At 35.8% G+C, this 72,089-nt stretch overlaps 6 protein-coding genes across 6 annotated transcripts in view; 3 read left to right on the forward strand and 3 right to left on the reverse strand.

Annotated features, from left to right (window-relative positions):
- Nucleotides 1-6,167: 6,167 nt before the first annotated feature.
- On the reverse strand, nucleotides 6,168-50,843 carry LOC115632805 (titin-like). Its single transcript, XM_030530056.1, has 3 exons — nucleotides 50,732-50,843; nucleotides 9,608-12,265; nucleotides 6,168-8,310 (listed from the first exon to the last, which is right to left on the reverse strand). The coding sequence occupies exons 2-3, from the start codon at nucleotides 12,106-12,108 to the stop codon at nucleotides 6,168-6,170; spliced, it is 4,644 nt and encodes a 1,547-aa protein (XP_030385916.1). The 5' UTR covers nucleotides 12,109-12,265; nucleotides 50,732-50,843.
- Nucleotides 20,747-21,387, forward strand: LOC115632806. Its single transcript, XM_030530057.1, has one exon. The coding sequence runs from the start codon at nucleotides 20,836-20,838 to the stop codon at nucleotides 21,385-21,387; it is 552 nt and encodes a 183-aa protein (XP_030385917.1). The 5' UTR covers nucleotides 20,747-20,835.
- LOC115632807 (trypsin-1) lies at nucleotides 25,453-29,199 on the reverse strand. Its single transcript, XM_030530059.1, has 3 exons — nucleotides 28,848-29,199; nucleotides 26,519-27,087; nucleotides 25,453-25,626 (listed from the first exon to the last, which is right to left on the reverse strand). Exons 1-3 carry the CDS (start codon nucleotides 29,197-29,199, stop codon nucleotides 25,453-25,455), a joined length of 1,095 nt encoding a protein of 364 aa, XP_030385919.1.
- Nucleotides 50,844-53,425: 2,582 nt separating the features above from the next.
- Nucleotides 53,426-56,615, forward strand: LOC115632671 (putative serine/threonine-protein kinase haspin homolog). The gene is made up of 6 exons (XM_030529905.1): nucleotides 53,426-53,585; nucleotides 53,660-53,934; nucleotides 53,995-54,722; nucleotides 55,623-55,826; nucleotides 55,884-56,179; nucleotides 56,236-56,615. Exons 1-6 carry the CDS (start codon nucleotides 53,500-53,502, stop codon nucleotides 56,450-56,452), a joined length of 1,806 nt encoding a protein of 601 aa, XP_030385765.1. The 5' UTR covers nucleotides 53,426-53,499; the 3' UTR covers nucleotides 56,453-56,615.
- Nucleotides 56,616-57,158: 543 nt separating this feature from the next.
- Nucleotides 57,159-59,568, forward strand: LOC115633113 (phosphate carrier protein, mitochondrial). Its single transcript, XM_030530498.1, has 4 exons — nucleotides 57,159-57,292; nucleotides 57,566-58,037; nucleotides 58,177-58,517; nucleotides 58,588-59,568. The coding sequence occupies exons 2-4, from the start codon at nucleotides 57,618-57,620 to the stop codon at nucleotides 58,943-58,945; spliced, it is 1,119 nt and encodes a 372-aa protein (XP_030386358.1). The 5' UTR covers nucleotides 57,159-57,292; nucleotides 57,566-57,617; the 3' UTR covers nucleotides 58,946-59,568.
- Nucleotides 59,569-61,350: 1,782 nt separating this feature from the next.
- The window catches only part of LOC115632574 (protein phosphatase 1 regulatory subunit 3B), a 15,241-nt gene continuing 4,502 nt past the window's right edge, over nucleotides 61,351-72,089 (reverse strand). The window contains exons 3-7 of the mRNA XM_030529795.1: nucleotides 70,844-71,215; nucleotides 63,739-63,945; nucleotides 63,497-63,671; nucleotides 62,308-62,445; nucleotides 61,351-62,250 (exon numbers count right to left, since the gene is read on the reverse strand). Of these exons, the coding sequence (XP_030385655.1) occupies nucleotides 62,068-62,250; nucleotides 62,308-62,445; nucleotides 63,497-63,671; nucleotides 63,739-63,945; nucleotides 70,844-71,215 (1,075 nt within the window). The 3' untranslated portion in view covers nucleotides 61,351-62,067. The remainder of the gene's footprint in view (nucleotides 62,251-62,307; nucleotides 62,446-63,496; nucleotides 63,672-63,738; nucleotides 63,946-70,843; nucleotides 71,216-72,089) is intronic.

Raw genomic sequence — 72,089 nt, forward strand, 5'->3', positions numbered from 1 at the left:
AATTTGCTAGCAATTCTATTTTCTTTAAAAAGTTCCTCTTTAATGCAGAGCATTGTTTAATTCCAAACAAATATTTCTTCTATTTGGCTTTCGAATCAGAAAAAAAGCATACATAAAAAACTGAAAACACACGTCCCCTAATGCATTGCAATAAATTACAGCGGCTTTCAACGAGCATTAGTTTTTGCTTTTTCATTTATTTCAACCGCCACAATAACTCTAAAATCCATTTATCTACCTTACTATCCGTTGCATCAAAACTGAAAACCAGAAAATTAATTTTGCATTTATAATGCAAGCAGAGTACAGCACAAAAGTTGCGAAAAATATGGTCAATCAACCACATCCCATTCGGCCCTAAAACATACAAACACTCAAACAGTGCATATTGCAATTTCAAATATGTACATATGCATGCAACAAAATATATGGCAGACAGGATAAACCCCCAACCTACCTACCTAAATATATATATATATATATATATATATATATATATATATATATATATATATATATATATATATTGTAATAGCGGGCAGTATAACCAAATAGTTTTCATTTAAATTCAGGCCAAAGAACGAACAATATAAAACACAAATTGAAATGCAAATGCAACAAAACTATATTACGCATACGACCGGTGGTCTGTCTCTGTCTTCCTATCGCCATCTCTTTGCCTAATTGTTGAACTTAAATATTTTATGGGCCTGCAACTGCATTCAATTTGTTACTCTTACCTGCATACAATTTGCATTTTGGCCATAAAAACAAACAGTAAAATATTGGCAAAATGTTTTAATTAAACAAAAACTGACAAATATTGGCACCTCAATGAAATGCAAAAAGAGAACGGGAGAGGGACAAGCAGGCACATACACGCCAAATATTTGCATGTAACCCAATGGTTTCTGAATAAACCCTAAGCTTCTTAGACTGGCAGTTGTGAACTGGTTAATTAACGAATCATAAGTTACTATCAAAGTATAAAAAGGGATTTAATAGTAAGTAAAGGTAAGGTAAAGGTAGGGAGAAAAATATTTCAAAAATTTAATCAGCAGTTATACATTTGATTGGTTCCTAAATCTAACATGACAATTTAATATTAAAAAAAATTCTAACTGCTTATCTAAATAATGAATTTATTGCTGGGTTTATTAGCAATTCTGGTGGAACATTTTTTCCAAGAAAAACTGACATAAATATTTCACTTGCTTACTTTAGCTTAAAATTTGATAAACATATCAAAATAAATGTTTAAAAGAATTTATTTCATTTAAGATGTATTTTAAAGCTACAGTCGGCAAGTTTCAAAATGTTTAGTCGTCTTTTCTATGATTTAAGATTTCTTTTAAGTCAATTATATTGTTAGAGCATGGTTATTTAAAAAGGACTGACTTAAACGTGACAAAAACAGCCACAAATGCGTCTTTTCAGAAAACCAAGGAAGAGATTATTTTCGTGATTAAATGTCTTTGGAATGAGATAGGGACACGGTTCAAAAAGTGATTGAAGTCAAAGGATATATATATTTCATTAGCTCAATGAATTTATAAAGTTTTGTTGAGTATAAAGCTTTGTTTCTTCATTAATATCCAGTATTAAAAATACTTAAAGATTAGTTTTGCTAATTACTTGTAAAGTTCTTATTAAAAAATGTTCTTTAACTTAGTTTTAAGTTTGCACTGCCGATCAGTGTATGGAGCTTACTGTCCTTGGTGCTGTGTTTCTTTACAAGTAATTAATGTGATGTGACTAACTAACTAGCTATTAGGTGGTCTTCTTAACTTTTCTATTCCCTACAGATCGACTAGGATCCATTTACCATTTCACTTGTCTACATGCACAGCTAAGTAAGCTGTACACAATCGTTTATGGGTTTTTTATTCCGATTATAATTATCTTTCGCACAGAACTGGCTATCTATCTACAGTTTAGAAATGTCTTGTTATAACAGCATCATGAGAAGTTTCTGGATACAAATGATTGTGAGTCTGGGCATAGCTTGCAGGGCTGGCTGATTTGTCCCACTTTATATATATTTTAATTTTTGATTTAAATAATATATTCAAAAGCAAAACAGTTTTAAACGCAAAACAAAAAATATTTTTTGATGATTATGGTAAATGTTTTTAATTTGATTTTTTAGTAATAATACAAATATGGAAATAGTAACAAAACCCAAAGAACTAGATCAATTTAAATTTGAAGCATTTCTAATTAAAAGAAACACAAATTATCAGCTTAGCAGTTTCTAGTTCGATGCCAGTTACGGGTACTGCCGGGCGCTCTTTGTCCACAAAATAATAATGAAATTTTGCACGCACTCGTCCAACAATTTCCATATGTATTGATTGGGCCCGTTTTTCATTATGGCCAACCGTACGGGGCCGCTGATAAAAACATTACAAATATGCCAATTTTCGCAGCTCACTGCCTGCGGAAGCACATTTTTACAATTAAAGCAGCAAAATATGCAACGTTTTTTTTTGTGTGTGTTCTTTGTTTCCAAATATATATAGTCCGTATATAGTAGTACAAGTATGTCTGTATTTATTTCGTTTTCGTCATCATCATAAAAAGAAATTATTTTTACGCAACGCCGCATTTCATAATTATAAGCCAAAGGCTGTGCGCGTTGGCCTTTATTAAATTTATTTCACATGACGCTGCGCATTCCAATGCCCAACAACAACAACAGCAATAACAACAACAGAAATAACAATTAATAATAACATAAATTGTATGTATGCGATGCATCGATGGTATTTAGCTGATAAGAACGCGAGCTGTCAACGCGTGGGATAAGCCAAATATTTTGCCAATAGCGTTTTTATGATACGTCAGTGTAAATTAATGGCCATATGGCCAAGTATTGTGGTTTATCAGCGAAATAGCTGAAGTGGATGTAATGCTATTTGCATTTAACTTTCATAATTAAACACTACTTTTCCGAATAGTCCAACCTTTCCAAATATCAAGCAGCATTTTTTTTTAAAGTTTTTTTTTTCCTACTAAGTATTTGCCAACGCTCTAGCGAGACGGCTGCTCTCCAGACCCAGGAAGAGAAGACTTAAGAAGTGCCATCCGAAGGATCTGCCCACTAGATCCGTTGTGTAAAATATAGAATTTCATAACATATATTTCATATTTAATTTCAACATATTGTAAATATTGCATTGTATATTTACATAGATTTAAATGTTCTCTATAGTTGTATAACTCTTTGTATTTGTATCATATTAAGTAGCAAATAGCTTAAGCTGCCATATTGGTAGCAGAATACTAGTTTATAAAAATGTAAATAATTTTTTATAAATAAAAAAAATTACTGATTATTTAAAAAAACATTCTGATAAGTGTTTGAAGAACTTTGTATTTCACCATGTCTGGCAGAAAGTTGCTGTTTAGGCTTAAAATAATTTTAAAGTTAAATCCATATTTGCAAGGGAATGTGAAAATGAATCAGACCTTTGCGGATCGATTATCTAAACACGGTCAAAACAACCCAAAACAAAATTAAATTTTTTTCGTTTGTTGTTTTTGTTGTTGCAATAATTTTTCGCTATTCCACGAATATCTAGTTAACGCACTATTATTCAAAAGTCAGTTAAATATTTTAAAGTTGATTTTGTTGCGCTGAGCTTAAGTGTTCTAATATATCCCCTTCCTTCCGATGACTGAGTACTTACAACCATTGAATGACTTTAAGGAACAATTGTAAAAAACCGATATGGATAACACAAGTCCTCTAAAAAATAAAAGCTTCATACAAATAAATGACTGTTAAATTATTAATTGCTAATTGACGACATGCTTTTAAATTATTTATTTTGTATATTTATACAAATTTAATGATATTTTTTCATACCTTTTTAGTAAGGGTTTGTTTTACAACATTTTCAAATTAAATTCATATTCGACAAAGTACCGCAATAAGCTTAAAAAACACACAGCCCACAAATTTGTCAGCAACTTCCTATATCAGCAGGCAGCAGGCTACAGGCTCTAGCCGTCGAGCAACTCTCAGTGTGCATTTAAAAAGCTTCCCGATCTGTTGTGGTTTTGTCTTTGTCTGTCCGCCCAGTTCATGCAGTACTGTCTGTTGGTTGGCTGTCCATCTGCCTGCCTACAGAGTTTATTTTTTGACAGCTCCTCCAACCAACTGCCCGTTAGTCATACGCTCGCAATTATGCTCGATGGACGCCGGACGCTGGACTGACGCATGTGAGTCCCCACTACTCTGAGCCCCAACTTGTCACATTGACCGCAATTTCAACTCCAAGCAGCATCATCATCGTTTGTTCAGTCGTGTGCCTTTTTGTTTCAATTTTGCAAAACGCCACCAAATACCACTAATGGACTTGGACAACTGAGGCGCAGTGTTGGCTTACGGGTGGTTATTAGTGGTCTAGTTTTTAAATGCACTTTTCAGTGTTACTGCAAACTGAAAATGTAATTTAATAATAAGGCCAACTAGCTTAGCTTCGCAGTGTGACAAATGATACAACTTTTATTTGTATAACAAGCTATCACAATGGATGCTTCATAAATTTGAAACTAAGGAGTTGGTATATCGTCTCTGTAGTCATATCATTTCACATTGCTTTAAGACATTCTTTAATCCTCACATCCTAGCATAGTTAGTTGTTAAAGTGACGACAAATAATAAACACATAAAACCTATTATTACCGCTCACCAAAAATGGGGAACTGCAGCCGAAAAGGCAATCAACTATTCGACTACACTGGGAAAAGCTTAAAGTTAAATTAAAGTTTAAATAGATTTGAGCAATACTTTAGTGTGAAGTCTTTTTTCAGGGGTTACGTAAAATATTTTATTCTTTTCTATATTCATTTTACTGTTTTTATTACAATAATTCACATGAATGTGTTTGTTTGTGGAAAATATAGAGCAAATTCCTCAAAACTTGCAGGAGAATATTCTACTAAATATATCTAAAATGAATGCAATCTCTACTTTTCTAAACCCTAAAATACTTATTGACAATACTATTCTATTTTATCTTTAAAGACCCTTTGAGTTCAAAAATTTTAAATTACTTTCAAAAAATAACGTTTTTTCAAAGAGAATGTTGTGCGTTAAATTAATATGTCGCACCTTTTTCCCTTCTAAAATAGATATATAGCTAAACATGTGATGTCTATTTGACTAGTTGGGCGAACAGTTTTTATTCCGTTTCTGTTTTGGCTAAAAGCTCTAAGTACTTTATATTTTTTCCACAGCAAATGAATTCGAATTAAATGAGATTAGCCTTCACCAAATATGAATCAGCGGACGAAAGAATCATTTATATATTTTTAATAAAATGTTAATAAACAAATATTCAAATATACATACAATCTTGTATACAAAAAAATCAAAACAAAGTGGTGAGAACAAATTTTCAAAAAAAACGTGAAGAATATGTTAATTTTAAATTCTAAAATAATTTTAATAACTGCTCGATGATAACTAAATTAAATCCTAATTACAAGCATTTTATCAAGCCTAATGGAAACGGAAACTAAAACACTAATAGTAATAGTAAATAGTTTTGCCAAATATCGAATTTGCGATTAATCGTTGGGGCTGTGACTGATTACGGAAAACCAATTCGTAATCTTTAAAAATATTCGCACTATGTAAGTATACATATAGAAAAAAATTAATATTTATAAATGGATATTACTCATTGGCAAGGTATTGCTGAAGCAAGAAAGCTCGTATTACTCATATGAATTATTAAGACAATTGTTGTGTCGAATGCCACACCTTTTACGAGTATAGCTGCAAGAATTTAACCAAATAGTTGTCATTGTCTCAGTTCAATTTCCTTTTCAAGTGAGATCTTTCTCTAATTAGAGTTCACATACTTCGCCTTTTTAATTTACTTACTTTTGAGCAAATGTGAACTTTATTTAAAAATATATATATTTCTAGATGCTAGTGTAGTGTCAAGGAATGTTTAAAGAGAAAAAGAGATTAATGTTAAAGTCCAATCGTACCAACTAACGTTTATTAGAACTGAACTAAACTAGCAACGAACTTCTCATGTCCTGTAGAGCAAGTTAACAGTTTAATCCCTAGGATGAACGCCCTTTTCTACACTACGTAATCCATTTTGGGTTTAATTTTAGTGACCCAGACTCGCCCCAACGACCAGTTACAGTATGTGCCACTCACCTGTTTCATGCTCTCTATCGAGCAACAACGTTGACACATCCTCTACAAGTTCAGTTGCTGTTGCATTGACACTATCAATGCTGCTGCTGCTGCTGCTGCTGCTGCTGTTGCAGCTGCTGACGATGTTATTGTTGCTGTTCTCGCTTCTGTCGTTGTCATGCCTATTGATGACCTCGATGACACTTTTAACAGAATCCAATGACGACGTTGCTGATACCAAAATTGGTGTTGTTATCGGGGTTGTGTCTGCAGTTGATGATGTTGTCGAGGTTACCGAATCGATGGACGAGGAGGTGCTCAGAATGCTGCCCTCCCCCCCTTCTGGGTGTTGTTGTTTTTGTTTATGTGGTTGGCCCACAACATTTGGCAGCTGATGACTCTCAAAGTGCAACTCATCGTGCAGCAAGTCCTCGGCATGTGCCACCAAATCAGGCTCGGTCACAGTGGCTGCAACATTTGGCAAGTCGACGCTGGCCAAGGTGATAATTGGATTGCTAGCGATGGGTGGTATGGTTGATGCATCCTGCGCATCCTGTGCATCCTGTTCTACACCCACAATAATGCGTTCCAATGGTTTTGGGGGGCTAGTTAGCTCGAAGCTGCTTCGTCGTGTTGTAGGTGTCGGTTTACTGGGAACTTCGCTGCGCTTTTGTGGCACTGGTGGTGGTGCGGTTTTTGGCTTGCCAATAACCACCGGCAATTTGGGTTTGTTCCTAGGCACCGGCGGCTTCGATTTTGGCGCCAGTGTTGGGGTGACTTCACTTATCTTAGGCTCCGGACCGTCAATGATGTGCTTATGCAGCAAATAACCCAGTTCATCATCCACAGGTGTGGCGTGCTCGCTGGTTTGCTCTTCCACCTGCTCGAAGGCGCTCAAGTCAAAGCCTTGGGGCTCGTCTGTGGCATTCGGTGAGAGCTCTAGATTGTACAACTTCTCCGCCTCTTTCTTAACCTTTTGATAGCTTTCGATAAGCTTTTGTGCCTCTTGCTCGAGACGTCGCTCCTCCTCAGTTTTCTTTAACAGCTTGGCGCCCTTTTTTCCCGGCGCCTCTTTGCTTTGTTCGATGCGTTTGGTCACCTGTTTCTCACCATCCTTGCTCACGATCAGTGTCTCACTTAGCTCACGCTGTAGCAGAGGTTCGGCTGTGGGATCAACGGCTTCATCGTTGAGAATTTGCTGTCCCTCCAAATAGCTTTGCTGTTCGATCTGTTCGCATTCTGTGTAACTTATATCGCCATTCTTCGATCGCTCCAGCTGCTTGCCACATTCGGATAATTTCAAAATACCCGTCTCAATACTCTGTTTATCCTGTGGATTGTCCAGACGCTCCATAAGACGTGTCTCTGCAGACACGGTGCCAGTCAACGGTGCCAACTGCTCGTCCAAATCGAGCAGATTGTCGTTGCTGCTGATCTTCTTGAAGCGTGCACTGCTGCTCTTCGACTCGGCGCTAGTCAGCAGCTGTTGTTCGCCGGTCTCAGTGTCGGTGGTTCGCAGCTCGCTTAGGGTTTTCTGCTCACTAATCACACGACGCTCTTCATGCACTGTCTGTTTAATGGTGGGTGTAGAACTATTCGGCATCTCCTCGCGCTCCTCATACGGTTGCAGCTTAAAGGCCACATCGGGAAAACTGAAGTTCGAGGAGCTACTGCTGCTGGAGTGGCTGCTGCTGCTACTGCTGCTTGTCTTTGTGGTTGTCACCTTGGTGGTGGTTATTCGGTGGCTTACTCCCGAGGTGGTCAACGTTTCGCTTACTGCCTGCGCACTACTGCTCGTCTCCCTGACGTTGCTGCTGCTGCTGCTGCTGCTGTTCTCTGTCTGGCTACTGCTACTGGTTATTTTCTCCACCTGCTGGGAAGTGCTAGTACTGCTCGAACTGCTCTCGGTGACAACAGTATGGTCAGCTGCTTCGTGACGCTTATCAACATCATAGAGCTCTATCTTATCGTTGTTCGCATTCTCTTTGGCCGCCACCTCATGTGGCAGCTCTTCGCTGGCTTCCATTTTACTGGGGACTGGCACCTTAGGCGGCTGCACGTACTGTGGCAATTTCTTCGCAGTTGTTGCTGTTGGCGTCGACTCGGCTGCCTGTTGACACAAATCGTCGACAATGACAATTGGCCTGCAAATAATAGAATGCCAAGAAAACAAATACCAATTAATTATATTGAACAATAATAATTACTGCAATTTCTTATCGGATAGTATGCTAATTTTTCCAGTCCCACCTGTCGCTTTGAGACAACAAACGGAAATTACCGAATTCTAATAGTACTAACGACAAATTCGAAGAACCGCTTGCTTTTACCTCGAATATAACACTAATTGGTCTACGCGTCAAAAAGTTTGCACTTCACTGTTGACTCTTTATCAGCTAACTCACACATTTCGGGCTATTATCGGCAAGCGTTGGTTCGTATACACGCCGGCATTTCGCTTATCAGTGAAAGGGGGGAGACCCCTGCAGACACATCAGACATTGGGGGAAAGTAATATACTCATTGTTATATGCTGCACACGCATTGCCTTAACTTGTCGTTGCTCGCGATATTAGCCAACGAACGCTTTTGCATTCTAACTTCCATAAACTAAACAAAAACAACGATTGTGTTTCCTGAGGTATTAGGTAATAGATATATTCCAAGAGAGTATAACCGATATGCCATGCATATAACTTTAATCGAATGCTACTGAAGATAAGTTAACGTTGGAAAATGCAAAGTTATCTCATTTTAGAGAAGTAAACTTCATATTTCCTCTTATTTATTGGAGGACTATGTTTGGAACGGGTCACTGCTATCACTGATCTTGGTGTAGCATTCGATTGCAAGCTTAATGATCCGTACACAACTGAGATATTTTACACATCTCTCATCCCATTATGAATTATACCAGGATATGATTAAGTCTGTCCAAAAGCAACATTTATACTCTGTACCCAAATGGTAAAAGGGTATAATAGTTATGTGCGAATGTATGTCTGTATGAACGTAAGGATCTCAGAAAGTATAAGAGCTAGAATAACCTAACTAATTATCCTGATTCTCGTGAGCCCTAGGCACATCAAGTTTGTTAATTTTTTCCGATACCACCCCTACTCCCCCGCTACAAGTGATTTTTCATAACTACCGTATAAATTTTATAAGCTTCGTAGTTCCTTCTACACCCACAAGAAATTTCCGGCCTCAATATCTGGAGCGATGTACTTCAAATTTTGCACTTCACTCTCCTCGTGTGCTAATTATAATTAACTCTACCATTTAATCTCTACTAATCAATCTCTTCGTGCTTTAGGCGGGAACATCTTGTTACATTTAATCATTAATGAATCAGACTATATTCCAGTTATTTAAATTGCTTCCATCTTCTGCTTATTTAATACTACAACCTGAGTTTGCGAATGCAAATATTTGGCTTACCCATTAGACAAGGATTGCGGCTCCAGTGATGACAACTCCTCCTCCACCTCGCCTATGGTGGGCAGCATATTCGAATGCCAGTACATATTAAAATATGCCTCTGATGGGCCGGGTCCATTTATCAACTCTGGCGGACCTAACTTCTCACCATCCTCGCACACATAGTCCCGTTCGGCGTCGTCAACCTCATCATGTGTCCCATCGTCCTCGTCACTTGAGGAACTTGAATAGCAAGTGGTCTCTTGTGTATCATCCAACACTTTCATGCACTTACCCACCACAAGAGGTGGTGGGGACTCGCAGGATAAGTCTACAGCCTCGGCAGCGGCGGCCGCCAACAGGGCGCTAATGTCACGTTGTGCAGGCACTTTGACGGGCACATCCTGTTGCTCCTGCTTATGCACTAAATCGAAGAGACTAGGCAGCTTATCCTCATCCTGTGTCTTGCTCTCATAGGTTTGTATTTTGAAGCGTATCTCTCGATTGCTCGTTGGCGACGGCGTGCTTACGGGCGTAGTTTTGGGTGTCTCCGGAGTTGTGGTATTACTGCTTACCTGCTTGAAAGTCTGCATGCTGGGCTTGGGGAGCTGTTGCGGTGGAGTTGTGGGCAGTTGTTGTAGCTTCGGTATCTGTGTCTTTTGCAAGGACTGCACACGCTCCGGCGGCTTGGGCTTGGGTCCCTTGGGTGAGCGACCATTGACTGTGGAGCCGCTGCTGTTACTGCAATTCGAACTGAGGGATTCCATGGAGTTGGAGCTGGACCTGCAGCCCCCATTGAGTAGCACAGGTATGTAGGTGCGATCGGGAGTACGAGCAGGCGCCTCTGCGGAATTAGTGCGTTGAAGCGGCGGACGCAGTTGACTGGGACTGGACTCCTTTGACTTACTGCGATATAGTCCAAGCTTGAGATCCGTCTCGGACTTTTGTTTCTGCAGTAGACGTGGAATATTTGAGCTTGGTGGCGGTGACTTATTGCTGCCAACTACAACAAGAGGTGACTTTGTTGCAGCGGGCGGACTGACTACGGGTATGCGGGACTTGGTCTGGGGCGAGGGCTGCTTCAGAGGCTGCTGCAACTTAATCTCGCTCTCAGTCTTGGCGCGTGAGAGGAAACGCTGTAGCGTCGAGGGTGAAGCCACAGCCTTGGGGATTTTCGTGTTGAACTCCTTGTGCTCGTTTGTAGGTGTTTTAGGCGATTCCACGCTAATTACCATTGACGTGTCGGTGCTATGATCCATTTGTGGTGGAGCAACGGACTTTGTTGGATTTGTATTGAGCTCATTGGTGTTGGGTGTAGCAGGACTTGCCTCTGTGGGCACTGTGGGTGGTGCCACCTCAATGGGCAACTTACTCGGCGTGGCAATCTTACGTGGCATGGGTATGATTGAACGTTTTTTCGGTTCCACAGTGGCCAACTGAATGCGCGGCTTGGGCGTAGGTGTGCCCATTGGACTTTTAAGCTCCACATTTTCGTAGACATTAATCTTCTCGGTTTTGAACTCAACATTCTCATAGTTATTGCCCGGTATTAGCAGCTTCGGTTTACCCAATGGCTGCTCCAGCTGAAATTCCTGCTCCAATAATGTGAACGGTTTCAACACTTTGGCCAACTCATGTCCATTGAGGCTGGACGCCAGATCCGTGTCTGAAGAGTAGTTTGAGCTCATGGAGAACTTATCTATGACTGTTGAAATAGTGCTAGCCGTGTCATCCGATTCGGATCCGGCTTTAATGGACTCTGCAAAGAGGTTGATGTAGTATTCGGCATCCGGTGGCGGCGTCAGTGGCTTCTCAATGATTAACTGCACCGGTGATGGCTGCTCCTTAGAGTTTTGACGCTTGACCAGCTTACGTGGCGGTACAGGAGGTGGTGGTGGCGGTTGTGCATTAAGCGACACCTCTGCCTGTTCCTCCTCCGGACTACTGGGTGGCTTTTGACCGTGTCCATTGCGCACAATCAGCTTAATTGCCACATTATCCTTAAGACAACGCACACACTCAATGCGCGTCATTTGACACACAGCCTGATCGTCTATGCTAACGATCTCATCACCCTCGCGCAGTGTCCCCCAACTGGTGGCCACTTTCGAAGCGGGACTGTCGGCGGCGCAGGATTGTATGTAGAGCTTCTGCACCAGCTCTGTATTGCGTGTGCCGCCTTGGAATTTTAGACCGAAGCCCAAACGTTCGCCAGGCAATCGATAGACTACGACAAGTTCGCCCTCTGCATCGTCTTTCTGCTCCTGGCTTTCATCTTTTTGTTGCTGCAAGAGCTGTTGCTGCTCGTTAATGGTCAGAACTGTGATGAACGATGAGTCTTCGGCTATGGAGCTCTGCCGTTTGACTAGTTTCTTCAAGTGGTTGGTGTCTTTGGTAGACGATGTGAGATCGTCAACTTCAACGACAGTTATATAGTCGGCATCAGCACCGGTTGTTGTTAAGATCGATGTTGTTGTGGAATTTGTGTTGTTGTCTGTGCTAATTGGCGTGGTAGAAGCCATTTTATATGTGTGGTGTGGTTTGTGTCTGCACTATTGTAGAAAAGCTTTTAGTATGTGACTCAGCTGCTGGTTTCTGTACCAGCTACGTATCGTTGGTGATTTGCAGTTGATCGTCGAATAGGTTGTGAGCTTGGCTATAATCGTTTGTGACGTTTGGCTGCAAGGAGAAATAAAAAAGAAGTTTTTTAAATAATATCAAAAGCAAAAATATTAAATTCTTCTTTATCAAAATTATTATTCTTTTCAATTGTTGCTTTATTTAAAATCTCTATTAAAATGACAATTATTAAATCAGTTCATGTGCCTTGAATAGTGGCATCTTACAAAGGACGGATTACAAGAAATTTTCTAATTTAACATGAAGCTTCGAAATGAAGTTATTGATGAGAATTAAGAAAAGATTTAAATAAAAGTTATCCAAAAGACTCTGGTAGAACCGAAATGGAAGGTCAAGTGAGTGGAGTCTTTTTATTATTTGTGGAAAAAGTTTTTACAAAAAAAAAAGATTTTTGTTTCAAAAATTAATCAGAGTTTATTACACAGTTCTTATAGCCCATACACAGAGGTAAAGATGATACTGTTCTTGCGAGTAAACATCAGTAATGTAATGGATAATTGGAAATCAAGTGGCATGTTTTATTTATAGGTATATTTAAAAACGTTGATAAATTTAAATAAGTTATGAAAGGGAAAAGCATTCTGTTAAAAAATCAGCCGAAAGTTTAGCAGAAGATGATTACCAAGTTTGGTTATTCTAGCTCTTACATGGCTTTTTTCGGACATGGCTTTGTCGACCCTGCTTGTCATACTGAACAAGAATATTTAATTTGTAGGGGCTGCCATGCCTTCTTCTGTGTGGTACTTGCATTAGCCCTAGTCTAGTATACCCTATTTATCATTTCGGGTATAGGGTATATTTATAAGCAGAAGAGCAAAAGTGTGCAACTAACCCATTTCTGGGCTTAATTTTTGAACATTTTTGTGCCAAAAAAACCAAAAAGCGCTCGTTGATCGTTTTAAAATCCATCAGAATGGTTCGTTGAATTTTTAGGAGAACTGAGGCGCTCTGAAAAGGATTTGTAGGTGACAGCAGTAAACAGCTGACTGACATAAATCCAATGGTTTTGATGGTCAGAATTGCCTTCAGACTGACATTCGAGCTAAAACGGAAAAGCTTTAGTTTTTTTTCTTTTACCAACCAAGTCAACCAGCCCACCCAAAAAAGGGCCTACAACTGGCGCAGTCTGGTCCAAATCTAAGTAATGGCCTGTCGCTCAATGCTTTTGACTCTACAAGCAATATATTTCACCCTTTTATCCACCCCTCTCCCATCCTTTGTGTGCACTGTCAACGCAGTCGAAAGTTTTTATTTATGCGCTTTGTAGCGGGCCAAAAATTCTCGGCGGCACCTGTCAGTCAACACTTGGCGAACACAAACAGTTAGATAGATAAACAGACTGATGGGCATTGCAGGCCGATACGGAGGCAGTGGCAAAGGAAGAGGGGCGTGGAATGGCAGTTGCTTGCAACATGCCGCACGCTGCTGCCATTGATGCTGGCAGCGACAGCAAAAACAAACAGTGGCAGCAAAAATGTTTGCTGCCTTCTGACTGGCGCTGACACACTTTGTGGCACGACGACGCGACGAGACGACGCAGCCACTTGATATTTGATGCTGTTTGAGCAGCACTAGAAAAGGGGGGGGCGAGGAGAGCGGAGGAGAGGAGGAGAAGGCGAAGTGTTGGGAAAAATAGCGGGCCGACTGGCTAATTGAAGTCAGGCTTTGCTTCGCGTCACTTTAAGCTGCATTATCAGTTGCCAAATTGTTTACGACCAGCAGCCAACTAACTTTGACATTATGCGCCACAAATTGCGGCAATTTAGGAGGCGCAATTTAAAGCTCAATGCCCCAGAAAATATTTCACGCTTTAAGCCAGATACAAATTTAAAACCCAAAAGAAGTAATACGCAAAATTCGCTTACGCCACCAAGCGAAGATTAAATACCCTTTAACAGCTGTTCAATGGAAGATTAAATACGACTTTTTTTTTGTTAAAAAACTAATATTTTAATAAATAATAAATAGCATAAATAGACAATCTTTTTCGAGCTCTGTGAGTTCTGAAGCCTCTCAAACAATATTCCAAATCGGCAACAATAATGTGTAATGGAATCTGTTAAGCAAAATTTTTTATTTAAATACTATGCCTCTCTGCATACTTTCGCGGTCAACAAATAACAATAATGTTTTCTGAGTTACATTTTTAAAATGCCATTTTACAATTACAATTAAGAGCAAGAGTTAATATTACTTCACTACTAATTTGTTTTTCCCTCAGGCCTAACTAAAATGTGAGCCCAGCTTTTACTTAGGCTTTCCCCCTCCTATTTAGGCTTTCCTAGCTTATATAGTAAGGCTTTAACACCTTTTATATTGTATTCTTATGTTGACAGTCAATATTTGTTGACATAAAAATATAATAAATAATAATTTCAGCTTACAAAAAAATGAGTCATACAATTTTTAACTCCTAAATATTTTAATAATCATTAACATTCGGAAATGGTCAATTTTGGTGGCATGGCATTATCAAAGCCAAAGTTTTACGATAATAGTATTAAGTTTAGAAACGAAGACCGCGAGAATAGGGATATCCAAAAAAATAAACATTGACGGATATGGTCTTATTTATAATTTTGATTTCTCCATTTTAAAGTTTTAAGAACTTCAATGGAAAGAGTTAATAAATGATTTAATAAAAAGCTGAATTTTAAGCACCTTATTGGCTATCATGAAAAATAATAAATAGCAAAAATAACTTATTTTCAATATTTTTAAAAATACATTTTAGTGTTTAAAATGCTTTTCAGCTAAAATTTTAAACGGATGTCCTGAAAATCCAAGTCATGAAAATCCATGAAGGATATTAAAATTGCGCAACCTACACATTGAGAAAATTTTCATAAAATATAAAGACCATATATTTAAAAAATCATAAAACAATATTCAGTGGATTGGCGTGGGGTCTGAAAGGGTTAAATACCAGTAACTAATATAAAAAATAATTTAGTAGTTTACAGGCCCTGAGAATAAGCCTAAAGGGTATGTGCCTTGAACTCCATTCCCTTTAAGAAAACCTATTTTTATATAATTTGTATACTCAGTAGCCGAAAACTATAATGATATACTAATTATATACTTATGTATGTTCCTGATTCACTTTTTTCCCCATCTAACTGCCTTATTTAATTCGGTGAATTAAAGAACATTAGAAATTATCTCTCAAAGAAATATGGTAAGGTTTTGTGAAAATCAATTGAATAAAAACCAATATTCGAGCAACAAAACAACAACAAGGAATAACATTTTTAATTTAGTCTTATCCTTAAGTATTGTTAAATGTACTTTTTAGAAATCCACAACCAGACAGATTAGCTACATTGGATTAATATATTTCTTCATTCATTTAAAATTACCCGAATGACAAAATTTGGCAATATAAAAAAGGCCATAAAATAGCTATATTGCTATTCCTTAAAGATCGAAAGCTCGCACCGTTATCTTAATCCCAGAACTGTGTTGCCTTCTATAGCATGAAGAAGAATCTAATCGTAATGCGTTACAAACCCCATAGAAAAATGTTTGTTTCTGCAACCAATAGAGTGTTTCGTGGAAGCCAAGAAACTGGCTCATTGAAGCGTACACTAAACTGTCTGTCTGTCGTCCAAAGGTAACAATTTATTTAATGAAACTGATTTCAAATTTTGGTTCGCTGTAGATGTCGGCATGCCGGCCGGATCGGTGTAATTACCGCGACAGAGCAGCGCGTCGAGACAAAACAACAGTTATAAAAAAAAGAAAAAGAGGCGTAGTGAAAAGTTCAAAATACGAAACCGTACACCAAAAAAAAAAAAAAAAAAAAAAAAAATTGAAACAAGTTTAAAGCAACAACAACTGCAGCACAAGAACTGAACTAAAACGAACCGCACCGACTGGTCACCTGTTTGGTTGGCTCTGTCGAATTATTGCTGTTGCTTTTTTTTTTGTTTTTTGAAAATATTTGAGGCCAGACCGAGAAGAACCGCAACATGATTTTGCAACTTTCTTGCCTGCTGCAGTTTTGGCCAAACGTGTTAAGCCCGCTGCCTGCCGCAAGTAAGTGGCTAAATCATCTGTTGGCCCAACTAGCGGCCTCCTTCGCATCCCCCATATGTGACTTGGCAACTTTTCATGTGGGAGTCAAAGTCAGTCTCTGTCTCCATCTCAGTCCAAGTCCCAGTCGAAGTCGCTGTCGCAGTCGCAGTCTCGGTTGTCGTCGCAGCACCTACTGCGGTTTATTTTATATTTGAAAAATCTTTGGAATTTTTTGCTGGTTTTTTTTTGCATTTGCTGATTCTTTTTTCTTTTTTGTTTGATAAAAAAGAAAGTTGACATAAATTGTTTGCTGAAGTTGTTTCTACTGCCGTTTGAGCTCCACAGTTGACTTGACTGTTACTGCCGCCTTTTGTTGCAAGTCGTTGTCGTGCGCAGGAAGGAAATAACTTGTACTAGTAGCTTGTTTGCCATTCGAGTGGAGTTAGTGAGGGGTGCGGGGTGCGGGGTGGGCTTCGCGTAGGTTTTGGCAAGTTATCGTGGGATTTTAGCGTTGAAGTGAAAAATGCATTTGAAAGTTCGTGAAACAAGTTAATCGGTTTGGTAGTTGGTTGGTTGCCATGTGCTGCGATAAGCTGGTGGCATTGGTCTAGAAGTGTGCAAATAACACCTGAATTGACGAATTATTGTGCTTTTATTTTGAAAAAAAAGAGACGAAGCACAGTACCATTTTATAATCCTCCCTAGTTAAATTGTGTAGGAGGACCTCCTTCGGTACCTTCCAGTGGGATCCCAGAATTGATTTAAGCTGGTTTTAAATATTTCCTTTCCACTTCTGAGAGTTCCAGTGGGATCCAGAATCGATCTAAGTTGGTTCAAAATATTTCCTTTTTAAATCATTAACATTGGTTTCGTTTTAAATGCAACTTTATTGGCAGGAGACGACTGTTTTGTTTTAAGTCTAGAATAATTCTAGAATATTTCTATATTTTAAAAGTTGGTTTATTTTGGTTTACATTTTTTATTCCTAAGACAAAGATACAATAGCTTAGCCCCCAGCTGTTAAAGATAACCAATTTATTTTGGATACCAATGCTAACTATTCATATCAGATATTATCTTTCAGTTAAGCTAAATTAGTGTAAAAAAAATTGCCTATTGGCATGACGAAATGGCTGTTATAAGGGCAAGGATGGATTGTTGGCATGATCGATCTTTACTTCTTGATTCTCTAATTTTACACACAATGGTTGTGCTGTTGGAAGATCTGCCAAGCTCCTTAGTCTTATCACGATAGAACTTTGCGAAAAGATCTAATTTTAATAATAATTATATAAAATATAATTATATCTGCTGATCTAGATCCAGTATAAGCTTGTTGTCCATTATTCCAATACGAAGTCTTGCTAAGCGTTCAAATTCTTTCAAAATCGTAAGTAAGCTGCTCTAAGTCTTCACTATTTTGTAAAGAAGTCTTTTTAAAGAATTACTCGGAGTTCTCTTTCTAAACTTCACTCTTCTTCAATCTGCTTCGAGACAAAATTTGTTGCATAAATTCAATTTAAATTTTAAATTAAAATATCTTTGTGTGGTTTAAGGTATGGATGTTATTTTTTCGAAAATAAATACAATTTAGAAGAATAGTAGATTATCTTTTTTTCTAATTAATAGTTGTATTTTAAAAATAAATTAGAGTCACAAAACACTTGCTGACCATAAATACGTAATGAATGTTACAAACATGTGGCTTTATAGTTCATATATAGTAATGAGAATTACTTGCTATGAGTAACTTTTGCACTTCGCTTTATCAGTCACGTATGCAAATCAGATAAGCCACAAAAACGCCAAGAGATAGCCATATTCCGTATTTTATTAATTTTAGACGAAAAATAAACTAAATAAATAAATAAACTGAGTTGAAACGTTTTAAGAGTTATTGAGCCATATATGTGTTATTTATGAAAGCCTTTAAGCCATTCATAAAATTGTATCCATGTTTTGTGTAAACGAATGTTAAAGGAATGCGAGGGAAAAATAAATAAAAAACTTTTATCTAAAATTTTATGAGTTATGAAATGCTATGTTGACTGACAATTTATTATTAAAATGCATTCCAATTTCGAATTAAAGTTTACAAATCGTTGTTTTAACTGCTCGTCTCTTTAGGGTACAAATGTTTTTCATTAAATTGTTGGCTTTCCATTTCAGTTTAAATATCGATGGAAATATGCAAATATTTCCTAACTAACTATTTTCATTTACCTATTTTAGTTACAATTTCTAACACAATACAAAGAGCGTGGGGTAAAAATTCCAATTGGTTTTATTAAAAGCACTTTTGCCTGCCATTTATGCAAATTAAAAACTGAATGCGGTTGCAAACAATGAATGCAACGACCGCCAACCATCGTCCCATCTGCCCCCCTCCCAACAAAGTTTCACACCATTTGCCATGCTGCCACATTTAACTGACCGCAGCGCCATCGCCCCCCGGATCCACCATGACCGTAACTCTGGCTCATTATCTATCTACACGGCTACGCAAATTATGGGAAACTAGTGCGCCGCTTTTTGCTGTCAACTGCCCCTTGCTGCTAAAGGCGGTGCAGAAATAACTTTTGAACAAAAAATTACAACAATACTGAACTTACAATGCCTATGCTAATTTCTTATGCTCACTTCCTCAACCCAGACCTGGACTGGCCAGCCAATGAGTGCAAATGCATTATAATTGCACTTTTTCCAGCACTGGTCCCTAATAACCGGCAATTTATTAAAATGTGTGCGGTTTGTGTTGGGGAGAAGAAAAGCGTTGATAGTGACAGTGGCGGGGAAGGCGTTTGCGTTTATGTTTTTAGTCTAATTTGGAATAAGATTGTAATCAAGACAAGTTTACGTAAATGTGTACCCTCGACTCGCAGATACTCTAAATTAAATACCTCTACTGCAACACTGAATTTATGCACGAAATCTAGAGACAACTATAGTTTGTATTTGTAGAGACCTTTTCGTTCGCTTTTATATTATTAGCTAAATATTTTTGGGCTTTAAAATTAAATTTATAGAAAAAATTGAATTAAATTTTAAATCTTTAATAATTTGGCTAAAATATAACTTAACAAAAAAGCATTGCATTGCCAATAAATAAATAAATAATAAAATAAGCCAATAAATAAAGCTTCCAGAAAATTGAAAAAAAAAAAAACACAGTTTATTTTGTATTTTTTCTTAGAGGAGTGTCGATCGGTTGAAAAATTCAGATTTTTCATACAATATTTGCAAACCTTTTCCCCACTTTGGAGTTCGAATTTTTCGCTTTACTGTAAAAGAAAAATAATATTTAAGTGTCAGCTTCCTAACTGTTTTAAATAGATAATCATCTATCTTTTTCCAAACGTTGACTGAAATGCAAATGAAACTGTACTTAATGCAGATATTTTTAGAATGTGTATATTTCTTCGAAAAGAACGAAATTGAAATAAATCCTATAAACGCAGATCGATAGCTTCCATGGCACCAATTGGATTAACCGAATTAGATCTACCATATTCAGCATGAGGTTTTGGAAAATTTTACTCCCAAATAGGAAAAATTTTATATTAAATACCATCATAACTCAAATAATGAGAGGGTGGCCTGATTAAAAAAAAAATTTACTCGATAGAGCGCCCGCAGAACCAATTTGTTTGGTGCACCTATATTTTATAAGATAATACTTTAATTTGAAGAATATTAGAAGATAATGTAGTAAATATGTTTGCTGAAGGTCTAAAGTAGTGGTAAAGTAGTTTTTTTAAAATTTAATTCATTTATAGCTGGCCCACAGATTGAGCTGCTGAATACGACGTAAAAGCCAATTCGACCCCAAATGGGGGTAATTTAATTAAATGTTCATAAACGATTACTTGACAATATTTTTGGAGTTAAATGTCAATGTCTTTGTAAATAAAACTTATAATATAAGTTCACGATGTGGCAGCTGACCCAACAAGAAGAAAACCGCTTCAGAAATCAGTGCTCAACCATAGCGTGAATATATATTGAGGTCTTGAAATGTTCTGAAACATATAGGGTTGATTGTAACAAACAGAAAAATGTGTGATACGAAGACGATGTTTGGCATTCGATTTGGGACTATAAAGGCAATTACTTATAACTAGTCTTAACTAGTTAAAGGAAACATAACATATATGATTTTTGAAATGTTACTTGTAAAGAGAAGTTATAAATATGCCTTCTTCTACAATCATTTAGTGGATACAACAAAATGCTTTAGTCATGGCCTTCTACGTCCACGACTCTATATTTATATATATGTACTATACGTATATATCTTTATCTTTTTAATAATGGTCAGCGTAGCGTGGAAATTTCTCCCCAAGGTTTCTGCCAAAGTCGCGCGCGATTAATGTGAGAATTATGTTAAATTGTTTAACGAAGCGTGTCTGGATATTGTGCAAGACGATGGCGAAGGCAACAACAGTCCGGGCGCTCATTTGTTAATATATTTATTATACACAATTTGTTCGCCCCGACATTTCACTCAAAATTGAGCTAAAAATCATTAATGAAGCAAATTGCCAAATCTCTCTCGAAAACTCTCGCTGTGGGTTCAAGAAAAGGCGTACGTAATGAGCATAGCTGGCAAGGATTGTCAACCAAGTACAACAACAGCAGCAACAAACCCAACCCCAACTACAGGTGGCCTCCTGGACGCACTCTATCTGCAATTGCTTCAGTTGATTGAGGAGCGTACGGAACAGCAGCTGACACTGGCGGAGCATACGAAACGAGGCAGTGTGCTCTTGGCACGCACGAGATTACAGCAGGGGCATTGGAGTGCGCCGGCACAGCTGCCAAGGACGAGACCCTACAAGGCGCTCTGTCGTCTTGTGCAGCAGGCCCTGCCCGATTGCTTGAGCGGCACACTCTTCCGGCTGCTCAGGTACACGGTGGAGCCGGAACGCGGCTATGTGGCGCCTGAAAAACATATTTTCGGCTCCCTCTTGCCGCTCAGTCTGCGTGTGGCGGGCAAGAAGTTCGAACGTTGCATCGACCTAGTCGTGGAGTGTGCGAACGTGCAACGAGAGCTGCAAGCAGTTGTTGCGGCCATCGAACGCCTGAAACGGACCTTGGACAGGCGGCATTGTGGCAATGAAACACAGGCGACTAGCCTCACCTAAAGTTAGTTGGTGTCTAAGTGCAAAGTTGAATAAATCAAAAAACAAAAGAAAAAAGAAAACAAATAAGAAAAATAGCAGCAAAGCAAAAACAAACAGCGTACAAGAATGTGACATGCAATTTATTGTACGCAGACTGCTCCCATTTCTAGACTGATCCGAGGCATAGGCCAACCAACTGGGCGTTGCTAGGGGAGTGTCGCCACAGTGTCCGTCCGTACAGCTAAAAATATCTGTCATGTGCTTGTCCTCGTAGCCGCGTGCATGTGTGTTTTATCTTTTATGGTTCTTTAAGCCATTTACAAGTATTTTTGCGGCTTTTCAAAGCGAAGCTCGATTTGAAAAAAAATTTTAATCCAACAAGTCGAACGATTGACTGTATTAAATGGGAACAATTAGAAGTATATGCAACGTTTCTCAGATGCTGAGCAACTTCTTATTGGCTTAGGTTGAAATATTATAGAATATTCGATTTTAGAGTGTTGCAATAAAATTTTTATCGATATACACTAATCTCACAATTGTTGATATTTGAAAAGGCAACTCTAACAATTGCTTCAAATATTGCAAATTTCAACATGTAATAAATTAAAATAAAAGTGAATTCAATATTATTTAGAGTGTTGCAATAAAATTTTTATCGATATACACTAATCTCAAAATTGTTGGTTTTTGAAAAAATACTTTAACAATTGCCTGAAATATTGAACATTTCAATAACATGTAATAAATGAGAATCAAAGAGAATTCAATTTCAAATTATTAACATTTCTTAAAAACATTATGAATTAACAAGTGAGGTAAGGATATCTTAATGTAAGAGTACGGCCAGCTTAGCCTTTCCTACTTAATTAAAGAAAATAGAGAAATAAAAATGGTTAACAACAATCGACAGTGTAAAGCGGGAAAAAAATAAACAAAAAACCCATACAATAAAAGTGAATTTGTTTTTATTAGAATAATGTTTTTTTGAGTTAAGGTTATCGTTTATTGAAAAGTCGTTTACAATTTCTATGCATTTCCAAAAAGCAATAAAAGACCTAAATAATCGAGTTACTCAATCAAGAAGTCTATTTTCTGTGCTTGAAAAAACCTAGAAGCTGAAACCTAGAGTATTCTCGAATACTCACCAAAATTCAGTTTCCCAAACAAATATCCGAAATAAATTTAATAAAAAAATAAATATAAATTTGTATCATCAATGTCATGGTATTTTCTAACAAGCCAGAAACAATTTGCCTAATTTTATCAGTTAAAGTTTCAATACCATTTTACAAACACCCTTCAGTATTGGTTACAAGAATTAACTTTTTGTTTTTCTAAATATATAATAGCTTTTTTCCGCAGCTTTACTTGCCTTTAAATACCTTCGAAGAATTTTGATAAGCTTTTAATTTTAATACCTACTTGTACTTGTACTTTTTAGTTCTTCTGTAATAGAATGCTTAAACAGAAGACTGAGAAGAAATTTCTTCCTTCGAACTGTTATCAGTTATGATACCAAGTACTACTAAAAAATAATTTAAAAACTTCCTTTTCCTTTAATTTCTGGATAAAGCGCTTCTAGAGAAGCTAACCCTACATACTTAACTACTCCCCAATTAAAGCTTTATTAGACAAATGTATTTGCTTATTTGTTTCGAATTATGGAATATAATTACTGCGAAATGTTTGTAAACCAATTAAACGTCCGTATTATATAATAATTAATGAAATAAATAATGCAACTGTATTTCCGATTTTTCCATAATCGATTGTGTTAGCGATTGCATTAAATAAACGCAGGTACGATGTAACAAGTATTTATTGTATCCATGTTATTTCATTGCATTCGAGCAATGCCGTCTATTTCGAGATAGTTAAAAATAAAATCAAATGCCAGACCAACAACATTGACAACATTGCCGATTAGGCACTCGCCCCCCCTAGACGCTCCACCGATCGCGTCTTACATTTTAGTCCAGCGGCAATTATGCGGCATTTTCTTTGCCCAAGCCCACAAACGAGTTCGCCAAGTCGCCGAGTTGCCGCTGAGATATCTTTGTTTCAATTTTTTGCACCGACAACAGCAGCAACTCCACAGCAACAACAACTACAACAACGTCATCGACAGCGGTGCCGGTGGTGGCGGCGCGGCGGTGGCGGTGGCGGCGGCGGTGGCAACTACACCAAAATACCAGAAATAACTTGAAAATCCATTAAATAGTGGCACGCAGCGACGTCGTCGGCAATCTCTGTGCAGGGATAAGGATAAAGTTTTGAGCTCTGCACACAACTGCGACAGCAGGCTATTTGCTCTGCCATGGAATCGGGGGATTGGGGTTTGGGGACGGCAGAATAGGGAATGGGAATGACACTACATGTACGTTGACAAGTGATAACAATGTGTTGTCGACAACAACTGCGACTGAGACTACAACGACGATGGCTGGCGTCCTTGGCTTCGATTTTTGTTAAGATGACGTCGCCAAAAATGGACGGCGTAGGGAGTGTGTGTGTTGGATTTTGTTGCTGCTATTTTTTTTGTTTTTTTGCAATGTTTACAAAAAGTGAAAGGCCGACTATAATTTTATGTTGTTCGTTTTTGACTTCATTGCCTGCAGGCTAGAGGGTTAACATCAACCGTAACCTGTTTGTAAACATTTGCAAAATACCTAACTAAACTGCAAGGCAAATGTTGTAGAAAGTAGCGTTGCGGGTGTGCTGCCTGCAGTACGTTTTATGTAAATTCCAGAAAGGATATTATCATAGAAAGGTGTAAGTCCTCCAACATTAATATTCCACTCACAGCCTGTCTAGCGACCTTCAAAGCCATTCAATATATGGACATTTACGTAGAGGCGTATAGAAACTTTAGAAATATCTAATGAAGAATTGAAATTTTAAATTTTAAAAGTAAACATTTTAATCTCATTCCTGCATTTATTTTTGCTTAAATTCCAGAAAGGATATTATCAAAGAAATGTGTAAGTCCTCCAACATTAAAATTCCACTCACAGCCTGTATAGCGACCTTCAAAGCCATTCAATGGACGGACACTTACATGGAGGAGTATAAAAACTATAGAAATAACTAATAAAGAATTCGCCTCCCTGGGAAATGAAATTTTAAAATCAAAAACTTTAATCCCATTCCTGCATTTGTTGTTGCTCAAACAATTATCCAAGACTTTTAAACTCAGCGCCATTAGTATCCTTTAAGAATAAGCTACTTAACAGTACTTGGGACATATTATAAGAAAAAACTTAATTAAATTGTTTAAAATATGCAAAATACGGAAAAGGAAGAATTCCTTCTTCCTCCTTCCATCTCAGACTGTCTGTCTGGATGAACGCCTGGATTTTGAAAGCGCCTAATCCTACATTAACAAAAACTGATCTGTATTTTTTTATATTTCCCCCCTCCCCCTGGTATGGAATTTTATCAATACTGTCCACAATTCCAATGCTGCATATTCTAAACGTTATTCATATGTAATTCTTAACCTTTGTTTTTATATTTATTCAAAAATCTATTAGTTTTTAATTTTTCTCAGTCGACCTAAATGTTGTCAAAAGTTTCAAATAGATATTTGTTCAGATATCGCTAAAACTTCGAAACTACGAATATTAATTCAAAAACCTATTAGTTTTTAATTTTTCTGAGTCGATCTAAATGTTTTTAAAAGTTTCAAATATATATTTTTTCAGATATCGCTAAAACTTCGAAACTTTAACAAATTTATAGATGCTCTACCAATATCCAGCAAAATTCAGATAAGATTAGAAGATCGATACTGGACGTACCTTAATCGGAACCTTTACAAATAAGATTTGTACTAAGGCCAGCGTTCTTAAAAGAACACGAACGTTCAAATTAATTTCTATTAAAAGCACGGATATTGCATTTGCTAATTAAAAACTGTGTATTTACAATTTTTATATTTCTTTATACGCTAATTGGTTGCTTAAATCAAACGATTACATGTCGCTTGCATTTATTGAACAGTCACTTAAACATTACAAGTCATCAACTGATTAGTTTTATTTATATATATATATACTGCTGATCACTGACCACACCATTATTTTAATTGGTACAATAACAAGCATCGCGTGTATTTGCGGCAATCCAGTCCAAGTATCGACTGACACGTGTGTAAACCCCCGGCGCATTAGGCTTGGCACAACCATATCCAAAGGAAACGACGCCGGCCAAACGGAAGATCCGATCACGCACTATTAGAGGGCCGCCACTATCTCCCTGTGAAGATATTATTTATAGCAATTACAATTCTTAACCTCGTTATCGTCACAATTGCCTGTTTCTCAAAAGTGCTTTAACTCGTAGAAGTTTACAACTAGGGTGATTAAAATCGCTTCTGAGTTGGGAACAGATTCGTACTTCTCTATACTATCAACATGGCGATGAAAAGTTTCACAGTATAAGTTGTAGGATAAGCGGCATTACTTTTTTATCGAATAGAATTAAGAAACCCGCCAAGTTTTGAAATATATGAAAGAATATATATACGAGTAAATTGAAATATATGTATATCTGGTATTTGTGATAGATGCTGAGAAAAATTATAATGGATTTTATAATTAATTACAAAAATTGTATGACCGAGCAAAGTTAAGAAACTTTAAAACGATTAAAGAAGATTAAATGTACCTTCTACAAGTACAGGCTTCAGGTTATCTCTATATTTTTTATAGTATATTAATACATTGTCTTTCATGTGAAAGCATTAAGACCTAAGTATTTCATGAAAGCATTAAGTCCTAAGTTTCCAAAATAATTGCATTTAGTCGTTCTAGGAGTACCACAAAACATAGATCTTGCTAAGATCACAACTGGACTACCTATCCTATTATCTAAAAGAACCGGCTCCCAAGTCATTTATTAAAGCAAAAGCGCCTTGTAGCCTCAAAAAATGGTGAACAATAAAATAACTGCAGTAATGCTCGTTTCTGATCAATGTTAATGTTTTCTTAAACGCACTCTGGATCAGTACTGAATTGATTCCTTTTTATGCTTTTAATTATACATATTTTTCGAATTAAGCTAGCTTGATTGGACCTATTCTGGTACCCAATAGAGAGCAATGCTAACACATGAAAACCGTGCTTTAAAGCTTAACACATTCACGTACCTGGCAGGCATCTTTGCCGCCCTCCTTGACAAAACCGGCACACAACATCGTGTCGACAATCATGGTGCTGTAGGAAGTGGCACGACACTGGGCATTGGTTATAATGGGGACCGTGACCTCCTGCAGCACACTGGACGTGGAGCCGCTCTCGCGCGTCAACCCCCAGCCAGCGACGACGGCCGGCCGGAAATCGAACTGCTGGTAATAGCTGCTGGGCAGGCACACTGGTCGCATGTCATTGAAGAGCGGGACCGGTTGCGACAAACGCAGCAGCGCAATGTCATGGACCAGACTGACCCTGTTATAGTCCGCATGCTGATGGGCAAAGGCCACAGAGCGAGTGACACCCAAATGTGTGTGGCTGCGATCCAGTTGGAGCAATCGAACGAACACCCTGGACATGTCCATGCCGTCCGTACAGTGGGCGGCGGTCAGCACATAGCGATCGTTGATCAGTGTGCCGCCACAGAAAAGTAATGTGCCGCGTATCATTTGCGCTATCCACGGATATTTATTGGTGCGCACCTGTGTGCCGCCCACAATGCGATTGACGTTTGGCACGCCGCAGGCTGCGGTCGGGCAAAGGAAGTTGAGGAGCTCAATAAGTCAGCAACTGGACATCTAAGTCGGACAGTGGGATATTTTGGCGAGCAATTTGGACAACATGTTGAACAATTTGATTAGTAATTCTACAAATTTTTCATCAATTAACCGGCTATTTACTGTGACATTTTAAGGGCCTTTCGACATGGTATAGAAAATTGGCATATTGTAACAACTGGTTTGCATTTTATAAATGCAACAAAACAAAGCTACCAGAATAAAGAATGTTTATATTTAAGCTGCGGTCAGACAGGCAAATAGTTTGCACGCGAATCGATCGAATTTTTGGAGCAAATGGAACAACACTAAATAACACGAATAAAGTATTTTTAAATTTAAGCTGCGGTCAGACAGGCAAATTGTTTGCACGCAAATATATCGAATTTTACGAGCAAATGGAACAATACTAAATCACACGAATAAAGTATTTTCAAATTTAAGCTGCGGCCAGACAGGCAAATTGTTTGCACGCAAATCGATCGAATTTTTGGAGCATGTCATGAATATTATGTTATTGCAATTAAAACTAATAAGAATTAAATAATCATCAATCTAGTTGGAGAGTTTGTCTTGTTTAGTCTTTTTGTAAATTACGAAAACTTTGAATGCGAATTATTTGCATTATCACAAAATTCTTTTAAATGTTGTATTTTAATTTAATTTAAAACCCCACTCAAATAACAAATAATGTTGAATGACGAAATGAAATGAAAAATTTTGCTTGTAAAATTCTGTGTATGTAGATCGGTGGATACAATTTTATTTAAGTTTGTTGAGATTATACAGGGTGCGCCATCTTTTATGTCGGTATGTAAACATTGAATATCTTTGAAAATAAACAACCGATTTTCAAGTATATTTTTATTTAATTTGGTTCTGTACAATTTCTTGAACTGAGGTTTTCAACACTGGTCTACTCAAGTCAATCGGTTCACTAATGACAAAGTTATTCAATGTTTACATGCCGACATAAAAGATGGCGCACCCTGTACAAAAATTGTATTAGTATTTTCTTTTCAATTAGGCATTTGTTTCCTTCTGCAAAATCATGTGCCTACATTGTTTTACACTCAATTGCCACTAAATGTTACCATGGCCTTTTCACTAAAAAGGTTTAATTGTGAAGAATATTATTGCGAACAATAATCAATAAAAAATGGCTTTTCAAATACAATTAAATTTGCTTTAAATTTTCCTGGAATTTATTTAAAAGAATCTCTTTATTACAACTCTAATATTGTAAATTTGAAGTAGCTTTCTATCTAATTTCGTATATAATTGAAAAGAGTTTTAGAAAATAGAGTTCTTCTGCAGGAATACAATTTATTTGGCATTGGGAACTCTTCTAAAAGCGTGCAATTATTTTAATAAAAGAATGGTAATCGATCAAACCATAAAACTTGTAAATACTGATTCTTTGAATAAAATTTATAGCAACTCTATTAGAGAACATTCAAAATTGGATCGGTTGTCACAGTTTTATCTTTTGCTTGATGCATGACTATATGTCTAAATTTAAATCTTATATATTGACGTCGTCACAATAATCTCTGATTTCCCCAAAACTACTTTCAGTCTCACTAGTTTATGATTACTTTTTCAATCGTTTCAAAATGTCAAGTTTCAGGCAATCGATGTATATATGCAATTTTTTTTTTTTTTTGTTGCACTTTTGTCCACATAGTCAGCCAATATATCCCACTGTACACTGCTTACTACTACTCACTGCAACTGGCGCAACGATTCACGTGAAACGCCTTCGCATCGCCGTCCAATGGGGGCGCGGCTGGGCCGAATGTGAACTGCGGCATGTTCTGACTGGGCGCTGGCACGCCCAGCACATTGGACAAGATTTGCTGTTTCTGGCTCTCGATCAGATCATCAATATAGTCGCCTTGTGCGCCTGCCGGTGGTCCCTGACTGCTTGACTCTGGCAGGGGCGGCAATCTTGCCGGCTTCGGATAGTAATAGCCAGCATGTGTTGACTTGTTTTGAGGATTCTGATATTGGTAAATAGCATCAATGCCAGCAGCCAGACAATTGCAGACTAACCACAAATGTAACAGCTTGAATTTCATGGCCACACTCACAGGAAATGAAAAGAATAACGCCAACCACACGCAACGCGAATCACAACTGAACTGCTGTAGAAAGTCAGAACTAAACGATTCTTATAGATTTTGGCAGAACAACCCTATCGCTTCCAGTATCATCACATCTGCATAAAAATATATCTGCGGCATTAGCTTTTAATGGCGCACTAAAACTGCCAGTCAGTTGAAGTAGTCGTGGAATAAAAATCAAAATCAAAATATAATTTTTATCTACAATTTTTGCATAATCTTCGCGGCGCATTTCATTCTAATATCTTTCTCCATGGCAAGCCCTTAGGGTATAGAGCTTGATGCTTGACCCAATTTAGCAAATAAGCTCATCTATCAATATATCACAGATATCGGTCTTTTGTTATGCAAACCGACAGCAACAACAAAAAACAAAGTACCAGACAACACATACTCGTAAAACAAAATGCCGCCTGCGTTGACAGCTCCAAGTGGTTCGACTAGATGTTTAGGAAAAAAATTATGTTAATTGTTTTTGATTTGATTGCCCGCCTTGGTGTGGCTTGGCTTTCTTTTCTGACTATTTAGCTATAAATTAGATGACTAGTCATATAAATATAGCTCGAGCTTATCGAACAAGTTGTATCTCTCTTTGCACAGATTTATAACTTTATTGCATTCATATTGCTTGGTTTCTTGGTAGTCTTGTTGTTGTTGCTATTTGTGGCCTAAGGTGTTTGACCCACTGAGCATGACTTTGACATAAAGTTTTTAGTTGAATAGCTTAATCATATTTATAATAATCATAAGTATCTGCGCACAAAAAACTGCAAAGTTGAAACGAACGTGACCTCAAAATATTCAAATAGAGATAAAGCTATTATTTTATTCGCAGACTCATTCATTGGCAGAAAATCGGGTGCATATTGTCAAAAAAAAACATTAAAACACTTATAGCAACGAGTGATTTTTTCGGGGCTGAAATTAATTAAAGACTTCTCCCTCGAAAAGTTTTAAAATAATAGATTTATCAAAATACAAGGTCAGACACACACTGAAAAAAGTTGTCTATACCTCATACAAGTATTTTCGAAGAATTAAAAAATTTTTCCCAAAAAACAAAGAACACTTGTTGTATTGTATAGAATATCTTCCCAATTGCTCAAACATTTTAAATAGCACGCAAAAATGTTCTCAAAAAATTTTAATTTCTTTAATTTTATTTAAAATCATAATAAAAAATGACAAGCACTGAATAAATCATAATAAAAAATGACAAACACTGAATAAATTAAAATGAACTCATGAAATGGGTAGAAATATGTAGATTATCTTTTGGTAATATGTAATAAAAATATTAAATAAAACTTCTTTGCTATAAATATATTGCCATAAGAGAAATATATTTTATGGAGAAAGTAAATAAATTATATGATCTACTTACTGAAAGTTTTCAAATAATTCTCGAAACATACCTGCAAGAGAAATTAAGAAAAAATTAATAATTGTTAAAATAAAAAGTAAATAAAATGCTTTGCATTCATGTGATTTATTAAAAACTTCGTTCAACTGTTCGTTCATTAATCATACATAGTCGTTGATTTGCGGTTGATAGGATGGCTATTTAATATAGACCCAATGTTTCCACTTCCATTTTACAACTTTTACGTTCACCCACTTACACCTATCTCCGTCTCTTTATGGATTCCCAAATGCATTCGTGTAAAAGATGCCATCATTAAGATTTTTGTAGATTTCCAGCGGAAACCGAAAAGTTCTTCCAAATCAAAGTGGAAACCAATACAAGTTAACAAAAGACTCAACCAAAACGAAAGTAAATTGGTTTTAATACTAGACCCCCGGGTCAAAAGTGCTAACAAGCTCTTAAGAATTCTAAGCAATCACACACACGAAATGAAAAAGAGAAAACGAAATAAAAATCAAAAGGTGAAGCAAAGATAATTGTGATGCAACGAATCGTGTATGCTCTTTTAATTTAACTCGGTAAGTTATGTTCCAGAATTTAGTTCAGCTAAAAAGTAAGTCGAACAAATTTGAAATTGGATTAGAAAATATCAGCCCAAGATATTCAAAAATATGAATATGTAACTATATTAGTATATCGTATCTATATATAAATACTATATAAATGCTTTCCACAATATATTTACAATGCTAACTAATGAGCGTTTGAAACTATTCATTGTTCTGCTAACTCCAAGTTATTTCAGCAGGCCACTCTTCAGATGCTTAAAAGCTGATGCTGTTGCATTCAACAAGATGTTGCAGCACCTTTGCATCTGCACCATCTTCTGTTGGCTATGTCGAATCTTTGGAAGGCAGCAATTCGTTTATTGAACTGGCAACTGCTTTATTGATTAATAACTCTGTCAAGGTAAATATTTGTTTAACTATTTAGCACCAATTGGAAAAATATTTTATTTTTAAAAGAAACCAACTTTAGTTCTGCTTAGTCTTGTAGTGGCATTTGCTGAACTAATACATAGCTCCGGATCTGAGCGAATGAGGCATACTTCTAGCTCCAATTACTGCGCCATTTAAGCCAATATATATCAAGCATTTTTAATGCATTCTTTGTCTAGGAACTTTATTATTTTTTGTGTGGAATTCTGTCACTTTTTGAAAAATGTAAAGATGATGAAAACTCATATGCGAAGGCATGTGTGCAATGCCTTCTTAGAATAAAAATCTTTGACAAAATTGAATAAAAATAATTAAATAAATAGTAAATGATATTTTGTATTTACTTTGAAAAATATAAAAGAACTGAATCTAACTGCTTTTGATTCGAAAGAGCAAAACTAAAACACCACAAACAACTAACCGCAACAGTAACTTTTGGCTTCTTTCCAACTTTGATCAAATTTTTATTTTTATACCCTGTACCCAAAGGGTACAAGGGTATATTAGTTTAGTGCGAGTGCACATGGAACACACAGAAGGAGGCTTGGTAGACCCCACAAAGTATATATATTCTTGATCAGCATGACAAGCCGAGTCGATATAGCCATGTCCGTCTGTCCGTCTGTCTGTCCGTCTGTCCGTCTGTCTGTCTGTCTGTATGAACGCAAGGATCTCCGAAAGTATAAGAGCTAGAATAACCAAACTTGGTATACAGATTCTCCTGAGACCGAGAAAGGACGAGTTTGTTCATTTTTTTTGATCCAACCCCCCACTCCCCCCCTATTAACGATTTTCTATAACTCCCGTAATTCTTGGAATTTTTAACTAAAATTTGGTTGTCACATTAGGTTAGTAATTATATAACCGTATACCAAGTCTCATTATGATAGAATGATCGGAAAAAAAGTTATAGCCATATAACCAGGCTCAATGCACACATACATACATATGTACAAGTACACAAACACGCATAGACACGATTCTGATGTAATTGTAAATGTATGTATGCATGCATGGAATATTTTATATTTAATTAGTTAATATTTAGTTAATTAATTAAATTAATTTAGTTAATTAATTAAATTAAATTAATTAATTAATTTAATTACTTTTTTGTGGGGTGGTACAGGGTATTTAAGAGTTGAGCCTGCTCGACTTTAGCATTCCTTTCTTGTTTTAAATTAATATTTTGGCCGTTGATAATAAAAATAATTGGGAAAAAATGTTGCCTTGAGCTCGATTGCTGGTAAGCATCTACTAATCAGCAATATGTAGACCAGTGTTTCTATATCAGTTACGCGAGAGTAACTCTCAAAACCGGCAGTCATAAACATCGATTTCATCCATAGATTTTTTGAGGCCCGTAAACTATCCTAGCCTTTATATTTATAATTCGCGTCGATGGCCCTAGCAGCTTATATGTTTTTTAATTATTGGTTTTATATGTATTTTTAATAAATAAATATAATAAGTAACTAGAAACTTCTAATAAAGAAGCATACTTTAAAAAAGAATGAATTCTGGTGCTCAATAAAATAAAATCATTTTCAATAAATCTATAACTTTGTGGCAAGACATCTATATTGAATATTATTAATGGCCTTTCAAGAAAAATAAACTTTTTTAAAATAAATTAACCGTATAAGGAGTTATCATCGATCATGGAAAATAATTTTTTCTGAAAATAAATTTTCTATACCGACTAAAATATTTTTGAAATATTGTAAATAATTTTAAATACATTTTAAATAACTTTAAATATATTTCAAATTTTTGTATAATACTGGTATTGCACTTGGCTGATAACAACTATTATTTGCAAAATGACGGAAAATATTTTCACTGCAATTAATAAATTTGTATTCAAATAGAATCAGTCTGGTATCTCACAACCTTCCTGGAAATGCCTATAAAGAAAAGATTTTAAATCAAGCTTTAAGGCTTTAGCAAACATCATAACAGCTTCAATAAACTCTTCAGCTGCTAAAGTGTACAAACAAGAACCAATCAAAATGTAACCCAACCCAAAAAGAGAAAAAGAACTACCAAAGAAATTGGGTCACGCCAATGAAGACGCTGATAAAGGTGTAACATTGAAGACGATGATGGAGGAGAGAAGAACTGCGACTGTGCGCTGTAAATGCATGTAAATGGGTTAGAGCTGCTGATAATCGGGCGGTTGTTGTGCCAACAACACAACACAGCACAACAAACAAACAAACACGCAGTGCGGCCACAAAAAAATGACACAAGGTGCACAGATCGGGTGAAAGAGCGTCAGTCAATGAGTCTGTTGGTGTTGGTGTTGGTATTGGGAGCTCGCTGGCCGTTTGGCAAATATTTGGGTCAGGGGCCTTAGAACACTGAACACAGAGCGTTCAAAATTCAATAGAGGACGACACGAAACCGCAGACTGGTGGACTGGTGGACAGGTGGACAGAAAGGCACGACGACGGACGATGCGGTATGAAAGAAAGTCTTAATGTATTTATTATTTATGTATGTACATACATACATATGTGCCGCTAGAATCAATGAAAGAAAGTTCAAAAGCAGCATCCCAACAATAACAACAGCAAAAAGCTCAAAACACAAAGAAACCTGTTGCGCACAATCAGTCACTCAGTTCTCTCTCCCTCTCTCTCCCGCTTTGTAGCACTACTCTCTTGAGTCGGAAATTGAGTGAATTTGCTGCTTGGTTGCCCTTTGCTAGCTGACTAGCTGGGGCAACAACAACTTCTAGCGTGCAGCTAGAAATTTGTGCTCGGCTATTTATGGCTAACTTGCTGCTGATGCTGCTGCTGCCGTTGTTGGTCAATGCGTTCCACTTGCATTAAACTGGGTCAGCAGCGGATGCAACAACAGCAGCAACAGCAGCAACAACAACAACAATTGCTGCAAAGTGATGCTGCACGGCCCACAAATCTGCAACGACGCGTCGTTGATGGACGGGCGCATCGTCTAAATCTCAAATGTTGCCACATCGGACGGACATGTTTGGTAAGGCCGTCTGCCACAAAACTAACTAACTTGCCACTGTAATTGTTGTTGCTACTGCTGCTGCTGCTGCCGCCGCTGTTGTTGTTGTTGTTGCATGCTTGGCATGCGTCGTCGCCAGCAGACAAATTTGTTAGCAATTATCGCATTTGTTGTGTGTTTTTGAAGTTATTGTCACTTGAGCTTTGCGCTCATCAGCAGCGGCAGTTAGCGATTGCAGCAGCAACACCAACAATAACAACAGCGGCAGCATCAGCAGCAACAAAAAACTTTCTCAAGCTTCATTAAGTTTCACTGGTCTGGCATTTTTGTGGTTGCCTCAACTATTTGCTAGCACGATTTTGTCTATAGCGCTGAAGTTGCAGTAATTTGTTAATGATTTTTCTTCTATGTTTTTTGTTGTTTTTTTGTTTGTTGCTTTAAGGTATTGCAAAAGCGTGCTTTGAATTCAATTTAAGCTTGAACAATACTTGGAAGTGGTGCACTCTGTTGACCTTAAATGAGGAAACCGCGAAAATGCAAAGTGAGTGAGTGAGTGACTCAATTATGTGCAGGGTGTATTGTGAAAACCGAATTGGAAATTGAACAATTTTGCAGCTTGCAAACAACTTTTGCAACGCTGGACAGCCATTAGCTTCATTAAATTTTCAAAAGAATAAGTGCAATTAAAAGATATACAAATTGTACTTATGCAAAAATTTAACTTAAACTAATTTTTGAATATTATCCTTGCATTTAATTAAAATTGTTGCACTTACACTTCTTGGTAAAAAGTGCCAACGATACTAGAACAAATTTGCAATTTTAAAAAGCCTATGAATAGGTCTAAACAGAATTATTTATTTGCAATAAATACTAATCAAGTAAAAGAAAAAACGATCTACAAGTATGTTAAGCAAGACCTGTAAATAAATCAAAGTGAGTTTTCAATACACAAACGTCTTCGCTAAGGCCACAATAGCTATCCTACTAGCAAAACTATTTGATCCTTTCACAATTACAACACCAATTCTCCCACCTCTGTATAGCTTATACATATATTAGTTGCATAATTTTTAAATTTTTGTTTTAAATTGTAATTTTTACTTATATTTTACTTATATGATTATTTCATAACCTGTTTAATCGTCAAGCTTTTCATTTTTACAAATAACTGAATTTTTGCAAAACATATTTTTTTCTTTCATTTTTTTAGTTTTTTACTATTTTTTTGATATTTTTGATAAATGTTGTTATTTTGAGAACTGGTTAATATCATTTTCTATGAAGATACCTTATTTCTTATTTCATTGCAAACAAATTGATATTTGTAAAAAAAAAGAATAGCCTCCATAACTTGTCTTCGGGCAGCAACATTCTACCGGCATTAACGAGTTTCGCACATTTGTCAAGCTAGGCAGCCTGAAAAGATTGATGAAAAATGCCGCAGCAAGTTCGTTGCCTAAGTCTTTCGTTTTCAAAGGCGCCAGCTATGTGGCATTTGGCCAACATGACTCAATATAAATCATGTATAATAATGTATACATATATGTACATACATAGGTATGCTGGCAAGCCACCTTCAACTCCATTTGACATTTGAAAGTGAGCAGCCAACCAACCGAATGACACTTGAAGAAAAATATGCAAACGAAACAGCAACGGCAAAAAAAAAGAAACAAACAATAAAAAAATACTTAAAACAAATTTAAAAACTAGTTTGCAACTCATACAAATGGGCAGCAAACAGTAAACGAAAACCAACAAATACAACAGAAATCACTCTCATTTTTAGCTCTTCATTTGTTTACTCGTATTACCCGCCAACAACAACAATACTCATACATAGTCGTACAACCGAAGTAAGACCAAAACAATGCAAATTGCACACAGTTTTTTCTATGCCTCTATGTATGCCCATATGTATGTATGTATTTGTAGATGTTTGTATGTATTTACCAAACGCAACTGTAAAACTATAAACGGGCCAGCCAACTGGTTGGCCAGCGCATTGACTTTTAAGTTGGCTGCCAACTTGAATTCAATTCGTAATACGCAGCGCTCCATTTACGGCAGCTCGTATTACCCCAACAAACGACTCACTGACTAACTCATGAGCTATGGCTGCGTACCAGTATGCATGTATGTATGTATGTATGTATGTATCTACGTATGTGTGGCTGCCTTTTGTGGGTTCTATTTGCATGACTATGGCTGTGGGTGATTGTGCGTTCGCTGCCATGCATGGTGCGGTAATTGATAACGTGCCCACAAAATTGAAATTGAGCGTTACATGCCGGGCATTTTAAGTAGCCACAACGAATAATACCTACCTACATTTGTGTATATATACATACTTGAATGTATTTATGTACATACGTATATGTATGTAGTTGGGCCATACAGCATTACTGACCATACACAAGACAAGTTTTGGTGGCTGTTGTAAGGCTTCGTGGCATGACAAACAAAGCTGAATGCAAAAAAGTTCGCAAAATTATACGAAATACAAAATTTGAGTCAGCACTCAGCATTGCTGTGCAGCTTGTACGTTGGCGATATCAAAGGCAAAAATGTGTTTAACATTGCATTGTGCTAAGTTTGCAGGCAGCAGTTGGCAACAAACCAATGTCAAAATTAAGGTTCATTTGAAAAAATAAAAACTATATTTATTAAAAGCAATATCGAATAAAAACAAAATATAATTGAATTAGTTTGCAAGCACTGTATACCTAGCTACATACATATAACACTTCAATATTGAAATTCGGGTTTTCATACAAAACCGTACTAACTATAAAAATGTATGCAAATTTTTTTTTATTATTTTCTTTATAAAATTGAATTAATTGATACAAATTTTAAATTTATTTTTATATGATTAAACGACTCTTTAAAAAATGGCTAATGTCCATTTATTTGCCCCACAAGCAACTTAAAGTTTTTTAGCATTGCTTTGTAGTAAGTTTAGAGACACTTCTTAGCTACATACAACAAATCAATATTGAAAAATCGAGTTTTTCTACAAAACTGAATTAATTAAAAAAATGAAAATTTTATTAAATTTGTCAATGATTAAATGACACTTTCAACATTGCTTTAAATCCATTTTGCTAGCAGCACAACCAATTTAAAATTATTTAGCATTGCTTTGTAGTAAGTTTACAGGCACTTCTTAGCTACATACAACAAATCAATATTGAAAAATCGAGTTTTTCTACAAAATCCAATTAATTTATAAATTGAAAATTTAATTTAATTTGTAAATGATTAAATGACTCTTTGACAATTGCTTACATCCATTTTTTTTGCAGCACAGCAAACTTAACACTATTTTGCATTGCTTTGTGGTAAGTTTTCAGGCACTTCTTAGCTACATACAACATATCAATACTGACAAGAAAGAACGCTACAGTCGAGCAAGCCCGACAGTAAAATAGCCTGTACTCTCCACAAAAAGGAAAAATTAAAAAAAAAATTTAAAAAAATTAAATTATTAAAAAAAATGAATGAATTAATTAAAATAATTTATTAAATTAAATTAGAATACATGTTTATGTTCAGTTTAAACAGCATACATTTACATCACGTACCTATGCGTGTTCATATGCGTGTATGTATGCAGCACAAAGTTGAACAAAAGCAGCAACAACAACAACAGCTGCGGGCAGTGCTGCCGACAGAGCTGCAGGCAGCGCATGAGCAGCGATTTTACCTATGGCTATAACTTTCTTCAGAATTGACCTATCATGATGAAATTTGGCACACGGACACATTAGTACTAACGGGATGTACCTACCACGGGATGTACCTACCATGATTTTAAAATTCCGAGAATTACGGAAGTTATAAGAAAAAATACGAATTGCGGGGGAGTGGGGGGGGTGTATCAGAAAAAATAAACAAACTCGTTCTGCCTAGGGCTTATAGGAACCTTGATACCAATTTTGGTTATCCTAGCTCTTGTACTTTCTGAGATCCTTGCGCTCATACAGACAGACGGACATACATGCGCACAAAACTAGTATAGCCTTTCACCCTTTGGGTACAGGCTATAAAAACTCACTATTTACATATACATATGTAAAGTCCAAATTATATATTTTAAAAACTCAATTTTATACTACAAATGCAGCAAGGATTTGAATTTATAATTTACAACGATTTTTCACTGTTGCTGTGTGCTAAGTTCACAGGCGTTGTATGATGACTTACAACAAATCAATGTTGAAATTAATGTTGCACATAACATTGCTTTGCAGCACCTTTTATTTTATATATGAAGCAGAAATGAAAAACTAAACAAGTAGTACTATGCGAGTTTAACATTGCATTGCACTTTGCATGCAGGCGCTGGCTAGGAACATACAACACTCTACTGTTGAAATCGATGCAAAGCTAGTCGCACTTAATTTCTGATAGATGTGTTAATAATGTACAGAGTACATAAAAAAACAGTTGCATTTTAACATACTTCATGGCTAAGCGGCAACGGCAACACCAACTTGAAACGCAAGGCCCGTTTGTTGTCTAACTATTTTAACCCAGTTTTTCCGATATTTTTTTCTTGCGCTGTGGCTACATTCTTGTAGGAGCGTAATGGCAAAAAGTAGAAACAAGTTTGGGCCAAGAAAAAAAAGTAAATAAATAAGCGACTGCTTGCAACAAATGCGCGCCAATTCAAAAGTCCAAAAGCAACAGGTAATACAAACAACAAACATACTCGTACAGGTATGGAAGCAGTTTTGTTTATTTGCTTGCCTAAACAAATCTAAATAGCCTGATCTAGTCTAGTTTAGGCAAACGCACCTGCCCTTTTGGTGTTGGAAAAGATGAAACAAAACAAATAACTTGGACAATGAGTGTTAAGCTCACTCATTACGGTTAAATACGGGTCAATAGGGATTTACGGTTAGGCATGCGATGCCGACCGTTTGTTTTTCCTTTTATTCGCATTTCTTTTTTTCTTTGCGGAAACGGCAATGACGTTGACGCGACAATGAGAGCGCCGCCCGATTACCAACAATTCAAACATATGTACGTACACTCGCCTGAGTGGGTCAGACAACAGCAAAGTGAATGAACACCAAAACAACAATAACAATAATAACAACAACATTAACGGCGACCGAACGTGTAGAATAACCTGTGAGCAGGCACTTGAAATTGATGCTACTTAGTTTAATTGCTTTTGTCGCAGCTCAGAATCAGAACCACAGATCTCTGCCCATGCTGAATGGCCTATTTTGAAATGATGGTTGATAGTTGAGAGTTCCATAAACGGCATGATAAATAGCGCTGCTTATTAGTGATCCGAGATCGTTGGAAATTATGCTTGACATGAATTACATTGACTATAAAGAAATTTTTCAGATACCTCTGAAATAAAATAACTAACATTATAGATGCTATAGATGATAAGGCGAGGCCTACTAATACTAATTCATCAACATTTAATGACCCCATGATATCTCTATCTACCTATCTATCTCTATCAATACCATTATGAAGCTTCATTTATTCTCATATGTATGCATCATGATACCATCGTGCTTAAAAATTTCAACCAGTCGAATCGTCTATGTAGAATTATATAGTAATATGTACAGTCAGTAAATCAAAATAGTATGCTCCATTAATATAAGCGCCAACAGGTATTTAAGAAGAAGAGAAAATCTCTTTAGTAAACATACTATTATTAAATGTTCATTTTATAAATTCTGTTTCAAATGAAATATGTTTAGTAATCCTTTATCTTCAAGTGAAAAGTGTCTTTCAACAAAAAAAACTAATTGTACTTTTTTCTAATTTATAAACATTTCAAAATAAAATGTAGAATATTTTTTTATTTCAAACTAAAAATCGTTCTTCCACTTTGATAATTTTCCCTTTGTCGAAGAATAATTTTCGAAAATTGTATTTTAAATTCTAATTACACTTTTGCTTCCCAATAATTAATCGATTAAATTTATCAGAAATCAAATAATATATACATATATCAAATAATATATACATATATCAAATAATATATACATATAGTATTGGGTTAAAGAAGAACAAAATCTTGTAGTTTGTCAATTTTAATATGTTTATGTTTGCCTTATTCTTAAAGTAGTGGTATGACCGATTTATGTTTTGATATTCTTGATAGGTTAATGCTTTGGTGAGATAAATTGTGTTAAGCATGCAAACAACGAAAAAATTTGATAAATTTTACAATTTGTTATTAAAATTTTTTATTGCAAAAAACAAAAGATCTAAAATTTATGTTCCATTCATACCTCATATAAATTGTTTAAAAATACGAAACGAGTTTCATTTCCGCATGCCAAAGCTTATTGTAAGACTGAAGCGATATCCTAAAAAGCGATATTCTAAAAACATATATGTATTCTACGAATACGCAATATAACTAGAAAAACTATGAATTTTTATATTGAAAAAAATATAATTCAACTGCTTGTAATAGACGTGTTTTAAGAACTGCATTTTCAAAGAGAAGAAAACCATTTATTGTGTGATTATAAATTATTTAGAAATCAGGAAAAAACAAATTTTTATGGGAAAATAAAAAAGGTTCACCAGGCCCACTCAATAGTACCCCATTCTTGGCAGTTGCATTACCAAAAATATGGACAGAAAAAGATTTTACAAACTTAATCTCGAAAATTTACGTTACTTAAACACTAAATTCCTGACCTTAACACACTTTGACTAAAGCTTAGAATTAAATTCAAACCAACACCACCATTAGTATGTAGTATTTGTTGTGTGATTATAAATTCTTTAGAAATCAGGAAAAACAAATTTTTATGGGGAAATAAAACAGTATCCCCAATTATTAAGCATTAAATTCCTGATCAAACCAACTACCTTAATACACTTTGACTAAAGCTTAGAATTAAATTCAAACCAACACCACTATTAGAACCTAATGAGTTTTAGTTTTAGTAAGCTGCAAAGGAGTTTTAAGAGACATTATGCAACGAACCTTTTCTGACTTACATAAGAGCAATAATAAATCATTGTTGGACTTGGCCAACAGTTTCGCTTCTTTTCTGACAGCATATAACAATTATATGTGTAGTTGCGTTCATTACTTGCATGCGACACGAAACTTCTTGCCAAGTTAACACCTCAAAGATTCTGTTTCTTACACTTTTTTTTGTCCACTCTACCGTATAAACAAAAAAAAAATAGCCACTAATCAAAGTTCAATGACCCCTCCACAGCTGAGCTAGTGCCCGGTTTTTCTATTCTTATGTTCCTCACTTTTTGTTTGGCTCGGTTTTTTTAACACCCTGTCGACTAGTATGTAGTATTTGTTGTGTGTCATCTGTGCTGCGTATTTCTAAGTCATGATCTAGGCATGTACAAGTATGTAGCCATCGCAGCACTAACTACTTACTTGGGGGCCCGACTCCAGACCACGGGCACGGGCAACTGCTGTAGGTTGGTCTTATATGTAATTATGCATTATAGCTTGATGGCCGGGCATGAGCAAATGCCAAACAAGCGGCTCTTTCTTCCTGCGTTTTCTTTCCACATTAACACTTGCCGCTTGTATACGTAACTGTAATGTCTTTTTTTCTTCTCCATGCTCTTTCATTGCTTTATGCTTACGGAGAGGGATTCTGCCCTGCTCTGCTTAGCTCTTTCATGTTCTCTGCCTCGTTTTCACACATAAAAAACGCATAAAAATGTTTTATTGTCATTAAAAAGTCAAATTTATGGCATTTTAGTAGAAGTCTTAGAACGGCGTGCATGGCGTTGATTTTTTGCTCGAGGCTAGATTTTTTCTTTCATATTTTGGTTTTGTTAACGGTTTTGCTTTTTTTCCCCTGAGGCACAGAATGGTGAAGAATTTTGTTTAAAACGGTATGCGGTGCCTGAAGGCAGAATAGTGTTAGACTGCTTGGTCTAATGAGTTATTAATTATTAATTAATTAATAGTTAATTATATGATCAGCGTTACGGTGCTCCCTGAAGTTGATAAATGCTTTGTAATAGAAATATTAGGGCTATCAATATCCCTAAGGTGTTGCGGCGACATTTCATTTTGCAAAGTTTTTATTGAGTCTTATTTGTGACCCATTTAAATATTTTTTGTTTTTAATGGAATTAATGTTTCTGAATTAATGTCTCACAAAATTACTTTTGACCGATATGGGATCTTTATTTAAATGCTTTAATGTATAAAGTGTAGATAATAGATTGATAGAGACTTTCGAGTTTTAAATAAAATATGTAAAATAATGACTTTCAAAATATTTCTTCGATGTCTTATCTAAGGTTTCCCTCCTTTCGTTTTAAAACAGGTTAATGAGTTTTTTAAATCAGCCTCTAATGGCAGGGCAGGCCGGTTAACTTAGCTCTTCTCTATGGGTGTGGGTTCCATCCCCAGCCCGCGCAATTAAATATTCATGAAAAGGTCTGGGGTATTTTTCCAAGAAGAAACCTAGACGCTAACGACAATTTCTTCAGGGGTGCTTTGGAATACTACCCGCCCTACCAGTGGATCCACCCTCAGCTGCACTCAACAATTTCGCAACCTGCCTTCGAGTACTCTTCCCTTCTTTTTTTTTGTGGCTATTACAACCGGTTTTGAATGGGTTTGGAAATCCTCGCCAGCGTTGTCTGCCTTGTGCCTGCTGTCGTCATTTGGTAACACCAAGACTACTAAGGTTCTGCATGACCTGGTCCAGCAGGCGTGTTCGATTTAAATACCTTTTAGGCTAGAGCACTGAATAACTCCATACATTTCACCGTATAGCTCATAAGCCTGATGGTTCGCTCGAATTTAAAACCAGCTGAAGATTCGTCTTAGGGTCAAGCTCTCGAAACCCTCCAGTGTCGCCTTATAGAAAGGGCATGATATGGGACTTGTGGAGGGTTTGTTTAGAACGTCCAGAGAAGGTTTTACTCATGACTGTTTACTGAGCGTTATCCGACGACGAATCACCAAGCTGACGTCATTATTGTAGTTATTTAAATCTTCTACAACTTGAAAGTCGTAGCTACCTATAGAGACTTGTAAATAGGAAGTATTTAGTCTTTAGAGTGCTTAAAATTCGAGTACTCGCCAACTTAAAAAATAATAAAAAATATTTAATATATCAAAATAAATAAGTGTGAAATTTAATAAAACCAAAGCCTTTTACAAAGTGCTATATTCTTTCTCTATTTTTTGTTCTATTGTTTTTCTGAAAATGCAATTATATATACGTATAGATATTTATATAATGCTGAAAATATTACTATACCTTTCATCTATAGCATCTTGAAAGATTCAATTTCACGTCAACAACGTAATGTTTGATCAACAAAATGTAGCATTTCCACCATCATATAGTTTAAAAGAATAGCTTATTTTGGCAGCACGCCGGTTAAATTGCTAATATCGTGTTAGTAAATCTGTCCAAATTTGTAAATAAAAATATTTAATGCTTCAATTAATTGCCCGCGCAAACCAACACACATACACACACACACACAAACAACACTCGTGCATACCTGTAAGCGTTTGCTCAACGCTTTTTCAAAAATGAGGCAATTATTAAAATGCCAAGCGAGGCGTTCCACTCGACAAGTGTTGAGCCTCAATTAGCGCTAGCTAAGCATTTCATAAGACAATAATAATAATAAACAGACGACGACGAGCAGCAGTTTAAATATAAACAAATATCAAAAATATCTATGCATATACCCGTACCTACTACATATGTATGTATGGGGTAGGTATATGTGTAAAAAAACAAATCAGACAACTGGCAACAGAGACGGAGACGGAGACAACAACCTTGACATTGACGATGGCGGCGATAACGATGTGGTTGTTTTTGTTGCCAAGTTGCGTGAAAGATGTGCAACGACGTGGAAAGCAGAATTGAGCGCCAAAACAAGTGTAGAGCCGCCAATTCCAGGCATGCCTACAACTAAGCCACTATCTTAACCATCTTCAAGATTAATTTAAATTTAAGCTATTCGTATCGGCGAACAATCACACGCCAATCCACGCCAAGACGACTTTATTCAGAAGACGCGGCTTTATGTAAATTTTTTGAACTGAACAATACCCAAAATAGCACACCCGCTTATTGGCCATTATGAGGTGTGAGTCAGACACATCGATTGGAATAAACAAGTTTCTTTCTTTATAGAATCTGTGCTGGCCGAGATGTGCGAGATGAGCTCAGAGCTCGGCTAATATGTAGAAACAACAAGCGGTTTAACGAAAATTGCAAACCAATCTCAGTTCGCAGATCAGCAAATTGTTTAAAGCTGTGCTCAACAGCTTTCGTGAATCTATATACACATACGAGTATATAGTGTAGTGTGTGTGTGTGTAAGTGTGGTTTATATGACCTATGCATTACTTTCATAGCTGCTTCGTTTCTTTACCTTCTATTGTCTTTTTTCATGATCTTGTACCACTTTCACATTTGCAATGAGAATGAAAGATTGTAAATAAACACATATAACATTTTTTGATTTGTTTGTTTATATTAAAAGCAAAAACTGTGCAGATTTGCTGGCTTAGCCGAATTATTGTTACGGTTATTTTTTGAGAATGTTTCCAAAACAATATTTCTCTTTTATGATCTTCTGACTAATATAGGAAAGTTCTATTGAGTTGGACATTTTTGTGTGGGAGCTTCAACTTTCAAAAATAAAATAATATTCGTTTATAAATAAGGATTTATTATTATTCAAGAAGAAATATCAGTTTCTCTTTGAGATATCATAGAAAACGACTATTAAGAATGAGCTAAATTAAGAATTTTGACTAAAGCTAAACAATGTTTTTGATGTTTTGATTAAATTAGTTACTCCTAAAATCTTAACCAAAAAAACGGTCAAGCAAACAATTCACCCGAGCTCTGTGAGCCAGAATATAGAATCAGAGGTTGTTCAGATTGGAGAAACAGCAGATAAGAGGTGCGAAATAGGAATACATAATAGCAAAAATATTGGTTGTGCAATGTAATTAGAAATACTGCTACATAGGAGATTCTAATTTATTTTATAATGAATTTTACTTTTTTAATATGTGCAATGAATTTTTCAACACATTCATTGAAATAATTTTTCTTTTTCAATTTTTGAACTGCTCATAACGTCTCAACTCTCTACGTAATAAAGTCTATAATTGGACACTTTTAAAGTCGTTCCATAAGACACGATTGTGTTAAATATAAGGTTAATCGTTCGAGGTTTTCATAAACTGGCAATAGCATATATAGGCTAGTTTATTGCACAACTGAAAATATTATTTGTAGCTTTCGTGGTTTAAGAAGAATGTTTTGGTATCTTTTGTTAAGCTTTCGATTATAAATTTTGTGAACCTTGAGTGAAGATAACATTTGAGGACTTTCAGAGTAGTTCCATAAGACAGCATTATTCAAAGTGTAAAGCAACTGACAATTGCACAATCAGGTCTCATATTGAGAATTTTGTTTATAGTAAAAAACTTTTAATAGTAATGTCTGCTCCAAATCTTATAATATTTAGACACTTGTGGTTGGTCGGGTTTTTCGAAACCTTGATAAAAACAAGTGGCTGAATTGTGGAAGGGAAAAAGTTTAAGTTCAATGAGTTGAGAATTACAGTAAATCTGTTATTTATAGGTTTTTTTTTCTGCATCCTACATTTGAAGTTTTCATTTCAAAACTACATTTTTAATGTCTTCACGTTTGTATGTTTTTGCATGTTTCCCCATTAACTGGAGGCTTGTATTTGGGATCCTCTTTCCACACATTGGCAACTTTTTTATTGCTTAAGTTTTCATTTAGCTTTTCACTTCAAATTAAAGTGCTTAGCATGCGCGCATACTCAACTCGATAGCCAATTCAGCTGTTTATAGAAATGCATTTTCTTTATTTTTTTGTTCGTAAGCGCGCAGCTGGAAAAACATTTTTCCAACCAACGTTTTGCCAGCACGTTTACTTCGAGTCATAAGTCAAGACTTTCAATTAAGCGGCTTTAACGCGATGATGATGATGATGGCGACGTTGTGGTACTGGTGAAAAGATATAAACACCAATCCGGCATATGTAAAAGTATCTTTTTCTCAAACAAATACAGCCCCAACTGCGGTAAAAGTGTAAAAATTACACTCCGCAGTAACAACAACAACAATGAAAACAAAACAAACAACAACAAAATAAAAACAACACAACAACAACAAACGACTTGCGCTTTCACAAACATTTATGTTAAATTAACAAAAAAAAAAAAACACAAATAAATACAAAATTGAAATAAAAAATAATGCGCGCTCTTGCATTTAACTTACATACAAGTATTAAATGATTTATTCATTTTCAAATCTGACTGCAACATTTTATACACTTATGTGTAGATCTTAGCACAACGATTAGCTATCGAGTGGCAGACTAAACACAGATGTTTGTATGTATACTTATGTACAGTTAAAATATGTATATACTATGTACATGTCTGTGCACAACTAAAGACAGTTCCGGGTTGAATGGCAAACAATTGAGATACTTTTTGTCTTCGTTGGTACGCTGATTAGCTGTGGGTTCGATTTAAAATAAATTAAAGCACAAAATCACACGCACAACTGCGCAAATACAATGGGAATGCTGCACACTCGCACATGCAGTGACGAAATTTTACAATCAGCAACATTTCAGTTGGATTTGTCATTTATACTTGAAATAAAGTTTTGAAGATACATTGCACTTAAAGTGGCTAAATCAAAAATCTTAAAAGTTAATAATAGTTTATAATGGTGTTTAAATCAAAAAGGAAGTCAATTCCTATAAGGTCTCGAAGAAATTTGTTATAATCATAAGGAACAAATTCAAATAATTTACTTTAAGTCGCTTAAAAAAGGATAATAATTCTTTAAATGTTATTCTAAATGAACTTTTTCGTTTTTAAGTGTGCTTATTTTGACCCAAAAGGGTTAAACATAATTCAATGCATATACTATATGTATGTAAGTAGTAAGTAAGTTTTTTAACAACAAAGGAAAAAATCATAACACACCGGTGGGCAATATAATTAATACAGCCATGAAGCAAATCCATAAAATGAAAACGCATCGAATTCTTTTCACTGAGTTCACACTTTTAAGCATATTTACTAAAAAAATAGTACGAGTACCTTAACCCTTTCGGCAGTGCATTTGTTTGAAAAACTTTGAATAAAATATGCTTTTATAAACTGAAAGAAATTGTTTAAAAATTGGTTCTGCATACCCAGAATTCAAATGTTGTGTTTCGATTCATTTATTTCTTTTTCTTTATATTTATTAATAGATTTTTATAAGCTAAATCTGAACTAAATTTTACACAATTTGTATAAAATAATATGAGAATTCAGAAAACCCCAAAATATTATGGTACTAAATTTCTTTGTGCTACTTGAAAAGAAAAAGAGTTGTTCATAACTTCAATATTTGAAGTTATAAATAAATTTAGGTCCTTATATTCTGAAAACCAATTATGTTGAACATAATTTTAAAAAAAATAAAAACAATAACATACAATTACTTAGTGCACTCAAAAAGCATCACTTATGGATTCTGTTTGAAGACAAAGTGTACTTTTTTAATTAAAATAAGGTTTTTCAATATTTTCATAGAAACGATTGGGGAATAAATCCCTCTTAACACGAAGAAATAATATGGAATTTAAAATTCGAATAATAGTATTCGTGCAGTAATGCAACAGAATTAAACATCAAATTGTTTGTTACGATATCGAAATTGAAGTTGATATTTACAAGTTTCTCAACATAATTTAAAGTTTCAATATCAGAGCACTCTATTATATAGATGCTATAGAAACATACCAAAACCAATTCTTAACTATAGTTGTACGAGTATAAATTATATTAAAGTCGAACAATTTAAGCCCAATGGAAAATTTGTGATGCAAAAGACTTTGGTAGAAAAGAAAATTCCTACTTTAGCATTATCTTTTAGAGTTATTAAGATCAATTATATTGTCTGCACTTTCAAGCTAATAATAAATCGCTCAGATATTTAAACGAACTTTGGTGGAATAGATGTTCCCTAAAATTTTCACAGCTTACACTTTTCCGGAGCATATCATATAATTAATAGAATATATAATACCTCAATCTATTGGAAAACTTCTTTTTAGATCTCCAACAATGACATATCTAGTATATTTTCGTATCGTATTGAGCTGTGAATTAGACACTAGCGTGGAGTGTCGTTGCGTCGATATGTGAAAGTACAGAAAAATCCGAGTGGGAAACGGCAGCCCATTGGAAATGGAAAATTGTCAACGCACATTGAACTTGACGGCAACAAAAGAAATGCGACGAGCGATCGGTTTCGAAGGGGAATGAAGGCAGAGTGCCGGCATGCTTCAATTTACAGTTAGAAGGCACACACGCAGACGCACATTTAAGTTGTCCTCGTCTGCAAAAAAGATGCAAAACTGCAGATACTTTCGGCCAGTGGAATGCACTTGCTGTGGCAACTTTTCCGTTTTGCGAAAAGTGAAGGGGCCGGGCCGAGTCGAAACTGCTCCCAATGTTTTTGGTGTTGTTGTTGCTATTGCTGTTGTTAGTGCTCATGTGGAGGCTAATGGTTGCAGATATATGTATGGATGTATGTATGTTTGTATAGGTATACATAGTATATATGAGGCGACGCATAGCGGTACTGAGTGGGCACACAAACGACGAGCTAATGACTCGGCACCGAGGAAGTCGACAATTTGAAGCTTGTTCGAAAACTGGTGTTGAATGTGGACTTAAAGGCGTTATGAACTGGAATAGCAAGGCGCGTTCATACAACCACATGGCATGAATCTAGATTTGCCGAGTCTCTTCAGGCATTAACTGGCGCTATAGACTAATAATACATTTGACATTTGCAGGGCCATGGGTTTCTTTTTTATTGTCACCCGCCAAGTCGTTAGTCAGTTAGTTATTCACTAAGTTATAAGGGTATACGCAGAAATATCAATTTAAAAGCTTCTCTCTTAACACATTGCTTTAACTGAAGTTGAGAAATACTTGAAAGATAAATCTGTAAACATTATCGCTCAACTGCGATGGGTATAGACACAAATATATATGAAATGGTAAATATCTGTAAAGACCCTCCAGAAGAATCATTAAAATTGAAATATATTGTTCATTTACATTTGTTATATATTTTTTGGTAATTTATATTTATTTATCATCTGAAGCTTAATATACAATTGAAGTGCGATGACTTACTGAATGCAGAACCCTTTCTACAAATAATAATTTTGTATGAAGAATGTCAATTAGAGAGAATTGATTAAACATACAAATAACAAAATTTCTGTAGTGATATCTATCTTATAACACAAAATATTATTTAATACAGAATACGACTTTTGAGACATTTTAAAATAAATTGCAATTGTCGTAAATTGCTTTTTTAGCAACCGTAATTTCCTAATAGATTTATTAAAATGAAGTGCAGCATATTTATTCCTTAAATTTGGAAGCGATCCTTACATAGATTTGTTAAAAGAAAGAACAACAATTCTAATTTATTGAATATATATTTAATAAATTCTATTTTTAACAGCAGATACATATTTCTTGGAGAGCCCTAATAGTTGCACAATTCCCACACCTTTGTCAATCTGTTCGTCCCTATAAACACCGATAACAGTTGAGCCATTACATTTGTTAAACATATTAATTTTTAAAATTTATAAAACGAATCATACTATACATTTCTCAAAGTATTCCTTAAAAGTCTAGCGCTTGCTTTGCAATTTTCGAATAAGCTCTTTAGACATTTTGCAAGAATCGTAAAATCCAGACAAATCGAAACTGGAACGCAACTGTGTACGCATTTTCTTTTTGTGATTGTTTTTTGTTTATCCTCATCATAAAGTAAACATTAGTGAAGCATTTTTTATTTTATCTTATGTATTATCTCAACTTTTCTACCAATATACATGTGCATATTTGCATTTATGGGCATTTATTTATTTATTTATTTATTCTCTCAATGTGTAGCTTGCCTAATTTTTAGTATGTTGCTTTTATTTATGTTAATTCATGTTTTTCGGCTTATGTTCTAGTCGCCCATCAACAGCCTACTCACTTTCTACAGACAACTTATTTTATTTACGGGTTTTAAACTTTTTCCTACCTTGGGGTCCATTCAAATAAATCGACAAACTTGCCCAGTTAGATGGTGAAATTATCCATTTATTCACAAAGGCACTCACAAAACAAAGAATGAACACATTTTTTTTTTGATTGGTAGTAGCAACAATTTTGAAGAAACGTAAACTGTTTGCACTTTCTTTACGAAAACTTTGCGCACTTTATGTGAAGCACTTTGCTTATATTCGCTTTAATTGCTCAATTATTTGCTGATGATGATGATGGTATTGCTGTTGTTGTTGTAGGTTTTGCACCGCCTTAAAATTAGCCGCGTTGCTCGCAACACGTTGCAAATGTTTCGGATGCCAAAACTGAAAAACTCTGGCCACGCCGTACAGACGGGAGACGACGATCGGACAAAAAGACGAACGAGAAGAAAAAGCGCGCGCGTGTGCGAACGCGCAACGAACCAAACTCAAACTGTGGCGCGCGTCTGGCCAACAAGCGAGCAGCGAACAGCAAACAGCGAGCGAACACGCAGAAAAAACAGAAACAAAAGCAGCAGCAAACTCACTAACAACAACAACAACAACTACAACAACAGCGCAGCAAACCTGACTCAAAAAAAAAAAAAAACAATACAAAAAAGCAACAACAAATAAATAAACCTGTGGTCAACGCGAAAGCTGTTGGTTTAAGCCGCTTAGAAAAAGTCCAAAGCGCAGCCAGCGATTGAGCGCACGTGGGAGCGAAACACACAAAATAGAGAGAGCTACTACAGCAGTGAGAGCGCAGGCAAGAGAGAGAGAGAGAGGGTCTGCATTAAACTGCATTGGAGTTACACACTTAACACGCGACTTTAAGCTCAAGTTTTGAGTGGGCCGGTCCCACTCAGCTGTTGCGAAACCCAATCAGTCGCTGGAGACAGCTGTTCGTATACCCTACACAAGAGCATCCGAATTTGTTTGTGTCGTTTATAAAGGGAGACATTTCTTCAATAAATTATCTTAAATAAAATCTTAAATTAAACGATTGAATTGCCGTGCGAATGCCCTTTAACATCCTACTACCCGGTACGGCCGTTGAGTTCTAAACGAAAACTAGAAATGGGCCTATGCCGGATTTTTTGGTCCAACACGGCTACGTAATGGGTCTTAAAACACTCCCCTTTAAACGGGGAAATTAAATATAAAAGAAAACAAATTTTAAAAAACATTAAAAAAAAAAATACCCTGTACCTATATGTAGACTAATTATACAAATTTCATAAAATAAACAACATTGAAAAAGAACCAAGTGAAAAAGTTAAAGTCGGCTGCCTCGACTTTGAAATACCGTGTACCTGTGTGTAAAATAATTACGTAAATTACAAAAATAAACATATAAAACTCAAAGCAAAATTTTAATAAAAAGAAAATTAAATTGATGATCGATTCAGGGTTTCGGGAACTCACAACTCAGTCACGAACTGACTGCACTTTTACAGGCTTTTTCATCTTAATTGAAAAAAAAAACTTATTGAAAATTCAACCGTATGATCTGCTGAAATAATACCGATACTCAATAAAATTATGCATTCAAAAGCCAGGGAAGCACGATATTTGCTGGAATATTATCGTCATCACTAAAGTCCACAAGAAATTGTTATGAATCCTCAAACAGGCACAGAAAAAGCTGACCCAATAGCCAAATTTCCAACGAAGCTTGCACTAATATATCCAAATAAGCCCTACATCGAGCCGACCATAAAGAAACCTATCAATATAGTATTGAAACAATTTCCCAGCCAACTCAGACCCCATCTCCCTTATCTCAAATATTACTTTAGAAATCATAGAATTAGACGGTTAGAATGGGACGGTTTCTAAAACAAAATGTATGTATATAAATATGTATAGAACTTAAGATATCAATGTACAAGCCGTGCTAATAGAAACCTGACTAGTTACCTTAATATATGTACTTAACTGTATTTGATCATTATATTATAATAACAATAGAACCGAGTTCTTTGATTCTATCTCTAATAAATAAATAAATAAAAAACCTGTATATAAATACGATTATCCATTAGTAGACCTATTTTCATTCGCTATACTTATATATAAATACATATGACATATGACCTGATGGTCAGTGTCGTTGCGACTTAAAATCTCGCGTCGTCGTTTTGACGAAGGATGACGGAGCGGGGTTAATTACATACATACATATGTATTTGAAATTGAATAATGTACCTTGTAAATATTAAACGGCAAATGACAATTTTTCCGCAAATTCCGAAGGAGCATGTGTTGCTCTTAGTAACAGCATTAAAAACAAAATATTTTCGATGTTTGTTTCTTTTTGGTGGCGCCATAATTTTTGTTGTTGCCCTTTACGGTTGATTTTATGGTAATCCTTGTTCTTCTTCTTTTTTGCGGTTGCTATTCGATGCGAGATGAGAAAAGCCGGTTTGCAATTGTGATTGCAACTAAAGTACGTAATGCACATAAATGTGAGCGACCGGACTTCTAAACTGAATAAATATGTAATACACCGTTCAAATTCGCTTAAACTAACTACAAGTATAAACGGAAAAAGCGCGCGACGCGTTCAGCTGTTTTGTGCCACAGCGAAAGTGATGGCATTTGTTGGTTACCGCTTGAGGGTTGCCAGATGGCAAGAATAAGAACCAACAGTTGGCTACTCGAACGCCTTAGCGATGACAAGCAAGTCAAGCAAACATATCGCTCTGACGACTCGCTCCAGCTCCACAAACAAATAGACGCGAATTTATATATTTTTGAATAACTTTTATTGCACCACACTATGTCTGTGAGCCATCGAAGCTTGGACCACACACTACCCGATGACGCATGGAAAGATTCCTTTGACAAACTGCTGGATCCCATACCGTAAGCCAACAACAACAATGCGCGCCCATTTTTGTAAACAAATTGAAACTTCGTTAAAATTTAAATATACACAGGCATCTGCGGGAGCTAAACATTCTCAAGCGGGATGTGCGAGCCTCTTTCAACATGGACTCCAGCGTGGAAAATAGCAATCCAAACATAGTTATCAGCAGTGTTCCCAACCAAAAATCCATATCCTTGAAGCCCCCCGATTTTCAACTCTGCACGTCTATTTCCACACCTTGTGCCAAGCGTGTGTCCGCAGAACTCTTCAATTGTGGCATATCTCCCATAGTCACCAAGCTGGTATCACGCAAAGGAAGCACGGCACAACAAGTAGTCACCAAATGTAGGTTTCTAGCATTTCTCAACAACAACATCTCAACATCACATCTCATTCCCATTACAGTGCCGGTTACTGAAGAGCCGCCATTGCCACGCAAGCGCGTCTGCTTTGGTAATGTGCCCGCAACGCCAGAGCAGCGGCGACCCTCCAAAAAGAATTCTGATCAGAATCGCCGGAATATGTCGCAGTCCACAAATTTAGAGCAGCACAGACGTTCCAAAGCCACATCCGATCAGAATGGAAGGGAGAGTCGTTCCTCATTAATTCTACAGCCGGGCAAGTGGCGCAAATCGCTCTGTCATTGGCGACGCACGCATGCGCAAGAGCCGGCGCGTATCTCTGGTCCCAAGAAATCTTTGCCTGCTTGCCCACCCGCCAGTGACTGCTCAGTGGAATGCGTAGGCGTCATCTTTAACGTGCCTGGACGGCGCAAATCGATCTACATCAAGGATGAGCCCATTGAGCAGATCAGTCATGAACAGCGCTTGCTCGCATATTGCGAACAAAGCGAGCCATTGCCCTTCGTCGACGTCTATGCGGCAACAAAAATGCCCAACAGCTGCAAAATTGGCGAAGGCGTCTATGGCGAAGTCTTCAAATATACTGTAAAAAAGAGGCCAAAAATCGATGTAGTCCTGAAAGTTATACCCATTGAGGGTTCTCTTGAGATCAATGGAGAGGCGCAGAAGACTTATGAACAGATGCTACCCGAAATTATTATATCCAAGGAGATGTGCAATCTGCGAACCAACAAAACGAATTCCACAGCCGGCTTTGTGGATATTTACAAGGTAAGGAAGTTCCAATCACAATCAATTTTTTTAGTGATCTAAATCACATAATGTCTCTGACAACATATGGCTGTGAATCGGGCCATAGCTGGCAAAAATGGCAAATAAAACTCCCCCAACGTGTCGGAGGCATTAATAGACATTATTGTATAGTTATTATTGAGGCTTTCTTATTTTTTTAATATTAAATTATAACTTAATATTAGTTAACTGTATTGACTGAATCATTTGTTGATATATTAAATAAATAACAGGGAAATAATCGGTAGAATTCTGCAAAATTGCAACAAAACTCTTTCCGATATGTTTTCGGCTAGATATTGCACAATTTGATTCAAAAGTACATTCTCTATAGATTTTCTGCAAGCTCTTTATTAGACCTTCAAACTCATTTTTTGTATGTCATGGAAATTTGTTATTATGATTTAATTTTATTTCACTCGTTTTGAAACATTCGATTTCCTTTTTTACTGGAAAGTCTCTATTCTTGTTAATTAAAAAAAAAATAAACTACCTAAATTTACTTATTGTCTTAAGAGTGATTGTAAATAAATAAAATGTAAAAAATAATGATTGCAAATAATCTTTTGTTGGACAAATTAATGCTAATTTATGGTCAGATAGGCAAATAATTTGCACACAAATTTGATACATTCCACAAGCATGTTATAAATAAAATGTTTCTTCAATTAACACCAATTATAATTCTGTAATAAAATATAGTTTTCTGGAACTGCTTCTTCAAACCCTGCAGGAAAAAAAAAACAAATTTGGAAGCAAATAATTTATATGTTTTCAAAATTATGCCATAACTTTAATTGCGTTACATTTTAGATTAATTTCATGCAACATTTTCTCTGAGTGTAACACTCCAACATAATAAATTTTGTGTATTTTTAGGTCTGCCTAGTCAAAGGGAAATATCCCGCACATTTACTGGAGCTTTGGGAGAAATATGACGACGAGAAAGAATCGGAAAATGATCATCCCGAAGTATTCATGGACGATCAGCTCTTTGTGGTGCTAGAGTTGAAATTTGCGGGTCAAGACATGTCCACATTTACGTTTACAAATGCCGAACAGTCCTACTATGCCCTTCAGCAGGTAACTAACTCAGCTAAATACCCAAAAGCATTTCTTATTATTTCTCTATCTCTTCAGATTATGCTGACCCTGGCTGTTGGCGAGGAGGCCTATCAGTTCGAGCATAGAGACTTGCATTGGGGCAACATACTCATCGAGCCGACGACTCTGAAGCAATTGAGCTACAAACTCAATGGCATTAGCCTGACGGTGCCCACAAAGGGCCTGAGATTAACAATAATTGATTACACCTTGTCGAGGATTACTTTCGACACTTGTTGCCATTACAACGACCTGTCCAGCGATGAGGAGCTCTTTGCAGCCACTGGCGACTATCAGTATGACATTTATCGCATGATGCGTGAAGAGCTCGGGTGAGTAATCCCCATTATTCTTTAATTATTAAAGACTTACTTAACGTTCTCTTTAGAAACGATTGGACCAAATTCTCGCCGAAAACCAATGTAATGTGGCTCTCGTATGTGACTGCCAAACTAATTGACGGTGTGAAATATAGAAGCATCAACACCAAAACTCATCACACGTATATGGAGAAACTGAAGGATTTGCAAACTCGTATGCTAACGTTTGAGAGTGCGGCGCATTGTGTGAAGTCCTTGCGGAAATTAGTTGAAGTGCTTACATAATATAGTTTTATATTTTTTACTGGACACCCTTGAAGTATTTGCGTTTATTTTGTACTTTAAATTCACGTTTATATTTTGATAGTTGTAAAACAATTTGTAGATTAATTTCATGAAATGATCTCTGTGAATTAAAAAATATTAAAAAACGATACATGAAAATGTTAAAAAGAAAAACTGATCTTGTGCGTTCTCTTTGCTTTTAAATAATAGAGAAATATAAAATAATTTTGTTTCTTTCAGCTTATTATTGTTTTTCAGTTTATTATTTTGGCTGAAAAAAACATGTACATACATTAAACAAGTCTTAGTAAAAATACAAACAGCCTTTATATTTTATTTAAAGCTTTACCTTTTTAAATATTAATCAGCTGAAAGAAGTTAAGCATTTACAGTAAATACAAAATCGGATTTATTTTGTTTTAGACATATAATTACGATTTCAATTTGTGTTAATTGTTAAAAAAACGAAATAAAATTTTTAATTATTATGCGGCTTAAGTATGAAAAAAAATGCCTAGCTCGATTGTTCTACGTAAACATTTCATTTAATGTAAAACTTTCAAAATCTAACAAATACAATAACAAGAAATAATTTTAATTACCTAAAACGAAACGCACGTAATCGAACTAGTTTCTTAGTTCATATCTTCGAGTTATCGAAATAGTTATCGGCAGCCAACACGTGACCGAAATGTGCGGCCTGGCAGTCTGCCATGCACACACACGCGACATACATACACATAAACACACACACACACACATGTGCAAGCGTCGTCTCCCTTTTCGATTGCTCATTCTTTGAATCCCTCGCCACGGGCCAACTCGGAGCTGAGAAATATTGTAAGTGTGAAAAAATCATTAGAATTGCATAAGAAAAAGATATAGTAATCAAATCTAGTAGTCTGTAAATTGCTATGTCGTAATATGTTACTAAATTACTAGTGTAAGTGCAAAATCGGCAGAATTTGCGAATTTTTCTGCTCGTCGCGATTCTATCTTACACGGCATTATGTAACCTAAAAAAGTGGTCGAGTGCCGTGACGAACCTTGAGCAGCTGATTAAATTAGATGAGCGATCGTTAATAAGTATGTTAATTATTTGTGTCTTTGCAGATTGTTATCAGGAGCAGCACCAACAAGAACAATAGAAACAACAATCATCGCCATGTTCTCCAACTTCTTTGAAACTGCCAAGAACTCGCCGTTCCGCACACCCTTCAGCCTCCCACGCGTGCAATGCGACGATGGTGCACCCGCAAAACCATTGATACCTGCAGCGGCGGAGCCATCGCCGGTGCTTGGACGTGAAATTGCTGCCGCCGCCACGCCCACGCCAGTCTCCCACAAGGACTCTTGCGAATTTGGCAGCAGCAAATACTTTGCTCTCTGCGGCATTGGTGGCATTCTCAGCTGCGGCACAACACACACCTTTGTGGTGCCCCTCGATTTGGTCAAGTGCCGCCTGCAGGTGGATCCAGCCAAGTACAAGAATTTAATTCATGGCTTCAAGGTCACCATTGCGGAGGAGGGCGCTCGTGGCCTGGCCAAGGGCTGGTTCCCCACCCTCTTGGGTTACTCTGCACAGGTAAGTCGGCCAATTATGTAAGGCGGCCTATCGTAATCTCAGAAACATGACAAACCTTCTCTCTCACATGATAACAAATGCAAACCTCATTAACCCATTGTTGTTGTTTTGTGTTTTTTGTTGCTGCTATTAATTACAGGGTCTGTGTAAATTCGGTCTGTATGAAGTGTTCAAAGTAAAGTATGCCGAACTTTTGGGTGAGGAGAACTCCTATCTGTACCGCACCACCCTTTACTTGCTGGCATCGGCTTCGGCTGAATTCTTTGCCGATATCGCCCTGGCGCCATTCGAGGCTGCCAAGGTCAAGATCCAGACGGTGCCCGGCTTTGCCGACAACTTCCGTCAGGCTGTGCCCAAGATGCTTAAGGAGGAGGGTGTGAATGCCTTCTACAAGGGTCTGGTGCCATTGTGGATGCGTCAAATCCCATACACCATGATGAAGTTCGCTTGCTTCGAGCGCACCGTGGAGCTGCTCTACAAGTGCGTACAAACAAGGGCATTTATAAAGAAAGTGTTTAAATTTAATTAACGCCTATTTGAATTAATTTAGATACGTCGTGCCCAAGCCACGTGCTGATTGCTCCAAGGGTGAACAGCTGATTGTTACCTTCGCAGCCGGTTACATTGCTGGCGTCTTCTGCGCCATTGTCTCACATCCAGCTGATGTGGTTGTATCGAAGCTGAATCAGACAAAGGGTGCCAGCGCTTTGGGTGTTGCCAAGTCCCTTGGCTTCAGAGGCATGTGGAATGGCTTGACGCCACGTATCATTATGATTGGTACACTGACCGCGCTGCAATGGTTCATCTATGACGGTGTCAAGGTCGCTCTGGGCATTCCCCGCCCACCACCACCAGAGATGCCCGCCTCGCTGAAGGCCAAGCTGGCCAAACAGGAAGGCGGCAAGTAAACTGCCCGTCATCCGTACTCAATTTTAACTGCAGCGAAATTTTTGCAAAACATCAATGTTAAATTATAATTTAAGTCAACAATTAGCAAAGCAAGTTACGGCAGGGCACTACCAACCAGGATATCAGTCACGGCAACATCAGCGCTGGCTGGCGAAACTGACATACACTGTACTTTCGGGTCTATTTCTTATATGTTATGCGCATTTTCTGGCACATGACCATTCCAATATTCTTCTATAATTACTTCATGCATTTCACATAACTGCAATTCTTTTCACACATTCTACAAACTTTTGTAATTAAGCTACACTCAAGTTTTTAGTATTGATATAATATGCATATATATATTGTTATCTATGTATGTATCAAATTATGTCTACATATATATATATATATAGCTTCTATTCTTACTTCCAAAAGCTAGAAAGTATGTTTGTATGTTGTTTCACTATTGAAATGATTGTTCTTTGTTAGAGGCCAATTAGATGAATGAATAGCACGCGATATTATGCAAAACTAAAATACATACTATTTAAATGTCTCTTATAGCAAGTCGAGCTAAAATGTATGACCCAAGGATCACCCAAAAAGTCCCACTAAATAAATTAACTTATAAAACAAATCCTACTCTAAAAATGCATTTAATTGATAATAATAGGTGTTGTGGAAACCGGTTTAGCAACAATTGAAAATGTTTTTGAAACGAAGAGAATGCGAATACAGGTGGACAGTGCTTAGCAATTTGTTTCCAATTAAAAGCTAATGATGACAACAATCTAGGTATGCATGTATATGTTTTTTGAACAAAACAGGTAAGTTATTGTACGCATGTCTAAGATAGGGTACTCGAAAAATTCAGCGCACAAATGAGGAAATACTGCGCTTAAAAGAAATGAATATATTTACGAATTAAATTAGTTTAGCAACGAGTTAAGTAACTGATGAGCAAAAGGGCTAGCTATGTGGGTACTATACATATTTGTTAAGGTCCACAAATTAGAAATTGACAATTTCCTCCCTCCTCAAAGCTGATAAGTTATTGGAATTTACTGACCAAGCAGGTCTTAATACAATAATGATGTAGATGATCGTATACTACGTATAAAATATAATAGGAATTGTATTGCGTTGAATCCGGTTTTAAAATTAAAGAAATTCTACAGATACTATTATAAATTAAATTGGATGCTGAATATTTGTTTGGCATACGAAATGATAATTGAATCGGATCAAACTATATTATGTAGCTGGCTTATTACATATCTTCTAAACAGTTTTGTTTTTTTTTTGTAAAATGGGCATCCTATGATGAAATCTCTAAATACTTCTGTTCATTCTCCTTCTAAGCCCAAAAGAAGTTGTCTCTTCTGAGGTTAACGTTAAGTTTGCTGATGAAACATTTTGGATATTCTCTGGTAACTCTTCACCTGACTGAATGACTTATTGCGGTTTAAGACACATAAGAGCTACGACGCTCAAATTTGGACACCAAATGAACTTCATGCGAAACATTTTTAAAAAATTCGAACTCCAAAGGCGTGAAAAGAGGCTACAAAGGCTGTCCGAAAAATCTGGAATTTTCAATCAATCCACATCATATTCTGGGAATGAATAAAAAAAAACTGCATTTACTGTTTCTTCAAATTTTTTGCCCCCAACTTGACAAATTAAATAAAAATTACCATCATTTGTTTTTAAATATACTTTTATTGTAGTTTTTTATGAACAACGAGCGCAGTATATATAGTAATGGCTCTTTATGTCGTAGTTCTCACTGCATATACTTATATATATATATATATGTATATATGTTTATGTATATGTATGTATATGCAATGTTTTATTGCAATTAAGTTTTAAAACTAAAGTATATAGAAATTGTTTTACTGTGTTTGTACAACAAATCGTCAGTTTGGCGCTTACAACTAAATAACCACTAGGCTCTACGCAAAAATAAATTATTGCTAATGGTTATAAAACTAAATTCATATATAAATGTATTTAACAGGCAATTTTCTGGTATATTGTTTTCATTTTTTGTTTTTGTTGTTGTGTTATGTACAATTCGGTTCTCATATACACATTGGCTTCTTAATTGTAAAATTCTAGTCGGGGATCACACTCAAAAAACAACACATATCTTTTGGATCTTTTTGCAGTGTACGTGTATTGAGTTTAAAATCTTGTTAGTTACTCGTACAAACAAAAATGTGATGATTTTTTAATTTCTTGCTTGTATTATTTCGCATTTGTTATGTATTGCAGACGTGTTTACTCCTCAACAAGCCATTTCAGTCTTAGCGTTTCAAATAACCCAAAAAAAATTCACGAAAATAAAATCAAAATCAAACATTTTCGAGGCAAAACTTAAGGGCTAGTTTTTATAAAATACACATGTATGGCATAATATGATATAATCGGGTGTAGTTATATTTTTTTGTTGCATTTTTATTTTTGTTTTCTTTAAGGTTTTTGTTTTGTTTTGTAAAAAAATAAATTTCGAAACAATGGTTTGCTTGGATCGCACGCTGTGTTAATGTTGTAGTTGTTGTTGTTGTATTATAAATCTAATATCGAAGAACATAATGTACAGAAATTTTTGTTAGACAATCACACAGGCATACACAGGCAAATATAAAATACAATTGAAGAAAAAAATCGTTTGGCACAATCAAACATACAACACTTTTTCATTTTTATACGTATATATGTATAGTATATAGATAGATAGAGGAGATATGCGCTAAAAAATTCCATGAAATCGGTTTTTGTAAAACAAAATTTCTCGCTGAGTTTTCTATTCAAGTAGTTTCTGTTTGATTGCACTTATAAAAACCACAAGTTCAAGGTAACGTTTCTGAAATAATGAAGTTTGTTCTCTTTTCTAATTGCTGATCTAAGCTTTTGAGTCAACAATATTCCAGTACAATTTGAAGCTGTGTGCTCCACAGATTCCCATCTGCAGTAGCACCTAAATCACAATTCGTAATGTTTGAATTTCATTTGGGTAAAATGTTTGATAAATTTTGGTGGAAATCAATTCCATTGAACTGCCCCACCCGCCCTATACACAGAACTTTGCTCTTGCTTGCAAAAATACTCGCATACCATCCACGAGACTCTACCAATATGGTGTACATGGCTCTGCATTCCAGGTATTCTGTTTATCCTGTTCCTTGGACAAAGCATCGGTTAGAGTGGAGCGTCCCGTTTGTCGACAAGGACCTCGACTATTATTCATATCGTAGGGGGAGAGAGCGTTGTAGTAAAAGGGCGAACGTTTGCTGATGGTATAGTTTTTGCCCTGTAGAAAGTATATTTTTTAGATTGTAAGTTTTTAAAGCACATTTTTAGAACTTACATCATTATTGTCCCAATATTCCTTGTCCTTGGTGCGATAGCATATGCAAAATTCCAGGCGTTTCGATGAGGGCGGCAGCGTGATCTTGAAGGAGAATGTGTCAAAGACAACGTGTGCGCAAGTTGCGAGTCCATAGGCCTATAATATAGAAAAATATACTAAATTAGAACTGTGCAAAACAAAAAGAAAAGCAGATTTTTTCGTTACGAGAAGAAATCAAAATTTGTTTTAGAAACACAACAATAAGCATGAATAGAATATTTATAATATTTATAAATTAACGGGAAGTTCCATTCACTATTTCACAAAAAAAACTTCAAAAAATACCAAAATTTTCGAAAACTGAAGAGTTAAAAAATTTGATAATATTTATAAATTAACGGGAAGTTCCATTTGCTATTTCACAAAAATTCATTTTAAAAATACCAAAATTTTAGAGTTCTGAACAGTTCAAAAATATGATAGTTTAAATAAAGGAAATATCCTAATTTGTTATATAAATTAATTGAAGGATTTTTTCGTTACGAGAAGAAATCAAAATGTTTTTAGAAACAGATGTTTACAACAATTAGCTTGAATGGAATATTTATAAATTAACGGGAAGTTCCATTCACTATTTCACAACAATTCATAAAAAAATACCAACATTTTCGTTATCTGAAGAATTTAAAAATTTGTTAGTTTCAAATAACGTAGATTGTTATAAAAATGATTTCGTAACGAGAAGAAATCAAAATGATTTTTAGAAACAGATGCTTACAACAATTAGCAGTAATAGAATATTTATAATATTTATTAATTAATGGGAAGTTCCATTCACTATTTCACAATAATTTATTAAAAGATACCTAAATTTACGAAAACTGAAGAGTTCAAAAATTTGATAGTTTAAATAAGGAAAGTATCGTAAATTGATATAAAAATTAATTTTAGGATTGGTTTTAGAAACAGATGTTTCCAACAATTAGCATGAATAGAATATTTATAATATTTTTGTATTTCCATAAATTTGAAAATGCTAGAAATGCCGGAAATATATATAGTACTAGAAATCATAGTCTTCAACTTGAAGAATGATTATGAAATTATTTGAGACCTGTCTGTGAATTTCTTAAATATGACAAAAGATTTGCTTCCTAAGTGCGGATGTTAAGTAACATTTTAAATACTATATAGCTCCTTGACTTACCCGAGCAAATGTGCAAAATATATCCTGTTGGCTCTTCCAGTCATCCCAAGTGACACGCACAATAATCTCCTTTTCGAAATCAACATTCTTGACCTTGACGGTGCCGACTACTATGGACTCCTCGTCCTTGACAATGACATTTTCTAGCGACACAAAGTCGCGTTCGATCTTTTGTCTAAACAGAAGGGGTTTTTATTTAAATTAGCGAATTTTGATTTTAAAGATCGGTTTTTCGTATTCACCTAAATGTGAGATAATCGGATGCCGGTTGCTTAAAATCGACGGTCCATTGATCGGCCGGATGCGGACTGACCAGTCCTTGTGTTATCTGCTCTAAAAACTTGACACTCCAATAGGGTGGCACATTTGAAGGCTCCGACATAACTCGCACCTCTGTCAGCGAGTGTCCCTCATCATCGGCAAAGATGACGTGCTTCTTGCGTGTGTGACTGTAAAAGATAGAAAAAATACATATTATTAGTAATGTACTTGTATAATAAAAATAATCTTGCAATGTTTGAACTTGAATTTTTGAGCACTAAGACCTTGTGGCTATTTAAAATCGGCAATCCAACCTTGAACCCATAATAAAAAGCGACTCCCCGGACTAGGCTTTATCAGCTATAAGTAGTAGCTTAACAGCCCCCCATTCGGCATTCCATTAGGTTGGGAATTGCAATCTGAAGTCGTTGACTTTTTAATGTGCTCATCACATCATCGCACAAGAAAAATACAACAAACTTTTTGTACTAAGTATATGTATTCTTTTATTTGATATTTCTAGTGTGTTTATGTTCTTGTTTATTTAGTGTTCTAGTATCTGCGCCGTGACATTTTTTTTTTATAGTATGTATTTTAATTTTTTCCGTTGTCTATCTTTTGAATTGTCAGCTGAAAGGGCTGGCCAACATTTTGGCTTTTTTGTGCTGCCAATTGGCTGCGCGTGGCTACCAAAGTTGCGCAAATGTTGACTACGGCCAGTAATTTGGCATTTAGGATTTACAATTAAACATACGATACTGCTTGAAAAACAAACCCCAAATACCATGTGGTCTAATTTATGAGCTAATGTGACAATAATTAAGAAATTTCCATTCGCCTGTTAAATACTGAAAAGACAGCCAAAACAACTTGCTAAAATTTTTTAAACAATTTTTCTTTTTTTTTTGGTTTTTGTCTATTTAGTTAGTTATACTATATATTTAGTACAGATGACCGCGTCATTATATCGCCGGCGTTCTACAGTCTAAGAAATTTTTAAAAGTCATGTGTGTTTTTCTATTTTCGGTCGTCACGTACAATCTTTCTTTTTTGGCAAAGAGAAAGAAAATAACGCGAAAATCTTCGCCCACCATTTTCTTGGGCTGCGAGGAAACTACTCCCACGATTTCTGATGAAGTGTAAATAAACCACGCCCATCTTCCAAAATACAGAGGGAATATAAATGCATTCGCTTAGCTGCGAATTAATAACATTCCGCAACACATTAATTTTATGTCAACCAAGATCTAAAAGGCAATTAGAACAACTCACCTCGGCCCATAAAATATATCACAATTTTCTGCGCTTAGGTAATTTCTAGATATAAATTTCAGAAAAATCACATAAATATTTGGACATTGTGTTTTCTATAATTTATAGCTACCATACTTTTGTTTTCTGTGTTGGCATGCATGAGGATTCAATCGAATAGATCTATAACAATTGATGCGGGATAAATGCCAAGAAATATTGATCCATCAAAATGCATCTATATATAATGCATATGGACTCAGATCGGTGATACTTAGCCTGGTTTTACTTTGCTCATTGAGAGGAGGATTTGTTTGAATTTACGGTTCAATATATTTAGGCAGCAATCAGTCAAGAACTACAACTTGTTGTGCATTTTCAATTTTATATCTGAATTTTTTAATATTTCTGATTTCTGAACTTTTATCATTTAGGTATATATTTATCAATAAATTTATCTATAATTGAATTTCCGGTTCAATATATTTAGGCAGCAATCAGTCAAGACTCATTAACTTGTTTTGCATTTTAAATTTTTTATCTGAATTTTGTAGGTATATATTTATCTATAAATTGATCCATATATTTATCTACAGATATATAAAGCTTATCTGTCCATCCAAAATCTATAACTTATCGATCTTCATCTTATTTTCATCAACCAATGTAACTTTTTATTTTGTATATATCTGTCTATTTATTTATCTACTATCCATATCTGTGCATGGATCAACTATTCATCTATCTGTTCATTTATCTTTCTACATATTTATTTTGCTATTAATCTTTCTATCTATCTAACGGCTTTCTTATCTTCATATATCTTGCTGTCATTTCTGCTGTTTCCTATTTTATCTTGTGCTACATATCTATCATTTTTAAAGTTATCGATCAGTCATCAATTGTTTCATCCATCATTTTGTCGATCTACATACAAGTATACTTCATTTACACACTATCTATGTATTTAACTGTCTACATATCTATTTAGCAATTATTTATTATCATCATTATTTATAATTTCTCCCAAAGGAGTTTTAAAGCTTCCTGTGATGAAATATTTATATTGCCGTATAATTTCCGCAATTAAAATTATATATTAAGATTTGATAATCCTCACAAGTATTTTAAGGTTTCTCATTTTTTCTTGTAACTTTATTTAAAAATGCACCACCGATAAGATTATAATGGGTATTATATGATAAGATATCTCTTTGCGTGCGGCAGCAAGTTGAATGACTAAAACGTTTTCAGGGGCGCGTTTTAATGGAAAATTGGTCTTCATATACGATTATACTTGTATGTGCCGATTATATACTCGTACATATTTATGCACATACAAGTATATACATATGTATGTATATATTTGCAGCTTTAATGAATTGCAAACAAAAACGCATCAGTCTAAATATACAAAAAGCATATGTATAAATGCCAAGGATTGCTGTTGTTGTTGGGCGACTATTGGCTGAGTTTATTAGCCACCATCGGCGCTGTTGTCGTCGATATCAAACGAATGTTCGTTTGGCTGGCTAGTCAAGTCTACTATATAGACTCAGGCGATCGTACCACCACAACAGCAACAGCGACAGCTATAGCCGGCAATCGATGATCACGCATTCAGGGCGTGCTCTGCTCTGGCAACGGGGCTCGCCTGATGCATTTTCTTCAACAGGTTTCGCTGCCGCCTTCTACGGCCTGCTTGCTTATCGATTTTTTTTATTTAATTTTTTTTTTATTTCTGTGGTCGCACCGAAGACAGGTCTCGTTTTCTTCCCCCCCTTTGTTTTTATTATTATTTTTAACGCTTTCATGTTGTGGACGTGTCAACTGTTAACCGAAATTAAGGAAAAACGTGAACAGACAGCTTAAAAATTTACATAGTTTTTCTTTTACTATTTTGGCTGTCAACTCTGTATTTTATGGGCCAACATGTAGACCAACATGCAAGGCGTGAAACGTGTTAACATGGAACTCTTTTCATCTCTACAGATCTTTTCAACTCTTTTTTTTTCTTTTGGCTGTCGCTCGTTAATATGTATTTACAGAAAAAATATGCATAATTCGTATGCCAGGCAGATATTTTGGGGTCCGGTTTTCATTTACCTTGCATTGAGGGACATTTACATTTACAATAAAAATACAATGTGAAAAGGCAACAGAAAAATTAAAAAGTCATTAAAAATTTATTCGTTCAATATGCATCGCACACGCAGAAGATGAAGAAACGAGTTTAGTGCATTCATTTAACCAGAGTGTTAAATGAGCTTCGAGGTTCATTTATAGCAGAAGTTATATCACATTCAACACAAGATTAAACGCTTGCATTTTGATGAAAATATGAATTCAAATTGTCGTCTTTTAGTTAAGTTTCTTCAATGTCCAATTATCCAATTCATATCACTGGCGAGTTCGATTCACCTTTAATTTATAAATACATGCCCACACAAAATAAAACGAAATGTCGACAACCCCTCTAATATACTATAATTTGTGTGCCAAGACCTTGTGCGGTCTTTTACATTTCCGACATATTGGCATCTTGTAATTATGTAGTCTGCGACCTTTACAACAGCCTTGTAGGGCTTATTGATTGCGACAAGCCCTAGGTTCCGCATTTTGTCTGTCATTTCATTTGAATTTCTTCTCGCTAGCTTTTTTCTCTAGAATCCAAAGTTCATTAGTTTGCAGACGAAAATAGTTTTCCCTCTATTGTGCGTAGGCGTGTATATTAGTCAAAGAATGAATTTATAAAATAAAAGATAAAATAAAAGAAGAATATTAGTACAGATACTATTTAGTTCAGCGCCATACAACATGTCAAATATTTTACAGATTTTCAATGGGCGCCAACATTTTTACATTTTTTCAATTGCCACACCAGCAGGCTAATTCACGTGATCGCTGCATGCACAGTCGGGCATCTGTCTATATAGCTTTCATACATATGTATGTTTGCCGTCGACAAGCTTGTAATGTTGAAATATTTTTAGTCAATGTAGATTTACACCCGAAAAAAAAAGAATTTTTCTCAATGCTCACACACAATCATGCGTCTAGGCTAATTATTTCTTGGCCTTGGCGTGGTCGGCAAATTTTGTTTCACGCTGTTCACGTTTCTCAGAAGGTTATTAAAAGTGACATCTAATGAAAGCTTTGACATTATAGCGCCTATTTAGCGCCAAATATTATTTGTGCAAAATTTAATTTGAGAATTTTAGAAGTTATTAAATTATGCGTATTTTAAATATTTAGTAATTCATATTTCTAAAATTTAAATGAAAATGTTGTTTTTGATGCCTATATCATTTATTAATCTCGTTTCTTGTTCCAACAGCTTAAAATTTTCTATAAAATTTCTTTCTACCTTTTCCATTTGCTTATTCTGAAGCTATGTATAAAATCTGAAGTTTCTAGAGCATCAAATAACTGAGTTACATGAGTTAGGTTTTGTATATGGATTGCTTCAAAACAAAAACTGTTGCATTTTTTTCATTTCTCTCTGGTCTGCTTCTCTCTCAGTGCATTTTCATGTTGGAATACTGAGACAATGTATACGCAACCACAAAAATTATTCAAGCACTGCCGCTACAGCTCAAAAAAATCACTGCGTTATGTAAATAAAAACACTACGCCACACTATGCTTGGTTTATACTAGACATTACCCAATCAAAAATAGTGCTGCTATATGCATACGGGTATGTACAAGTACATATGTATTTAGGTATTGCACTTAGCTGATCGTGTGTCTCTGTCGGTCTGTATCTATCTTTGTCTGCTTGTACGCCTTGTGCACTTTCCATTTTATATTTTTAGACATTTTGAAAATGTCAAATTCAAGTGCAGATGCTCTGGTCGGAAAAGAGGAAGTGCTGCAAATGTTTTTACCCCCAAAACAAAATGATATATACATATTACAAAAATTTCCATTGATGAGTGTAATAATTTGAAAGCGCGGTTGCTGACATTGTGCTACGGCCTGCCTATATATGCATTGTTGTATATTATTTTGATATTATATAGATAATGTTTCGCTCTCTATCGAAAATGAAATTAAAAGCCGCACAACGCAAAAAGTTAAACTGGCGCCATGTTTTGAACAGCTTACACGTATTTATACTAAATGCATTTTGGCTTGGTTTGCCTTAATTTATGTGTGTGCTACATTTTTTTTTTTATATCTGATTAATACTATGTATACTCGTATACTATATCTGGCAGTGGCGTGTTGGCTGTTCACATTTGTTGCGAGATTTCGCAAATACATTTTTTGCAGGACGTTTATTTGTTTTCTTTTTTTTTCATTAATTTCGCTTCGAAAATGCCTTCAATTTTCAAATATATTAAAATAATATTATACAATAAATATATTGTTTACTTTTTTGTACATTTTCACACTTCCTCTTCTATCGCCATCTGCCATGCGCTTTCTGTGACGTTCGAGAGTTCAAGAGTTGCCAAAATAAATGTTTTGCTAATTGTTGCCTTTTTCTGGTCTTAAGCCAAGTAGAACTCAGTCAGTCAGTAACAAACGTTGCTTAATTTGGATCTATATGCATATATACATACATATCTAGATATAGACAAAGGAATTTGCTTGCTATTTTGGCCAATCAATAAAGTGAAAGGTCAAGGCTATTGGCAATATTTGAAAAACGTGCACGGAAACTCTTCAATTCCTATTTAATGTAAAACGCATTGAGAATTTAATTTGACATCGTGTATACAGACTCTTCAACTTTCGCTAAATGGAAAAAATACTGCACAAGTTTTGAAGTTCTTAGCATAAGAATATGATACTTTATACAGTTTCCAAATTATACCTAAAATATTATACCTTTTCGATTGAACTTATTAGTAAGTGTTAAAGATTTTTTGCACCTTTCGATTTATTTTGATCATAGCTTGAACGTTCAAAAATGAATTGATTTTTTCACATCAATAATTATATAATATCATAGAAAATTCCCGAAAAAAGGTGAGCATTCCTAAAATGTAATTTTTACACGATTGAATATTTTAACTAATTTTGTAAACAAATAAACCCATAAATGGAACATTTTAGTGCTCTTCACTGTAAAACTTGTGCTTCTGAGACCTTTCATATCAATCGAATGGATTCTATTACCCAACCAATATACCTTTTCGATTGAACTTATTTTGAGTGTTAAGGACTTTTGCCCTTTTTGCACCTTTCGATTTATTTGAATCATAGCTTGAGTGTTCAAAAATGAATTGATTTTTTCACATCAATAATTATATAAAATCATAGAAAATCCCTGAAAAAAGGTGGGCATTCCTAAAATGTAATTTGTACACGTTTGAATATTTTAACTAATTTTAGAAACAGAGATACCCATAAATGGAACATTTTAGTGCTCTTCACTGTAAAACTTGTGCTTCTGAGACCTTTCATATCAATCGAATGAATTCTATTACCCAACCCTTAAACCTCACCAGATTAGGCAGGAAATATCTTGAATCTGGCGTGTTTGTAACTTCATTGACTAATGCCTCCGTAGTCTTCCCTTATCTTTAACACTAAGCCATTGTATCTCATTCGACAACTGTGCGGATTAGACTCATTTGTTAGCCACAGCTGTCAACCACAGCTACAAATCTCTCTCCCACTCAGCCGATGTAGTTCAGATTGCGGTAAGATCTAAATGGCGCCATTGTCTTAAACTGACGTCAAAGTGTTTGAACCTTCGTTGGCTGTTGCAGCAATCGTTTGCGGTCACATACACAAATCGAATGGAGGTGGTCTCAGGATACTACGGCTTATGCAAGCCTAGCCGTTATCCCGCCCATAATACCGGTATAAACAGACTCACCTCTGTTCGCAGCTGGCGGCACCATCTCCATCGCTGCTGCTGCTATCTGTGACATCGCTATCTGTCTGGGATTCGCTGTTTTCGGAGTTGTTGCCTTGGTGCAGGCAGGATTTACGACTGAGGCACGATTTGGGCTGTTTGTTGAGCATTGGCGCCGACATCATGCGTTCCAAATAGCTGCGACCCGAACGAGAGCCAAAGCCCAGGGGTGTGGCTCCAACATTGGCAGTGGCAGCTTTCGGAGAGGGCTGCTGCTGTTGCTGCTGCATTGCGGAGGCCGTGTTGAAGGCATTGTTGACCATGGCTTTTGAGGCAAGTGTTATCACTTGGGGTCGGCAATAGCGTGATGCTCTGTTGGCTTCCTCATTGTAACTGGAAGACGAATCAAGAACAGAAGCAGTCTATTAGGCATCAGCCGTTTAAATCTTAATCACAAAAGAAAACTCTACACTATACAAAGGAGCCTAAATGATTGACCAGCTGCTTGAAATGCTGCTTGAAACTTTTACTTTTCATTTGTTTTCACTTTTTATCAGTCTGATAGGAAGTATTGCTTCTATCTCTCTTATTTTTATGTGATAACACATTGCGTATACTTATCATTCCATTGTTCCCTATTATGTGCACTAAGCACACACAAACACAAACAAACAAACATATTTATATTCAACACAAAACACTCGGCATTTCAGCTTCATTATTGATAAGCAAACATGCGAGTATATTCATCTTACTCCCGTTTATTGCGCTAGTTGACAATATTCCCGACCTCTGCACTTGATTTCAACAGATACTATACTACTTGTATATACATATATGTATTTGGAAAGGCAGTCAGTTTAGTATTTGTGTTTATTTTGGTTGTGCGCATTAGAAATCTTAATGATTCATTAAAGAGATTCGAAAATATTATACAACTGGCTATTCGCTATTTTTGGCAACTTTTATGACAGTTTCTGACATAGACAACATTTTGCAACTTTTCGTTGAATCATTTGCGTAGTTTTTCACATTTCCGAATTTCTGTGTTAGTTCAAGGTTCTCTAATCATACTTAATATCCAAGAGGTTTGAACTACGCCCCAGACTAAACTATAGTTCAGCTAAGAAATGTGAAAATTGTAGTTTATTCATTGATTTTACTGTTTGACAAGCTTCTATTGTTAGGAATTGGCTGTACGAGCTCCTAAATACTTTGCCTTTCCAATTGTAAGTCAACAACCTGTCCGGCACTTGAGTTACTTGAG

The sequence above is a fragment of the Scaptodrosophila lebanonensis genome, unplaced genomic scaffold, assembly GCF_003285725.1.
Source record: "Scaptodrosophila lebanonensis strain 11010-0011.00,11010-0021.00 unplaced genomic scaffold, SlebRS2 tig00001415-arrow-pilon, whole genome shotgun sequence".
Lineage (NCBI taxonomy): Eukaryota > Metazoa > Arthropoda > Insecta > Diptera > Drosophilidae > Scaptodrosophila > Scaptodrosophila lebanonensis.

Bases quoted from the DNA above. Each gene is read 5' to 3' on its own strand.
- LOC115632806 (XM_030530057.1), top strand. From the start codon at position 20,836: ATGAGCATAGCTGGCAAGGATTGTCAACCAAGTACAACAACAGCAGCA.
- LOC115632807 (XM_030530059.1), bottom strand. From the start codon at position 29,199: ATGAAATTCAAGCTGTTACATTTGTGGTTAGTCTGCAATTGTCTGGCT. The intron at 27,088-28,847 runs GTGAGTAGTAGT...GCCCGACCGCAG, and splicing joins GAATCGTTGCGCCAGTTGCA to CCTGCGGCGTGCCAAACGTC. The intron at 25,627-26,518 runs GTACGTGAATGT...ATATCTTCACAG, and splicing joins GCGGCAAAGATGCCTGCCAG to GGAGATAGTGGCGGCCCTCT.
- LOC115632805 (XM_030530056.1), bottom strand. From the start codon at position 12,108: ATGGCTTCTACCACGCCAATTAGCACAGACAACAACACAAATTCCACA. The intron at 8,311-9,607 runs GTAAGCCAAATA...TATTATTTGCAG, and splicing joins CCGCAATCCTTGTCTAATGG to GCCAATTGTCATTGTCGACG.
- LOC115632671 (XM_030529905.1), top strand. From the start codon at position 53,500: ATGTCTGTGAGCCATCGAAGCTTGGACCACACACTACCCGATGACGCA. The intron at 53,935-53,994 runs GTAGGTTTCTAG...TTCCCATTACAG, and splicing joins ACAACAAGTAGTCACCAAAT to TGCCGGTTACTGAAGAGCCG. The intron at 56,180-56,235 runs GTGAGTAATCCC...CGTTCTCTTTAG, and splicing joins ATGATGCGTGAAGAGCTCGG to AAACGATTGGACCAAATTCT.
- LOC115633113 (XM_030530498.1), top strand. From the start codon at position 57,618: ATGTTCTCCAACTTCTTTGAAACTGCCAAGAACTCGCCGTTCCGCACA. The intron at 58,038-58,176 runs GTAAGTCGGCCA...TATTAATTACAG, and splicing joins TCTTGGGTTACTCTGCACAG to GGTCTGTGTAAATTCGGTCT. The intron at 58,518-58,587 runs GTGCGTACAAAC...GAATTAATTTAG, and splicing joins ACCGTGGAGCTGCTCTACAA to ATACGTCGTGCCCAAGCCAC.